The 72,089-nt window shown below is 36.7% G+C and overlaps 1 protein-coding gene and 1 pseudogene across 1 annotated transcript; both read left to right on the forward strand.

The window, feature by feature from the left end:
- The first annotated feature begins 16,430 nt into the window (after positions 1 to 16,430).
- On the forward strand, positions 16,431 to 19,327 carry CXCL8 (C-X-C motif chemokine ligand 8). Its single transcript, XM_037829967.1, has 4 exons — positions 16,431 to 16,580; positions 17,278 to 17,413; positions 17,701 to 17,784; positions 18,215 to 19,327. The coding sequence occupies exons 1-4, from the start codon at positions 16,517 to 16,519 to the stop codon at positions 18,234 to 18,236; spliced, it is 306 nt and encodes a 101-aa protein (XP_037685895.1). The 5' UTR covers positions 16,431 to 16,516; the 3' UTR covers positions 18,237 to 19,327.
- Positions 19,328 to 20,101: 774 nt separating this feature from the next.
- Positions 20,102 to 25,675, forward strand: LOC119530311 (annotated as a pseudogene).
- Positions 25,676 to 72,089: the final 46,414 nt, after the last annotated feature.

Here is a 72,089-nt window from a genome sequence, read left to right on the forward strand (position 1 = left end):
GAAAGGAGAAGAGAAAATGAGGGTCTTATATCCTAGAAGTGGAACATAGAATTGGGGTACTCTGGGAACTCTGGTAGCAAACTTCCCCACAGTCTTGCCTGTAATCAACTCTCTCCTTGAATATTCCTAAAGTAATCGGTGAGTCTTATTGTGTGCGCCATGTGCTCGGCCACGTGCTGGGCACTGTGAAGTAGGTCTGAGATTTAAATGACACAATCTCCATCCTTGTAGAGTGCACAGTCAAGTAGGAGGCAGAAAATAAACACACATGACACACATACAACATATTATTAGACACAGTGCAGCCGACAGGAGTGAGAGTCAGAGGGAGATCGGGACTGACCAGCATTTCTCACCCTTGCAGAGGAGAAAGTACATTTGGAGCTTAGGGATTTAGGAGCAGTGGTAGAAATCTGATACGGTCCGTATAAGCATGCAATTCCTTTGAAAGTTTCTGTTTTAACAAAAGATTCTTCTGGCATTTTCTTTGTACTTAATGATTTTTCTTTGTTTAAAGCATCATAAAAGAATTTATTGACACCCAATAAAACTGATGCCCCAGGGAAGTGCCCATGTGGATCCCATGGCTTCTTGTACAATCTGGTATGATGCCTTGTAACCCGGGATAAGGGTGCCCCTGTCTGAGATGCTTGGGTGTATGGAAGCAGGGGAATCTAATGCCTGTAGCCTTTCCTGTGTTCACTTCTTCATTCTTCACCCCCATTTGTCTGTATATTCCATTAAAGGCTGCAATCCTTAGCTTGGATGGCAGCAAGCGTTAGAGTGGCCTATGCCTTTTCCTCCATACACGAAATACAACTTGCTGACATCTAAACAACATTTGAGTCAATAACTGTCAAGCAGAAGAGAGGAACCAAGAGAAATGAACTCCATGCAGGGGCGTCATAGTGGTCACAATCCTTTAGAGTCCTTAGCATTGTCAAATGTGCATTAGGGCCTGGCTTTCTATTTGAAGCCCAGTGTTTATGGATTTGTTTTTCTGCACTAAGCAGCTAAATAAACAAGGAAATGATAGTATTTGATCATTTTGGGAATAAAGAAAGCTAAACTGAAGAATAGTATGAACATTCGCTGTTCTCCTCCACTCTTCTCCCCACTTTGGACATTAGTGAGAGTATTGTAAAATAATGATATTATAATTGTTTTTATTTGTACAATGAGGGAAATATGCTATGTTATAGTATCCAGGTTGAACTAATATTTTGTACTTCAAGGTATTTTATTTTAGATTGAATTTCCTGAATATAAAATTTTTTGTACAAAGTAATATTAATTTCAAAAATATTTTAAAATTCAGTATTTTGATATTTTCAGTGAACAATTGTAGTGGGCCAGCATTAATACATTAAAATATGTATTTGAACAAAAAATTAAAAAAAAATAAAAAATATATATTTGTGTCTAACACCATGCTTAGCTTTTAGTGGGCATTCAAAAAATATTAATTTAAAGGATGAACAAAAGAAACACAATAATGAAAAAAATAATCACAGAACTCCTTTTAAGATCCTAGTGAAAGAAGAAAGAAAACATTGTCATAATTATGACCTAGGTAAATTCATGACATTTGCTATTATTTGTGTATTTTAGTAAAATAATATTATAAGATGAAATTATCAAAACTTCAATGAAAAGGTTTTGCCACTTTACCTAGAGATGACTGGTTTTCATCTTACTGTAATTTTGCTCAACTGTCACTATAAAACATTTTGTGTATGTGTATGTATCTATGTATAGCTTTTCAAGTTTTCTAATTTCAGTTCAGAGTTGAAAAGGATTGATGAGTGTTTCTTTTGGTGGAGACCTAAGAGTGTCCACTTTCTGCTAGAGTAGCAGGCAGAACTTCTGAGCTTTTATTTATTGGTTATGGAATTACTGTACATCCTTAATGAGAGGCTAGAATCAAGAAAGAGCCACCTGAACAATGAGTTGTTGTTCAAGGTAAACCTTATCCTTCTATTTCAGGAGGGAGGGGAAAAAGTTCTTGCTTCATCCCCATATCTGATGTTATTTTTAGATAGAAATTAGCTGAAATGTGTTGGTGTTCTTAAAGAACTTTCTGTTTTAGTTGAATAAATATCTACAAACCCTGCAGTTTTTCTTGATCATCCATGGGGAACGTAACTCTGAACTGCCATTTTTGAGTTCAGTTCCCCACACATGTGTTCACATACTGAGTAATTTGTGAGCTGGTGATTATGTTGTCAATGAAGGAAGGAAAAAACCACAACTGGTAGCCCAGGCCCACAATTTTGAACTTGGCAATAAGTCCAAAGAAACCAGAGTAGAAATATACTGAGGCATCTGGATCACTCAGATGGCTTTCCTTTATCCTTTCTAGAACTGGGAAGCAAAGCTAACTTCAGAATCTATCTAAGGAAGTGAAAATTTTATTCAAAAGATTTTTTGTAAACACGGAGTCAGCATGAACTCCTTTATTTACAATGACTATAGAAATTATTAGCACTTTTTAAAAGACTGTCTTAGTATGTTTAACATGTCAAAATGAAACTAGACATTTTTAGGGAAGCAACACTTTGTTCCTGGCTTTGTGTACTTACAAGAAGTTGAACAATCATTTTCCTGAATTTCTTAGAATTAGATTTAGATGGGACGTGTCATCTATGTGAAAGCAGATGTGGTTAGAAGAGTAGTGGAAAGAACAGAATTTGTCCCAGGGAAAGCGTCCATTAGGTCATGTTCAAAGGGGCTTTACTTTCCTTGACATTATATTTTTCATAGCATAAGTCTCCATCCTTCTGCTCCTTAGCCTTTATCAGAAACACAAATAATCTACATATGAAAAAAAAATTTTATTTAAAGAAATTCTCAAAATTTTAAGATAAACTTCATGTAGCTTCTTCTATACTCCTTTGTGGCTACTAATAGCCAAGTTAATGAGATTTAGGTAGTTGGTGATTTTTCCACAGGAACAGTACTTTTCTTATTCTTATTCTTGAAGCATCTGTGATGAAAGATTTCTTGAGGACAGGGGATTTAAAGGGAAATTTCTGAAATCCTGGGGAAATTCCACACGTGGTCCAGGGGCTCATACTCATGACTCCCGGAGCGTGTCAGCAGATGACAATGTGCAGGATTTTATGTCGAGTCATGCCTCAGGAATCTGAGATTAGAATGGGGCTTGCAGAAGGCAGCTGGCTGTGGGTGGTCACAGAATGACCCCTGAAAGAGTTCCTCTAATCAGGAGACATTTTTATGAGCTTACCATGTACGAGGCACTTGGGATTCAATTCAGGTCCTGTTGCATAGAGGCCACTGTCCAGGAGGAAGAAATACAAGAAATTGCTTACATGATAGTATACTGAGCTGAAGCAGTGGTTCTTAAAATCTGGTCCCTGGACAAGCAGCATCAGCATAACCTGGGAACTTGTTAGAAATGCAAATTATCAGGCCCCTCCCCAGACCTTCTGAAACAAAATCTCAGTGATCTGTGTTTCCAGAAGCCTTCCAGATGATTTGGATGCATGTTAAAGTCTGAGAACACACTAGGCTAGAGGAAGGCTGACATATTAGGGCAGAGTAGGATTCTTGAACTTAACCCATATGGGGGCAGATTGAGGGCAAGGTGGAGAGGGTGGTGCCACCTAGACGTTTTAAAGGATTCGTAGGTTTTGTTGAACAACAAAAACAGCAACAAAGAGGACTTGGGGGATCTGGGGGTAGTACAGATATGTGTGCACTAAGGTTCAGAGAATCAAGAATTTGAAAGGCTGAAGCTGAGGGTGGGAGGGAGACAGATCCAAGAGGAGTGAGGAGAAGAGTCTGGAGTGGCCAGAAGGGGTCAAGTGTAGAAGGACTTCATCATGGTGAAGAGTGTAAACTCTATCCTGAAGGCTATAGGGTGGAGGTCCTTATTGCAGATCAAAGCAGGGGAAAGACATGGTCAGATTTGCATTTTAGAAAAGTTCACTTGGCACAAATAAGTGGATAGTCAAGAGGAGGAATCCTGAGGTTAGACCAGTTAGGAGATTTCTATGATAATCCAGACCAGAAAAATGAAGACCAAACCTAGGGTAGAGAAGTAGGAAGGGTGAAGGGGAAGGCTGAATTATCTACTCCCCCAAAACATGTTAGCAATATTAGTCCTTTCCTGTGGGTGTGAACCCATAGCAAATAGGATGTCTTGAAGATGTTATTCTTAGTTATGGTGTGCCCCAACTGAATGAAGTTGAGTCTTAATCTGGATTACTGAATTATTTTCTAAGCAGAAGAAATCCAGTCATAGAAAGCCACTGGAAGAAGCCAGAAGTCTCTTCAGAGGAGAAAGGAGAAGACATCACCGTGTGCATAGCCATGTGACAGAAAAACCAAGGATGGAGAGGATCAGCAGCAGCCAGCCCCAGGATGCCTTTGGGAAGAAAGCATTGCCTTGCTGACTCCTCAACTGTGGACATGTACTAGCCTCAAAACTATGAGCCAATAAATTCCATTTGTTTAAGCCAACTCATTGTATGATATTTGTTTCAGTATCTGGGAAACTAAGCTAGGCCCCAAATAGGAGATAAGTTTCAATAAATAAATAAAATGAAATAAAATGATTTGGTAAAACCACATGTTGGAATACTTCACAGGTGATAAATTAGGAGGCAGAGTTACAGATGGTGACAAATTTTGACAAGAGTGCAAGGTAAAATAAGCAGAACATAAAATATGCATGGAGTGTAATGTCAGTTTTGAAATATGCACACAAATATACACACACAATATTCTGTATTTGGATGGTGAGTTTACAGTTTTGTTTCCTTCATTGTATTTCAATTATTTTCCAAATTTTCCATACTGAACATGAATGATATTTATAATCAGGAAACAAAGGATTAAAAAGCAAGGAAATCAGGGAAGAAGGAGGGAAGGGTGGGTCATATTTGAAAGCGGAATGGCATAACATATGGGAAGTCAGGATGGTTTCATAAATAGAGATAAATTACAGTTCATACAGGAGACTTTTTAACTTAATATGTCTTAAAATTTCCTACAAAGAGGGCCTTATGTGCTATGACATTAAGCTCTGATAATTTATGGGGCAAGGGGAGGAGAGACAGGAGAGCAAGTGGGAGCTCCAAGACCATCCACTGGTTTAGCCAAGGCTACAGAAGTCATAAGGAAGATGTGCGAGGCATTGAAGCAGCACTTGGAGTGTGACTTCTTGGATGGAGGCCACCCTGCAGAAGCTGGGCCAATGACTGGCTTCCCAGACTCTGACTTGCCCCAGGCTCTACCTCAATGACTCAGAGCATTTGATGTCTGTTCAGATAGGTTGATAATCTGAATGTATAGCACTAAAGACCTCTTCTTTGCCTTAGCAGCTACTCTGTTTTTTTTTTTGTTTGTTTGTTTGTTTGTTTTTTGAGGGGGGAAGGGGGGCCCATTTCCCTGCCGCAGGAACTGGCACAGAGTTCTAAAAAGTTAAATACAACGTCAAAAATTGATGGGACAATGGAGATTTATGAGTGAGGGAAGAACCTTCACTAGGTGATGGTAGAAAGATTTGGGATCATGTTATTCATGGAGAGGTAAAAACTGGCTAGAATTCCAAGAAATTATAATAGTAACAATAGTGACTACTAATTATTGTACTTATTAAGTAGCAAACACTATATCTACTTGAGAGAGAGAAACAGAGTCTGCATTAAGTGGCTCTATATCAGAAGCCTCAATTTGAACCAAGATAATTTTTATTCAAAAGCCTATACTAAAAAAAAAAAAAAAAAAAAGCCTATACTGTTATGCCTACATTGCTGCATATTCCAAAGACATTTGGGTGTGGCCATTTTAACAGAATAATTTTGATGTATTTGCCATCTTGGCTTTGGAAAACAAACAATTAAGCATTCAGCTTATTTTGATACTAAGTCATGTCTGCAGAGTACCCACCATCCCACATCCACACCCACACCCACTCCCACATTCTTTATCACTGTCTCTCACCCAGTTTCTTAACCTTACTTATCCTTGAGTCTCGCTGTCCCACCATCCACCACCATCCTCACCACCACATGGTCACGGATGGAATTAGTGGTGCAGTGAAAGAGCCTATTCTTTGCACTGTAGTTCAAGGGCTATGAAGAGTGAGTGCTCATGGCACAAATAAATTCACTCCAACCAGAGTAAACCCCCCAAGACATTCTCTCTCATGACAGCAGCCACCGGTGGCCCTGGGCAGACATAAAGTTCCTGGGGGAGGTGGCTAATGAAGAAGAAGGGAAGAGGAGGCCGAGGCAGGAAGAATGACGGGAAACACTCATCTTCTGTGAACTGAGATGACTGTGGACATCTTGAGGGCAACACTAGAACAAAGGAAGTGTTCCCTAACCCAGGAAGAATTAAGTCACTTGTCTATATTTTAGTATTATCTATATTGAACATACCATGCCTTCTTGTTTCACTAAATTATGCATCATAAACATATTTCTTTGTTAATGGATAGAAATTCACATCTCCATTTTTAATGACTGGTAATCCATTTCATGTTTGGGTTAAAATTTATTTAACAGTAATAAATAAATTTAACAATCACATTTCAGTCTGTTTCCAATTATTCCCTAACATAAACCAAGGTGAGATAGATATCCTTTTCCAACATTTCTGTGCACCTGTTGAACTATTCCCTTAGGATTAATCCCTAGAATCTGAATTGCTAGGTTCCAGGGATGTAAAAGGTTTTGACTTTTAGGTCAACTTGATTCCTTTGAATTTTATTCTAATATCCAGTTCTTCCAACAGCATAAGAGAGTTCCTGGTTTCCTAATTCTTTTCATCTCCTCATTTCCTTATACCCTCTCTTCCTCCCCTACTCTCACCTTCCTCCTCCAAAAAACAAGATTTTGAACTTTATTAAAGAGACTCCATAAATATTTGTTTAATTGACCCTTGGCACTGAGTGTGTGTTTTCCTCCTTATGGATGGTGTCTTGGATCATCCTGCTCTCCAGTGAAGGACGTGGTTACTTTTATGTTACAACTTAAAAAAAAAAATGGGAAAGAACATCTCTTGTGACTGGTTCTAGTACAGAAACCCACCAAATTTCTCAAAAGTCTTCTGTGTTGAGCCTTATTTATAATCAAAGTTGTAGAATATTTTAAAGTTAACAGAACTTTTGTTTCCATATACATTTTCTCATTTAATCTTCTCTATAATTTTCACTTCACATCTAAGAAAACTGAGGGTTCAGTGAATTTGGGTGACCTGGTCAAGGTTAGTGGAGAAGCAACTGGAACTCAAACTCAGGTCTTCTGTCTAAAATCCATGCTTTTCCCCCTACATCAATTCTTTTTCTACTTTAAGTAGATCTCTACTAAAATCCAAATTCCTTAAGGGGAAACATATATTGTTTATTATGAACACTGGTTAAAAGGAAATCTATCCTTTTGTTTTCCAATTTGGTGGTTGTCACAAGAAGAATGGAAAACAGGGAGTGCATTTGGGTGGATGGAGGTCCTTGCATAGGGTAGCACAGATAACTGGGGAGTAGGCTTTCTCAGGAACCAGGAAGTCCCTAGGTTTGGGGTAAAGGGTCTAGAGAAAAAATAGTCACTATAAGAGGTTGGGGGGTTGGGGGTGGGTGCAAGGACAGAGAAATGATTGACTGCAAACAAAGTTTAAGATGTTGCTTTCCAAGAGCAACAATATTTATACATTATACTTCTTCACAAGGCACAAGAGAGCTGTGTCTTGGTGGATTACTTTTATACAATTGGAAATGGCATCCTTTTGACTCCTATTCAGGTAGAAAGACAAAATGACTTCATCTAATCTCTCAAAAGCCTTTATTCACTCATTGATTCATATAGCAAATATTTATTCAGGATATACTACATGTCAGATGCTGATGGTTATTGACAAGTTCATCCATGCCCATACCATACTGGTAATTAAGGCCAGCTGAAGTGAGATGGAGTAATTTTGTTGGAGAAAAACCAGAACCAGAGATTGACTGAGTTGCCTGAGGTTATCAGTGAATCACGATGAATATCAAGGAGATATGGTTGAATTGGTCCCATCTGAGAAGAACCATCACATGGAATTGGGCATTAGCATTAAGGAAATACCTGATTTTTGGAGAGAGAAGCTGAGGTGTACTAGTTCTCACCCTAAGATGGGCTCAAGGAACCTCAGCCACAGTTCTCCTTTATCTCTCCTCTTTCCTCTTCTCCAGTTTTAAAAAAATTCTCCTTCTGTCCCCTTTCTCATCTCGTCCATTCACCCATCCCCACCAGGAACAAATAGACAGATTGCCTCTCCCCAATACACACAATCCGCAACCATAACCTCCTCCAACAAGCCACTGCTGCTGCGACTACTGCTTTATTCTTGTGGTGTTTCCAAGCTAAAGAGATTCACCACAAGCCCACTTGACCTTAACCATATTTGTTTTCATCTAGGGAACCTAATTTATAACAGGCTTTGGAAATTCCAATGAAGATAAAACTAGGAGTAGGTAAATGCAGAATATGACAAGCTTAGCAAACAAACACACACGGAGGAAATGAGCAAGTGAACTGGCAGAGATACAGAGAAATGGAAAAAAAAAAAAAAAAAGCCGAGGAATAGAGGGCAACCTGTTTGTCTAAATCTTGGCTAAAACTCTCCCAGCCCCACCTTTTGGCAATTCTTTTGTAGACAGGGATGTAATATTGGCATTGCTATCTTCTCGCCACAAGGTGGATGTGAGGCTTATATTGTGATGTACTGAGTGTTGAAGGATTTCTTATTTTAGCAATTCAACTTAGAGGCTGGTTTCAGTCTAAACCTTTCTACACTACCACCCAGATATGATTGAGGGCCTCCAGTAACAGCTTACTACATATTGCAAGCTGCAAGATTCTGAAAGCACACGGGACAGAATTTGGGCATAGCTTAAGACCCAGATCTGAAACTCCTATTAATCAAGGGAGATAAAATGTGTTTTTTATTCAAAATTTGTTATTCCCTCATTGTGATATGTTATAAAGGGGGCCTTAGCCTCTCTTTCTCTCTCTCTCTCTTTTTTTTTTTTTTTTTTTTGAGAATACCAGTTTACTGAAGTAGAAGGAAAAAGGAGAAGGTGGAGGAGAGGAGGAAATGTCAAAAGAGGATTATAAGAATGCTTGTATAAATTAACTCCCTGTATTTAATAAATCAACACTTTTAAGATAGCACAAATATATTGCAATCTATTCATGCTATTAAAAAAATAAGTATTTCATAGTGCATTCAGTCTCTGAGTTCAGGATGGAATGAGAGTTCAAAGCTCAATATGAAATGCCTTCTGTTTTCAGTCCTATCGCTTTATCTCTGTGACTAAGGATGTAACCTTATTTGGTAATAACACCAAAGACCAGATTTGAGGGGCCTTGTGAGTAAAAGGCTGCAGACAGATATACTCTCTCCATCCTGCCACCTTGATAGGCTCTGTTTATAAACCACAGATGCTACTGAATAGATTTAAAGGTGGGGATAGTGATGGGGCATTTTTTCACTCTTCTAAGCAGCAGAATTCAAAACCATCAGAAGCTTTTCCTGATACTCTTGTAACCCTTATTTTCTAAGTATAAAACCATCTTGTTGAACTGCAGTTTTCAGGACTTGGTCCACTGCGACATAAAACAGTCCGTGGGCTGCCAGGGCCATTCCCAGACTGGACTTCGTTCTGCAGAAGGGAAAGGACTGACCAGGCTTTGGAGTCAGAAAAAGCTGGATTCAGATTGGAATTCAGATTCGAGCTTGGCCGCTTGCTAGCTGTGTTCTCTTGCATATGCCATTTTTATTTTCCAAGCCTCAGTTTCCTCACTTGTAAAATGGGACTAATTACACCATTCATATCAATATGTGGTGAGAATTAAAATAATTAGTTCATGTAAAGAACGTAATACAGATAAGACCTCATCTGGCCTCTTACTCTCCACCCTCCTTTCCTACTTCCTAACTCACCCTGCTCCAGCCATATTGACCCCCTTGCTGTTCTACAAATATTCCAGGAACGTTCCCATCACTAACTGTTGGCTCTAGCTCTTCCCTTTGCCTGGGGTACTCTCTCCCAAATAACCACTTAGCCAATTCCTATATCCTTCAATTCTTGCCTCATTCTTGAGCTTACATGGAGATTTCCCCTGACTCCCCAGTGCTGTAATCTGCTCACCTTCTCAACCAGCTCGGCACTCTTGATCCGCTGCTGGGCTCTACTTTTGTTTTTTCATAGCAGTTACCATCCAAGACATTCCCCAAGGTTGACATCTCTTTTTGTTTTATTGACTAACATTTCCCAAGCACCTAGATAATTGCTCGAGGAATGGAAGGTACTTTGTAAATATCTGTTAAATGAACAAATGATGGGACTTTTAAGCCTCTAAAACATAGCAAATGATTTCCATTAAATCTGGTGTTTTTGCTTCAGAGCAAACCGGATGTGTTTTGCTTGTTTCTTCCCTTTTTTTTTTTTTTCCTTTAAAAAAATATCTTCCAGCTCCAACCACATTGCTTGTTTCACAATAGGGGTTCAAACAGTTGCAACTTATCTAAGAGTCATGAAGAAATCAGGTAAGAGGAAATGGTGTCAGGAGAGAGAATAGCGCTGGAAGCATTTCCTTCCATCCTTGGGGCAAGGTAGGAGTCTCTGGTAGCTCACACCATTTTCATGGCCTCCACTTCTAGGCTCTTGATTCATTAAACCCAAGCCACATGCCAGAGCAAGTACAAATTCTCTGGAAGTTTCTCTGCATCTGAGGATTTGGCAAGTGTCCTCTCCCACCACAAGTATCAGGTTTCCTAGAGAAATTTCTCCATCTGATTCACATACACTAAGATTTTTGGAAAAATGAAAAAGTCAGAAGGGACCAAACGTAAGAATCTCCTCCTTTCAGGAAGAGTGACTGGCCCTTATCGAAGATTATGTTGTCTCTCTCCCTTCACTGAATCAAGATCCTCTTCTCCAGCATTCTAAATCTTCACAGCATGAGAAGATGGGTGGAAGAAGGGAACTGTGCTCAAAACCAAGGCCATGGACTGACAGACACCTGCTAGAAGCTTCCTGACACAGCAAAGAGTATCTGGAATTTCTTCTTAGGTTTCAATCCTAACTGTTTCCTATTTGCTGGGTGACCCTCTGCAAGTTATTTACTCTCTCTATCTATTTCCTCATCTGTAGAATGGAAATAAAGAGCACTAAAAAATACAGTTGCTGTGAATATTACAAAAAAATAAATCATATGGTGTGTTAAGTAATGACCCTTTTAAAATAACATTCATATCTGAGTAAGAACTCTCTGTACTCATTGCTAAAGTCCAAATTAGTCAAACCCAGATAAGAAATGTGCATTTTTAATTCTTCTCATTAACTTTAGTTCTCCAAACCTGCTTAGTTCCTCGTTGGCTCTCTCAACTCTAGGCTTTCATAGGCCTATTTTTCTAGCTGGGTGTGTTATTTCTTTCCTCCCTTCCCCATCTCCTGCCCATTTTGCTTTTATCTCCAACTTCATAGGAGATGGTGCCAGTGGTGTTTTCCATGTCCATCTTCTACTCTTTGGGAAACGGAAGTGCATGAAAAGTTTATCCAACAGGTTTGGAGTGGATAGTTTTCCCTTTGTTTCAAAACTCCACTAGATTCTGTGGTAGTGATTTCCTTATTCCTGGTTTAGGGACCACATGGAGAGATTTAATTTTTGATAAGTAATGTGATACAGTCAAGAAAGAGAATATTCTAGATGAGTTGTTGTGGCAAATAGTAAATAATATCATATGGGAGATTAAGTAACCTAGCAACAGATGGGGCTCAAATCTGGAAATCAGATGATTTGGGGCACCAGGTTAAATAAAGATGGATTAAGAAAATTTGCAACCTGATTTTGCCATAAATGGGGGGGGTAGGGGTGGGAGGTGGGGTGGATTCTGAGAGACTTACCCACACCTCTAAATCCATGTGGAATATGAATTATTTTCTCATTTTGTATTCTTTTTATGTGGAAATTATCTCATAAGTTTTTCCTGGATTTTGTATCTATATGGGGCAGCTGCAGGGAATTATGGAAGGACCAGAATTTCATCTTCCACCTCAGGTGCCTTTTGCCACTAACACTGCCCTTTAGAAGATTAGCTAAGGGGGTTGCTTCAGTTGAAAGTAATACACAGGTTTCCTCTTTGTTGATGGATTTTACTCCTGTGGATGACGAAAAAATTAAAGGGCATTCATACCTTGAATTGGTATAATACAACGGTTCTCTTTTTCCTCATTCTTTTTATCCATTGCCACCTTCTCTTTTGTAAACTAGAAGTTTTTTTTTATCTGAAGTTTCTGTGCTGGTCATACCCAGGAACAGCAAGACAAGTCAGGAAATATCATTTCTGTTTTAGCTGATGTGACTTAAAGACAGCAAACTCAGGATTAATTCATTTTTCTCAAGTGTTACACCTCCAATTGACTCTCTATTGACTTTACTCTCTAAGGGTTTTTAATGAAGGTCAGTAAACTCCCTGAAACTTGCATAATTTTGTAAATTTGGAGGTGAGCAGAAGGTATCATTATATTTTCAAAGGATCAAATGGCTTTTTAAAAAAAGTGTAAGAACCATTGAGGTAATACCTTAAAAGAAAGTTAATCTGATTGACATTCAAGGTTAATTAGACTAAGTCTGTAGGGCACAATTGATGTTCACTCACTGGCCTCCTGAAACACTGTGTGGTCTCCTGGACTTTCCATGGTCTCTGAAACACAGGCATGGCAGAAGGGAGCCACAGAACCCTTCTCCATTCCCTGCATGCCACTCTCCACTCCTTACCCTGCCCCCTGGGTTGTGTCCTCTCAGCCACCCCAGGAAGAGTCCAGACTGGATGGTTGATTCACCAGAGGAGGAAATTGCTGCCTGGCTGGGATGGTTACAGTTTTTATCCATCCACCACTGCTAATTAGAGCATGAACTAAAACTTTATTTTCCATACTAGATTCTTCTGCATTCATGTAAATGAAATAATTGTCCATGAGGAAGAACAAAGGATAAAGACTTCGACTTTCTTTTGTTGATGCTGTCCTTGTTTGGAGAGGTTCTGAGAACTGGGGAATTTGTGCTTTCATTAAAAAAATATTTATAGAGCACCTGTCACAGGTAGACACTGGGATGGAAGCTGGCAGAAAGTGCAAATAAGACAGTCATGGTTTTCTGACCTCCTGGAATTTCCGGGCAAGCAGGGGTCAGACAGTCACACTAATAGGTTGAGAGCTCATCACTTTAATGGAATCCACCGATCATAGTTTGTATTTAGGTAAAATTTTGTCCTTAAATACTTTGACAATCCCTAAGGCTAAAAGTGGGAAGAACTAGTTAAGGTGAAGCTCATACTTTGAAACAAAAGTTTGAAAAAAAATCAAAATTTTAAGAGGGAGAACTTTGAGAAACAAAATATAGGAATTACAGCATAAGACCTATTTTTTTTACTTAAGCCACTTTCTTCAAATTTTTGAAAAATCACATTTCTATTTATATAAGCAGTAGCTCAAAATAATAAAGGAAATTTTAAGAGAAGAAGAAAACTATCTCTATAAAGTCATATCACCATGAATAGGCATTTTTAAAACCTTTTTTTCTCAATTACTTTGTTTATGACTTGTTTACCCTATGACATTATTAAACACATGCATCAGTCTAGTAATTGCCATATGTCGACTTCCCTTTCTGCCAAGTGATTTCATTTCCTATGATTTTTTTCTTTGCATGAAAGAAATCTCAGAGACAAGTAGTACATAATCATTGCTCTCACAAAGATATCATTAATTGTAAAAATTGGTGTAAACATTTTCTACACAGTTTCAGTATAAATATAACAAAGAAAATAGATGCATATATAAACTTTGTTTTATAAATTTAACAAAGAAAATAAGTGACTACATGATAGGGGATCATCTTTTTTTTTTCTTATTGAAGGTGGTCTGAGCTTAGATTCTCCAAATACCTAATAAAAGTCAGTTTTCACAACCAGTCTCTTCCCCCATCCCCTTCCATCAAATTCCATCACTGAATCTCTGTTGATTTGGGTGATAGTATTGGAAACCATACCAAATTCTATGTGAATGGATATATCAACAGCTATAGCACTTTTTTTTTAACCTACAAATGTGATGTGAATTGTTAGACATAAAAAAGAAGGTGTCTACAATTGGAAGAAGAAAAACAGCCAAACAGAAGCTTTAAGGGATCCTTTGTGTCAATACCTCTTTACTGTCTGATTGGTAAGCTTTTAAAAAGAAATGTGGTCCCACCTCAACCCAACCCGGGAAAATCAAAGTGTGACTTAAGGGCCAGGAGTAGAGGAGAAGAAAACTGACATTTATTGAGCACTTCCATTGAGCTTCCTGGGAAAGAAGAAAGGTATCTAACCAAGCTAAATTCTTTGTAAGTTGTGTACTTCCCCAAAGGACAACAGACTTTTTCCTATTACAAGGGCTCTTTGTTCATGTTCTTTACCCAAGGAAACCCAGACTAATCTCTGGGGACCAATGATGACTAGCAAGGAAGATGGAATGAGAAATTTCTCCAAGTCATAAAAAGATGGCTTAATATTCTGGTGTCCTGAAGAAAAGTCCTTTCATCTTCTCTTTGTGATTATACTTTTAGAACAGGATTAAAACTAGTAAGTTTTTTTTAAATCAACAACTCCATCATGGCTTTGATGGCATTGTTATGTTTCCATATCTGTTGAGTGGGGACATTAATACTTATTCCATTGTTCTTAGGATGAATTTATACACATACATGCATGTGCAGATGCACAAATATATACACACAGAGTGTCCCTGATATCAAGTAAATTGAAGTGATATTTAAGAAGTTATCATGTGGTCATCACACAAACCTTTCAGCAAAAGAAGTTTTCTCCTCAAACCACAGATGCTCACTTCTGAAACATTATTATTCTTTGTCTAACTGTCAACAATTTAAATGTCATATCTATATTTAAACTATTTAGTTATTTCCTCAAGTATTCTGGATATTTTAAGACTCTCCATACTTCACGTTTTCAATTTGTAAGGGCAACTTGATTCTAATGTAATTGGACTTTGATCTGGAGTTTTCATTTGAGCAAACCGTAATTTGGACTGATGCTGTTTCTATGAAATTATTTCATGCTGTAATCTGGCTTAAGTTGCTATTTCAGAACCAGACTTTTATCAAGAATCCCTCTCAGGCAAATGAATTTTAGGAAGTAATAGTTGACTGAACATCTTTGCCACTTGGAAGTCAATCATTTGAAATACAGGAAATACAACCATAGCTTTTGGAATAGATGATAATTCACCAGTTTGAACGTTAAACCAGGAAGTTTACAGATTTCACTTTTATGAGATGAAGAGGTGTTATCAAACCCATTTATTTATAGATACAGAAACTGGAACTCAGAAAGTTTAAAAGACATATAAACATTAGGTGCCTTAACAAGGGTTTGAACCCAGATGATTTCCCTGTAAGTATACACTTAGATACCACCATCTTCCATCCCTCCCAAATAGCCCCAGCACACCACTTCCTGGTCCATAAAAATACCTTGATTTACCACTGGCATGTCCTTGAACAGTGTCCTTACCTGAAATGTGCCGTTCCCTCCTCTTCTTCCTCTTTTGAAGCCCTCCCATCCTTCAACACCCTGCTTAAACTGCTTATGGAAGATCCTTCCCTGATGTCCTCCATTCAAATTAATATCTTGGTATCACTTGTCTATAGTCGAGGTCTTACATGGCTTTCTTCTCCTATAGAACAAACTCTTAAAGAACAAACTCTTAGGCTTACTCATCTCTAGATCCCCCACATTACTCAGAAAGTTACTTGATAAAGGCCTATAGTATTGAATTATTTCTCTGTATAGCAGGTGGGTCCTTTCATTCTTTTAACATACATTAGAAAACCAAATCTTTTGCAAAGTTGCCATGCTTCTTAAAAGCAGTAATAGTATGCAGAAACTCTCCAAAATGCTTAGAAAAGCACTTATAAATTATGTCCCCAATACAAGTGGCTGCCTAGATTATCTCCACTAGCATTGCAGCTAGTATAATTTATGTACTGAAATGGTCATGCCATAAAGAAGAGTAGCCATAAAAGACCTTGCTCTATTGCCACTCTTTCTGACACACAATACTATGATAAAGTTATCTCCGAATAAAAAGGAATACAAATACAACACTAACTGTTAATAATTCATCCAACCAGGAAGCTTGTATATGTGAAAACATGTTTATTAAAATTAAGTTATTTTAAAGATCAAATAAAACTTTAATCTTCTGATAACGTGACAAGGGACCAAGAAAACGTGATGACTCAGATTTGGGCGGACTGGTGGTTGCACATTGTGGAATTTCCTCTGACATAATGCAAATGAGGGCACACTTGTTCTCTAGTTTGTATAAAAAGCCACAGGAGCACTCCAGACAACACAAGTCCCCAGAGAGAGAGCAAAGCACACAAGTGTCTTGGATAAGAGCCAGCGAGAAACCGGAAAGAAACCACCGCGTGTAAAAATGACTTCCAAACTGGCTATTGCTCTCCTTGCAACTTTCATGCTTTCTGCAGCTCTGTGTGAAGGTATGCATGTCTGTCTGATCTACAGCATTTTCCTCTGCCTAAAATTTAATATAAATCTATAATTTATAGTATTTTCAATTGAGAGCCACAGTTATTATATTATCTATTAAGTTGGGTCAGGTAGCTCTGATGATTTTACTTCCCTTTGAATGTTATTGGCAAACCTCAGACAACTATCAATTCCTGTTTTGTTTACAGAACTCTGACAGATTGAAGACTTTCTTGGAATCCCTTCAGTTTAAAATATTTATGGCATATCTATAATTTTTCTTTTAGTGTGAAGGATTTTACTAAAGTCTTTATATATTTCTATTAATTTTTTGAAGGTGGTTTCTCTTTTGTTGAATCTTAGTTTGCCTACTATAAATAGCATTATGGTATAACAGAAGATTATGCAATATCAAGCAGAAGAAAAAGTGCCATGCGGGTAACAACAAGGCACAAACACAACTCCAAAGTTTTACCTTTATGTGGAAAATCATTCAACATAGTCAGGCATGATTGTTTTTTAAACAAAGGAAAAAATTGAGGTCTGGGATTAGGACAGTATCCTGCTTTCAGTTTTAAGAATGATTTGCTAGGATGGGAGGTTTTTCACAGCCCCTAAATAATCTTATTAAAATTAAAGAGGGGGTAGCTAGCAGTGCTGTGCCCTTTGATGAAATCAATCCTTAATTGCTTTTGATTGTTTTCCCAGATGCAGTCGTGTCACGGAGTGGTGGAGAACTCCGATGCCTGTGCATAAAGACACACTCCACACCTTTCCATCCCAGAGTTATCAAAGAACTGAGAGTGATTGAGAGTGGACCACATTGTGCAAACTCAGAAATCATGTAAGTACTTTCAAAAATGATTAGATATTTTGCTTTGGCAAACCTAGAATGGGGGTCACAGTATCCATCAAAGTTCTAGGTGCTGGGATTACGGTGGTGAGCAAAGCAGAAAAATTTTTAAATTCCCAGCCTGCGTGACATTTAGACATAGTACATCCCATGACTAGTAGTTGAAAGTTGCTTTAGACTTAGATCTATGCCTGTACTTGAGGAACCATGATTTGAATGAAGAAGGGATGTCTGAAATCAGCTACATATTGATCTTCATCATCTCTCTCTCATTCCAGTGTGAAGCTCATTAATGGAAACGAGCTCTGCCTGGACCCTAAAGAAGAGTGGGTGCAGAAGGTTGTGAAGATATTTTTGAAGAGGTGAGTTTTTTTTTTTTAATTGTTTATCCTAAGACATATAGTCTGGAAGTAAGCCTATACATTTCCTGCTGCTGTTGAAAATCTTTTCTTGTAGGTTTCTGTCTTTTTGATTGGTTAAAAAAAATAACAGCAATAATGAGTTTGTTTTACTCGTAACAAGGAATATTATTTATCTTGGTTTGTTCAGGGAAGTCTGGGTTTATGCCTGTGCCCTGGTATAATTATTAATAAGGTTTCCTTCGCTCTTAGATGTGTCCTTGTTTGGATGATAGTTTATCTGGTCTCCCTGTTTATAGTTGAACATACAGAGGATTTCTTATACACGAATGTTTAAGTCTGTATTAATTACTCAAGAAAACATATTTTCAATAACCATGCTTTCCTTCTTATTAGAACATTGTTAATCTACTTTATTTTATTTTATTATCAGGACTGAGAAGAAACAGTCATGAAAAAAAACTCATTCTCCCTCATTTCCAAGACTTCCTCAGTGAAGATGCCAATGAAACTTCAAACATATCTACCTGAGTGATTCGTGTACTGTGTGGGTCTAACATAAGGTTGCCAGATAAAATGCAGGATGCACTGTTAAATTTGAATTTCAGTAAACCAAGGAATAGTTTTCTCATTGTCCCATGAGAATTGTCCCATACACTATTTAGGACATATTTGTGCTAAAAAATTACTTGCTGTTAATCTTAAATTCAAATTCAACTTAGAATCCTGCATTTTTATTAGATAAATCCAGCAACCCTAGCTTGATGGCCAGGATCTGTGAGTCCCAGTTTAACTGTACTTCAGTTTCTTTTTTACTCCTATACTGGGGAAAAAATTAGCAGTTATCAGCCTACCTCACAGGGATGTTGTGAGGACATGTGAAAGCACTTTAAGTTTTTCCATGGTCTTGTAAATTATTTTCAAGAGTAACTTATTCTCCTATTTATTATTTATGTATTTATTTAAGCATCAAATATAGTAATATTTGGCAATGAACTTGGAAAATGGGAAAAGAAATATTGTTCATAGAATAGTATAATGATGTTAGGGGGCTTTATGTTTACTGTAGATCATGAATGATGTCATATTAGGGAACTTTTGCTTATAGTTGATGGATTTAGCAAATTTTGCCCAGTTAAGTTTCTATTTCAGTTAAACAATGAGGTTTTTTCAGTATAAGTATGTCATTGTTTATTTGAAATTTAAATGTCACTGGCATCCTACTTTTGATATTCCTGATCTTGTCTTTTCACTACATTCCCTGTTATACAGGGCTGTTGAATCACCAGAATCCAGAGTTAGAACTATTTACCCCAAAATAGCAAAAATTCACCAGACAATATTAATAGAATAATTGCTTTATGGTTAAAACTTATTCATTGTTTGCAAATAGATTATGATTTTATTAAAATGATTGTCCTTTTTCAATACCAGTCAATCTTTATTTCAATGTCTTCCCAAAGAGATTTTTTTCCTACTGTTTTTGATTCTATGGAACTATAATTTTATCAATAAAATATTTTAAAATATGATTTGTTGTCAGTCATCAGGTGTTTGCCTTTTTCTTTTGTTTTAAAATTTATTCATAATCTGTTTATATTAAAATGATATTTGATATAGGAAAATAAATGCTTCTCCTTAGAATTGTGTATATTATTATGTGGAAAATTACATATCTTTATTTTTAAAAAACAGAGCTCCTTTCCAGAGATGGGTTACAAACAATAGTCTCTTCCATACAATGTTGGGAATTTTCTCAACTCCCCAATGTATGTATCTTTGCTAATGGGGCTGGCTTCAGATTTTCAATCAACCAGCAAGTGTTTACTGAATTCCAACCCTTGCCTGTCCAGCTTAGCAAAGCTAGTTAGTGAAAGAGGGAAGAGGATGCTTATCATCTAATTGAAGAAGATAAAACTGTCACAAATGAGGCAAAGAAAATCATTTGACAATATGACAAAAGGATTAAAATTACTAGCATTTATTTGACACCTATTTTATGTCATGATTTTAACATCTTATCACTCTTCATAACGACACCATAATGGTAGGTTGTACCATCCCTAGTTTACAGATGAGGAAATAGAGGCTCAGAGAAGTTCAATAAATTGCTCAAGTTCACACTAATCATAAGAAGTTTTACCAGAAGATTAACTGGTTGAATCCTGTCAGATTCAGATCAGATACCATCCTCTCTCCTTACATCAGACTGTCTCCAAGATGCCAGGGCTAAATTGGTTTATACAGATAAGAGACAATGTAGACTTTATAAAGTTTGGAGTTGCCAGGGAAAGCTTTTGCATCAGCGATACCAGTAGGCATGGGTCCACAATCTGAGATGGAGTTGATGGGGAAAGACATCTCCATGTGGTTAGTTCCACGTGGGCAATTTGGGCTACTTCTCTTTTTCTTTCTGTTCCATATCCAAAGCTATCTAAGCTCTGGGAAGATTTTGTTCTCACTGTTTCTACAAAGAGGGTTTGATCTACTAGCTTTCTTTCAGATGAGTCACTGGTCTGAAAAGAGGGCTAGGTAATGGAGAATGAAAGTGCTACAATTTTGTAATAGCCACAGTAATGCTTTTCTTCATGAATAAATCTCATATTCTGAAGATAAACAAACTTTGTCAAAGGCTATGAGAGTAAATTTATTATAATTTCATATTGACATACTGTGATATTTAGCAAACTGAAAAACAACTGGGTAGCTAGGCTGATTCTCCCACTGAAAACAACTTAACAATGCATTAAACATTTAAAAACTTCTTAAATTGCATCTGTGAGCTGGTCAGGAAGTAACACATAATCACATCAGGACCTATGAAAGCTAGCATCCAAAGAGGTAAACTAAGCATTAAAGCTGTCTTGTACTCTTTAGAGGACATTAGCCAAACTTGTCAAACTTCTAGCATTAGTTTTTATAGCTTCCCAGACCTCAGTAAATAGACAACAAAGCCCAGGGCCTGTTAAAAGTGATAAGTCTAAGTAACCCTCATAAGATTGCCTGCCCTCATGAAATTGCTATGCCTCTAATCTAAGTGTGAATTAGAAATTGTCTCTGCATACAACTTACTCCCTTTCCTAGGTACACCAGAAAAAAATCCCTGTCTTGAACATTGGTGCTAAGTGGAAGCAGAAAAAATTTCTCCCTTTGAAAAGTTGGAACATAAGATGGAAAAAGAAATAAAATGAATAAATATTGGAAAGAAAGAAACAAAAATAGAAATTATTCATAGGTTATGATTGTCAAAGTGAGTCTCAAAAGAAAATATAGTTAAACAGATTTAAGCAATTTAGCTGAATATGAAAACAATTTATTAAAAAAACATTTGCTTATCTTTATACTAGCAGCAAGCAATTAGAAAAGGAAGTTTTAAAAATGCCATGTAAATTAGCATCACCATTTAAATCAACAGAAAATAAATCTAACAAAGATATGTTAAGAATTTTATGGAGAAAATTATTATACTTCATTTGTAATACATTAAAGGAGACCTAAATGCATAGAAAATAAAACATGTACATGTGTTGAAGCAAATATCGTAAAACAGATGCAACTTCTTCCCCAATTAATTTATAGAGTCAATGTAATTCTAATAGATTCTTGTGTATGTTTAACCTGACAAGCTGAATTTAAAATTTGTGTTGAAGTGAAAAGATCGAAGAATATCTAACATCCTTGATATCTTTGAAGAAGAAGATCAAGATTGAACTTATCCTAGTAGATATTAAGACAATGGAGTTTTCTTTCCAGTTCACTTTAAAGAAAAATGTAGTTGCTGGCTTGGACACAAAAAATTAGACAAGGTGGCTTTATTGGGTCACCTCAAAACCAATGAACCTATGTGAAAACTTGTATAAGCGAGGCTTTGAAAGACTGCAAGGAAGACGCATGCTCAGACAATTTCATTATGGGGCTTGCAGAAATGTAATCCAAATGATCGCAGGTCTCCAAGGGTCACTTTTACTTTTGATATCTAAGGAGTTGCGCCCAAGGTTAAGGGGCGGAGCAGGCCTGGAGCAGGGTGAGGGGAGGAGTCAGGCGCGCGGGGTTCCAGATGTAGACGGCCGCGTCCGCCACGGAGATAGCGGCAGGCAGCCGGCAACTGAGGAGGCATTGCAGATATCCACTTGTGAAGCAAAGGTGTCTACGAAACTGTGAGTGATACAAGAACTTTACTCGAAATTAAAGAGTATCCCGATCATGAGGTACGGAAAAACCAAGTACTAACTCTGCAAGACTGGCAAGAAAAGTGGGTGAGCTGCAACATTGCATTTCATCAAGAACAAGGACATCAGCTATTAAAGAAGCATTTGGATACTTTTCTTAATGGCAAGAGTGGACTCAGGATATTTTTTCCTCTTTGTGGAAAAGCAGTTGAGATGAGATGGTTTGCAGACCTGGGACACAGAGTAGTTGGTGTGGAGATCAGTGAACTTGGGATTCAAGAATTTTTTACAGAGCAGAATCTTTCTTACTTAGAAGAGCCAATTGCTGAAATTCCTGGAGCCAAAATATTTAAGAGTTCTTCGGGGAACATTTCATTGTACTGTTGCAGCATTTTTTATCTTTCCAGAGTAAATACTGGCAAATTTGACAGGATTTGGGATAGAGGAGCCTTAGTCGCTGTTAATCCAGGTGATCGAGAGCACTATGTTGATATAATGTTGTCCCTAACAAGAAAAGGGTTGCACTACCTCGCATCTGTTGTTTCTTATGATCCAACTAAACATGCAGGCCCACCATTTTATATTCCAGATGCTGAAATTAACAGGTTGTTTGGCACAAAATATGATATTAATTGCCTTGAGAAAGTTAATGCTTTTGAAGAACAACATTAAAGTTGGGGAATTGATTACATATTTGAAAAATTGTATCTATTTACAGACAAAATCTAGCACATCAACATGTTTTTAGGCAATTGGAAAATTATGCTGAGGCATGAAAATATAATGAATGATTCAAAAAATCATTCACCAATCACATCACCGATCTTTGTTCAAAAATGCGGCGTTTAAAGCAGACTGTTTTACTTACAGATTGTAAAAATTTTTACCATCAGCATGTATTACTTGTATAATTAATATTTAAAAGAAAAATGCAGTGCATAACAAAGAAATATAAGAGATGTAGAAAAATTGGCACTGAGTATAATACTTTAATAAGGTTCAAGGTAAAAAGAAAGTAATCTAAGAAGTTATATACGATAATAATTTTTACTATAAACATCCCTTATGCACCCCTTTTCACATTTTGTCTCCTTATATAATAATTTTATATGTAAGAGAAACAAATTTAAAACTTTAGTTAAATGAACTAACTTATGGAGCCAAGTGTTTTTCCTAAATTGTAAAAATTTTACAAATTTTAAAATTAGTTTTTTTTTCCTTAGTTTGGAAGTTTTTTGTTTCCTCTAGGTTGATCTTGTTTAAATGATAGACTTACTGACATACAGTGAATCCAGATTCATGATTTTTCACTATGAAAGTTTAGATTAGAATCTGTTTTTCATTAACACTCATTTTATTTAATCAAACATTCCACTCTACCTGCAATACCTAATATCTGAAAGGTTTAGACTGTTGAGCTCATGTTAACAAAATGATGTGTTTTATTAAAAGTAAGTTATTTGTGAAAAAAAATATTTAAGGAGTATGCTACAGGACATTTGGAGTGAGGAAGAGTAGAGTTCTCTCTTATTTTCTCATTAGTTAGTCCATACTACAACCTGCTTCTCCTATGTCATCTGGCTCCTAACAATCACTCTGAGTACCTCCAGCTGCTATTCTTTCTATGTGTTAACACCGTCTGTGGTGTGGAGCAAAAAAAAAAAATCCTTTTTAATTCCCAATGACCATTAACACAGAAGCATGTAGAATGATAGAATTAATAAAAGATTTATGGGTTAGGCATAAGTCATGAGCCAACTGGAAATTCAACCCAGGTATTCAGTGCTCTTAGAAACATCTTAATTGTTTCCCCCTAAAGGAGATTTCTCTCTGCCTGTATTTCTTCTTAGGCCATATTTTGGGACCTCTTCTTCCTCAGAGTTGTGCCTAGATTTTATTTCCATATTCTGCTCTTCAAATGGCCCCCAGCCTTCTCCTCCCTCCAAGTACCTCAGATCTACTCTCTCATCTTGTGACCTTATAGATTAGTGAATAAAATGGATAAACAAGTAACTTATTTTTGATGAAGTATTGATATGGGAGGTGTAGGGCTCCTCAAAAGCAGATAGCTGGGGGTTATCTGGTCTACCTAGCCTTGGCTTCCTTGAGAAAATCTAAACTTGAGTCTGAAGGATGAGTGGGAGTTAGCTACACTAAAGGAAGAAGGAAGGTGCAGAGGAAGAGTGGTCTAGACAGTGGGAGGGAGTAATATGTAGGTAAGAACATGACATGATTTGAGAACTGAGAGAATTCAGTGTGACTAGAGTTTGGCATGAAATAGAACAAGTGCTGTTATAGTCTATGCTAAATAGACTATAAATTGCTCTAAGGGGCTTATATTTGGAATTGAACATTGTTAGTGGTTTCCAATTAGCCACATTTTAAATGGCAGACACTACAGCCCATTCCTCTTCCTGGTTCTCTTTCCAAGAGGAAGTGAGATGCCATAAAAGCAACTCAAAATGTCTGCTCTTGGAACTTTTCTGTGTCATTTGGAGACTGAGTCATCATAGAGCTGATTACCGTCCTTGTATAAAGCCTCTTTACGTGTAAAGTATACGTCTTAAATATGTCAGTGCCCAATGCTGCAAGCAAAGTCAAGACTTCTACACTAATTTGGTGACTCTTAGTAATGAATACTTAAAAAAAAATCTACTTCTTAATTGCATCTTTACCATGTTTTAAACTATGCCAAATTAATTTCTCCACTTTCTCCTCTGTATTGTCAATGTCCAAAGACAGCAAAGTATTCCATTGAAAAGGCGATTATGTGAGTCAAATTTGAGGTTTCGCATCAAGCAAGCCAGAAAATGAGAAGTGAAATAGTGCAAGAGATGGAGAATGTGAGAGCAAGAGAAAGAGAGAGAGGGAAAAGCCAGTTGATTTGCTAACTTGAAATTCTATGTTTTGTTATGCTTCAGTGAAAGTAGTGAAGTTTTAGACAGATAGATAGATATATAGACAGACAGAAACATAGACATAGACTTAGACTTAGACATAGACATAGACATAGGCATAGATAACTAGCTACAACACACAAACTTGAACATGTGAGCTAGTACCTCATAACACTGATCCATTTGTATGACCCCCAAAGTAATTTTACCTAATAGAAGCATGAATGTAAATAAACAGACATGCACACAATAAAAAGGTGTGGGGAGATAATCACTATAAAATTGCTTCAAATGTAAAAAATCTATACATTTACATACATTTTATAAAAATCAAGTAATCTTTGCAAATGCCATTTTAAAACTTTGCTAGAAGTGAATCCAGAAATGGATTCACAGGTTGAAGTTACCTAAGCAAAAGTATTTCATTCTCAACATTTTTGTAAATAAGTAGAGACCATTTTTTACTTCAACTCCCTTATTTTACCATTCAGGCTAGGTCTGAAAACTTCAGAAGAAAGGATGGGAAACTATTTTGTTTTTTGCTTGCAGCAGTAATATTGCAAGAGAAAATTGCTTAAGAATGTATTAACCCTGCAATGACAACAGAGAGCTTAAGAAAACAGTAATTTCTCCATTACACACTTAAAAAGATAGCCAGACAGCAAGTGTCTCAAATGTGGTAACCATAAGCTAAATTTGCAGAGATCACAGACAACAAATAGGAACTTTCTCAATGTACTGCAGTAAATAACAGTCCAGTTGCTCCCCACAAGATTTACAGATGGGGCAGTCAGAAATTCTCTGGAAGATTACTTAAGTGTCAAATAATCCAACTCTTACAGTGAGTGGAGCAAGAGGGATTTCTATCCTCTTTTGGTTTCTATAGATAAAACTAAGTTGAAGAACTATTATTAAATATTATTGTAATAAGATTTCCTAAAATTATTTGGTGAGATTATATATATATATATATATATATATATATATATATATATATATATACTTAAAAGCATACCCTAATGGAAAATAAAGATGGATAAACATTAACAGAAGTTTCTCCCAAGTTTGTTTCAGACACAGATAGAGTAATGTTCTACAGGGTTTTGTTAAAGATCATGGTGCTGGGGCCAAAGAAAAACCCTTAATGTATCTAGCAGTTCTATTTCAGAGGGCATAATTTAGCTCATTTTTAAAAATCAAATTAGGATGTGATTTTTTTTTTCCAATGTCTGCATCCTAGATTAAACTTCTGCCAGTCACCCCATGCTACCCAAAATGCCTTTTGCATTTATATTTGGTGTTTCCTCAAATGAAACATTTATTCTATAAGTAGATACCTCTGCCTAGAATTTCTTTTTCTTTATGCTTCAAAGATATCCAACACTGACCTTATTATGGGAATCACTTTCAGAGACACGTTATTAAAGCAACAACCTGTTTCTGCATAGATTTCGCAGGTCCCGGGTAGATCATCCATCAACTTTCCACACTTGCTTTATTCCTCTCTAGTACAAGCCAGTCATTTTTTTGTGCGAACAGTTCATGCCTGAACTTTCTCTGATAAGTGAAAATCTGTTATTATTGTTTCATTGACAAATACATTTCAGAGTATTTTTAAAATCTCATATTTATAATGTCTTCCTGTAAAGTTTGAATAATGCTTCACGTTGGATATGGACATTTGTGAAATTATATTGCTTTACTTTGAAAAGAGAGGAAAATCTTTTTCTATCTTCTTGATCCACCCTATGCTGTGGGTGAGTTTTAGGGATCTCTGACTTGAAGGGAATTCTGACTTCTACTTGTAAGCCTCTGTTCTAGAACTAGACATTTTCCTGAAGGAATCATTTTGACCTCCCAGGTTACTGAAATTCTCATTCTCAGTTTCCTTGTCTCAAAATTAGTCAGTAATTAGTTAGTGATATCTATCCTACAATGGCATTAGGATTTAAATCATATCTTTTGGACGCAATGGTTCATTGATTATGTATAGCTTGTGTGTGAGTTATTAAATCTATATCCTCCCCCATTGTTGGAAATATTGACCCCTGACCTTACAGTGAGCAGACACATGGACTCTGATTTTAAAATGTTGTGTACTCTGTGTGGTATCTATTGGGAGTAGAATAAATACCATTTTTGCACTTGCTGTAGTATATTAACATTTGCAGATTTAACTCTTGAAATTTTTACTTTTTAAAAATCTATAACATGCAGAGATAAGGGTTAACAATTCTGACACTGCTATACATGCATACTGGAATTGAACAACTAAGTAAAAGGATGGCTGGTGGTGTGAAACAGTTTTCTCAACATTAGAGTGGTAGTTTTCAGATAAGCAATGGAAGGAGGCTAGAATGATCCAGGTAGTAATTGATTAGAGTTGGCCATGTTAGTATGAACTCATATTTAGCTATATATATATATTTTTTTCAGATGGTTACACATGGAAATATTTATAGGTATACATATATACACTGGTTACTATACACACATATATTTTCTTATTATGTCAGCTGACAGGGCCTAGAAGCAACAGCACCCCAGTAGCAATGAGCACACCTAGTGCCTAGATCTTGGTTTTTAATTCCATTCTCCAATAAAAGAAACCACAGATGCTTGAAGAAATGACTAATCCTAGGACTTAGGCAGGGAATATCCAAGTTAAGTCCGGCACATCTTATACTACCAGAAAGTAAGAAGGTGCTAAACAAAACAACAAAACAGAACAATACATTGATGAGGTTATGTCAAAAGGGCAAAAGAGCCAGCTGAAAAAGCTCCCAATACCCAAAGATGGAACAATTTGAGCAAAAAAAAAAAAAAAATAGATTTGAATTATAACCCAAGGTATAAAATAAATATCCATGAGTTCACACTAATACAAATAAATGACTGAACATGTAAAAAAATAGGGGAGAAGAGACAAATCTTGGGTGCAAAATATTTCCACACAATTTGTATAGATACTTCATCCTTGGGAGCGGGGAACAAAACTCCCTACTTCTCAATGTAGGCTGAGCATAATTTGGAAAGGGGGTAGGGGGGTGGAATTTACAATGGAAAAACCTGACGAACACTACCTCAGCTAGGTAATCTATCAATATCAACATTGATAAATCCTGTTAATAGCATATACCTTTGATATGATGTGATGATAATGACACCTTACCTTTGTGGTCTTCCTCCCCAAAACCCATAACCCCACTCTAATTATGAGAAAAAAAATCAGACAAATTTTAATTGATGGAAATTCTACCAAATGCCTGACCAGTACTCCTCCAAACTGTCAAGTTATTAAAACAAGGAAAGTCTGAGAAATTGTCATAGCCAAGAGAAGCCAAAGGAGATATGATGACTCAGTGTAACGTGGCATTGTAGATGGGATCCTGGAACAGAAGGTAAAACTAAAGAAATCTGAGTAAACTATGGACTTTGGGTAATAACAATATTGGTTCATTAATATTGGTACAATACTTATGTAAGCCGTCAACAATAGGGGAAATTGAGTGCAGGATATATGGGAACTGTTGGTACTCTCGTCTAAAATTTTCTGTAAACGCAAAACCATTCTAAAAAATAAATTGTATTTAAAAATAAGTGGGAAGATGAAAACCAAAAACTAAAAACTATGGTATGTAGTGCCTTATAATTTTCTGCCCATAACAATGAACTTGGTTCATGGGCTATGAGGCTGGTGTGTGGGGAGCACATCACTTAGTGACAGAGATAAAACTATAATTAAGCATAGCTGTACAGCTTTGTCTTCCATTACTTAAAGTAGTTGAGTACACTGGCTTTGAGGACTCACCAGATTTCTCAAACTATTTCAAGGGTCTATCATGATAGTATTCAGGGGTGGAGCAGCTAGGTGCCATCAGCAGGAGGTGATAAGGATTGTGGAGAACTGGAGAATGCATGCTATGCCTGGAGGCACAATAATGCAAATTAAAACTCAGAATGTGTCCAACCAAATTCTGCTGGTTTAGACCACTGCATCTACATACACTAATTCCTTAAAGGTATTTTTTTTTTAATCTGACACAGTAAAACCTGACACTACAATATTCCTCCTTTAATTAATTCCAAAGTTCCATTAATGCCTACTTAGATTAGGGTTGGATAATTAATGCTGTCCCACATATGTTAAAAGCAACTTGTTTTTACCTTCATTGTATTTGGAATGGAGGACAGAATTGAGAAATATATAATTCAATGAATATGATTTAAAAATGAAATTATACTTCCATTCCACACTATGCCCAACTGAAAAGAGATACAACGAAAGAGGGACATATACGGAATGAAATTGAGAGAATAAAGTGTTCATCTCTGCTTCATTTGCACTGTTTTCCCCAGCAATCTATAGCTCATTCAACAGATGAGCCAAGCCTAAAGGCTTCAGTGTGCACACAGTATTGAGCTAATAAAACTGGCAATAGGAATAAAAATATAGGCACTAAATCACAGTCCCTCCAAGGCAAGGCAGGTTCTAGCATCTATTCAGCAGCATTCTGAGCTCACACATGCCTCTTTCTATCCATGTTTTTCATGAATCTCTCCTAACAGAACATGGAATAATGTCTCCTTATATCTTTGTCTGGTACTGACCTAGGCCAAAGGACAGGGCTAATTTACTCATGTATTATATCACTTTATATTTTCTCTGAAGTGAACCCATTGTTTACCTCAGTCCTACTCAAGCTTTAGGGTTCCAACCTTAATCTCAGGCACTAATTACACCTGCTTCATTCCAGGAAATGCCCAAATCTAAATATCTGGGTCTGGATACAATTTTTATCCTCCTTATCCCTATTTTCATAACTACTGACAGAAGTCCTGCCTTGCTTGGACTTCCAGTACAAGTTGAGTCATCACTTGGAAATTATTGCTATGCTTTGTCCACTTCAATGGACCTTTTGATAATACTGAGTGTCTGAAGTTCCTAAACAATAAAGGTGCTTTAACTGGAATTCACCACTGCAGTTGATTCATTTCTTCCCAGCCCCATGTGAGCTAGAGTGAGCTTCTCAGCCACTATCTGTTCTCCACCTGATCCCAACTTCCTCCTCACCTCTCTTGCCCCAATGTTGACAAGACCCAAGTATGATTTAAATTGTGATAATGTAGGAAACCAGAGCAGAAGATAGGGAAAGAGGGTAATGGAGATGGAGAGAGACTGAATATGAAGTCTATACACAAAGACTAAAATACAGAGATTAAGCCCCACTTATTAGGACTTCATCTTAATAGACTTACAACCCAATAACACTTGGCCAGCATTCAGTAGAGCAAGCGCTAGTACCTTAGCTTTACTTATGGCTTTCTTCTTGAACCTTATAACATTTTCTTCCCTCACATTGTTTTGGCAACCTCAGTTTCTGATCTTTTCTGTTTCTCCTAATTAAATCCCCCACTTGTCCCCAGATTTAACAACTGGGATTAGATCTCTAGTACTGACACTTGGCTCTCTTTATTGACTATTATTTGTCCTTGTTCCCTGCAATGTCTATCTCTGATTCTTCAGAATGACCTCCAGCCTAATTCTCACCTATCCTTGAGAACTTGATTTAGTCCAAGAGACAAGGAACTTGGCAGCTAGAGATAGAGAGATAGTCTAGAAAGACTCCATGTTGGATAGCCATAAATGAGGACATTCAAGGAATTTGGGTAAGATATGCGAGATTTTCAACTTAAGAAACATACATCTTAATGCAAGTCTGCCCTGTCTATCTGTATTTCTTTACCTTTTTGCATCTAGGTTAGACTGTTTTTAAATGTAATTCTAGCAATTCTGCACCTTCTTATACACAGAAACAGCTACGGGCATTCCCTGTTCTATTAAAACTTTTGTACTATTAGACCTTTCCACAATTTGATCTGTAGGATTTATATTACCTGATGTTCTGGCTTCGGGGAAAAACATGTCTTTATGAGGAAGAAAATCTTTAATGTCAAAAGTCAAGGAGTTCTTGAATCCATCTGGAGATTATTTCCTTGTCTGGAATGGTGGTTTTATGATACAAATACCAAGAACTTGTAGGAAACTAAGTATATAATTACTGAATCAGCCCTCTGAGGAAGCTTACTCTTCTCCATTTCTCCTGATAATGCCCCTGCCATAATCAATGGATAGATGAGAATATAGGAAAAATATTGCCATAGAAAAAAGAATTTTAACCTAAATAAAGATTTGAAAAAATTTACTGTTTTGATTTGGCTTGAGATGTACCATTTCCTGATTCCATAGTGCAACCCTCTTCATAAGGTCTTTAAAATTTCCCTAAATTCTGCAATCTTGACCAGTTTCCATCCTTGCTATATTCATCTAAAAGTTTAAGGAGGCCACAGCCTCTGCTAATTGCAATAGTAAAATAATTTTTAACTTCCGGATTTCTGTGAAAATGTTAAGTAAATAACAATAGATATTTCATACAAACATTGTACTCCACAAGGAGTTAGTTGCAAGGGCACTTTTCATATATTTTCCCCTTACTTTAAGTATAAAAAACTGATTTATTCTGCTGAAAAGTACTGACATTTATGTTTTACTTTACATAGAAGAAAATCTATGTAGACTTGTAGTTTTTCACTATTCCATGATGCAATGTTGCCACTAAAACTTTTAGATAGACATGCTAAAATCTATAATTAAAATCTCACTTAAAGATTTCATGGAATTTCTTTTCATAGGTACCCATGGACCATACAATATTAAGCAAAAGGAGTGTTCTAAACATAGGGAAGATAGTCCTCACTCTCTAATTTTACAACTTTCAAATGTCTGACAATAAAATATGTATTTTACATACACACACACACACACACACACACACACTCTCACACATATGTTGCCTTTATGCCTGTTATTCCACTGGTACTTTTGCCTTATTTTCTTTAATTTTAGTAAAAAACTTTTAGATCAGTAATGTTATCCCATATTTTAAATGATAAGAAAATTTAAGGGACTTGCCCAAGATCACCTCAAGTCAGGGTTTGGACTGAGGCCTTCTGGTTCCAAAATCAGATTCACATTACACCACAGGAGTTTGTGCAGTTTATTCAATTCAACTTCATAAGAATTTATTATCAAACATCTAACGATCTCTGTGCTGAGAGCTGTAAGCAAAATATGAGTGAATAAGCTGCAGTTTCTTTCCTTGAATATTGGGTAGAAAATAAAGTATTTACAGAAGCTACACTCAGATGTGCTATGACCCCCATGTACTGGAAAACTGCTGTGCAGTTCTGAGTTCTCACAACTTCCACTTCTGAGTAAGAATTTAGTAAAGTAGCCATTACCTTTGTAACCTAGATGTCAGCTGGTGCCCTTCTGCCCTAGATGATCTGGTTAAACTTGACCTAAACACCATGCCCAAGGCCTTGTAAGAGTCTAGAATCTGCTCCATGAAACCTGCGAGATACCAGAAATTATGGACTCATTTTTCTGTGACCATCATGGTGCAAATCTCAAATCTGCACCAGATTACAAACCCCCAAAACCAACTAACTCCAGACCTTCCGTGCATTTAGAAACATGACATAATACTGGTTGGGGAGGTAATCAAAGGAAAGGATACCATTACAAGTCACATGTCCTTTTATATCTCACTGGTTCATCTCCTCTACTCCCTTTCCCTTCCTTTCTCATCTCAAGTTCTTCTACTTTCTCATACGAAATAATCCCACACACATTTAGCTCCTTGGGAAACTCAGTTTTTCCATTTATGTCCATCACAATATTTTTTGTCAAAAATCACAATTCTATTCCTTTGGGAATTCTGGTGAATAAAATAGTTTGTTCTCATATTTTCCTCTACTCTATACACATCACCTCCATTCTCTAGGGACATTGCATTTATAAAAGCTGAAAGAGTTATTAATTAATTCAACTGCAGCATAATCAACTCAATACGCCATAACTAGTTATAGATGGAAAAGTACTGGAATTAATTGCAATGGATATTCCTTCAGAATTGGTGTAACTACTGGAAATGCTAATGTGCTGGACAAGTCAAAATCATCTTTTACCATTGCTGTCATTGTAGTAGTGATTGTGGTTGTATTTCTATTGATCCTCTTCTGTTTTATTAGATCACTTTAAAAAGTATGGCTTCCTTTTATTAGGGCTTTAAGTGCTATATTTAAAGAGAATTTTCCATCTCTCATTCTTCTATTTTAAAAAGTTAATAATTCCTTTCTTTAAAAGAAAACAAAAACTGAAGTGAAATATACTAAGAGTCCAACACATATGCCAAATGTTGTGAGGACTATAACATACTATAAAACAAACAAGACACATATTTACAGGCTTTCAGACTTTGCAAAGCACTGTATAATGAAAATGCATAGTTAATTAAATTATCATCTAGTCACTTGTTCTGGGAAAACAGTCCCAAGACACGGGAACCCCAAACATTGCAAATCATTTCTCACTTGCTTAGAAAGAGTGACATGTGTTAGCTTGCTAAAGTAATTCTTCCTGTATGGTTTCAAAAATTCTCCCCAAGCACATAATGGGGATTTATTCCCAGAAATAAAGGTGATTGTGGGTAAAAAAGTGTATCTGGACCAGGCAGGGCTTAGTCTTTAATAAATTCCCTTTTAGCCTGTGTCATGATCCCAAGTCTGGAAACCAAGTTTTACTACCATGGGGAATACCTATACTTCTCCAACTTTTCTTTATATAAATATTTTTAGCAATTCTGGTCAAAATGCAGAATTTACATTTGTCAATCTGAAGCCACACATACAAAACTAGGGATCACTGGATGCTAAGAAAAAGCAGAAGGAGGATGTTTATGAAATTTCAGAAAGTTATTTCTGAGAATCTTTCAGTTCTGGATTACAATGTTGCCAAACAAATGTTCTATTGTTATCTAATTCATCTGAAATGATCAAAATGAATTTGGGCCCTTTTGAAAACAAAGCTGGGTGCATTTACTGTACACGTGGCCAAATTATCCACTTCGCGATAGCAAAAACTTATGGGGCTTGGCTAGAAAGGAGAAGAGAGAGAAAGCATTCATCGTTGCAAAGTCAACAGAATCAAGAACCACCTACTTGGGGAGCCTCTTGTCTTAGTAAGCCTCAGGGCTAAAGAGTGGGAAAAAGGTAGCATTTTTTCCACCTTGTGCTTAATGACTATGGTGATAAATACAAGGACTTGTCCTATCAGATCGTTTCCAAAGAACACATTCATATTACTGCCATTGCCAATATTTGCATCCCTGATCCATAACTAAGGTGTTGCTTTAATAAGTAGTCACCCTATTCATCAATGACCACAAAGAACTGGAGAAGCAAGGCAAGACAACTATTATTCTATTCATGCCAGAAAGGCACAAAATTAGTGACATTTCTGATTCAAAGGAGAGAGTGGAATTTAATAAGGCAGCTGAATCAGAACCAGTTGCGATCACTCTCCATGGTATAATAGTTTAGAAACAAAGCAGTTGGAGATCAATCTGAGTACCAATTCAACTGTACAGATGAACAAAGAACACATCCATCAGAATGGCTAAATGCATTACTTATAACCCAGTAATTCCTTTCTTAGGTAAATCCAATAGAAATGTGTTCATTATTCTTAAACAGACATGTGGCTGAATGTTCACAACAGGACTATTAGCAGTAGTTCTAAATTGGAAACTACCCCAAAGTCTATGAACAATATAATATATAAATCAGTTATAGTATATTCACATAATGAATTACTCTACAACAGTTCAGCATTGAGCATGAACTATGTATAATTACACACAAAAGTATGGATGAATCTCACAAATGTTTTGTTGCATTTGAAAAGTCAGACACCAAAACATACATACAATTCAACTGAATTTGTATAAAGGGACAAAACAGGCGAAAGCAATCTATGCTTTTAGAAGTCAGAATCATGGTAACTCTGGGGATAGACGATGTAATTAGAAATGAAAGTGAAAAGAGATTCTGGGGACATTAATGTTCTGTTTCCTGATCTGAAAGCCAGTGACATTAATATGCTCAGTTTGTGAAAATTCAGTGAGTTTAAAATATGTGCACTTTTTAATATGTAGATTTCATTTCAGTAAAAAAAAAAAATGTTGAAAATAACGAGTAAGTATTCTGTGAAGAATTATAAAAGAAAAGAATGTGAAGGAGTAAGCAAGAGGAGTCACGATGGAATAGAGATCTAGGGGAGATGTTTGGGAATAAGTGAGTATGGAAGAAAAGATCAGGAACAATGAACTACACTGGCAAAGAAATGTCAAAAGAGACATTGAGCTAGAATACAGCTAAAGAGGAACTTGCACATGTGTTAGTCTGGGTCATCTGAAACACAGATGTACAGATTAGATATGTTTGTAAAAATTTTAAAAAATAGATGAGACATGCAGGAATTCTATTAGAGTAAATGATTGTGAGAGAAAATGGGGAGGCAGCTTAGGAAGGCTGGGGGAGCCATCAGACCATGAGGCAGGTCTCACCCCCAGTGAAGCAGACAGTAAAGGAAGGTTGTCTGGAAGCACGTTAGACTGCAGTGCAGTTCACAGGGAAAGTCCAATAAGTTCATTGTGAAGTCCTAGAGCCAAAGTCACCTGTCAGGGAAGACCTGTGTCTTCCCAAGAAGGGGTCTACTTTAGTTCTCTGCTGTGCTTAGTTACCAGCTGGGAACAACCCATGGGAAGCCTGGTCATGGGCCAAAAGCAGCAACAGTTGTCAGAGCAGAGCAGTTGGAACCACTGGTGTTATGCTCCTTGTAGTTAGAAACCCGAGAGGTACATTCTCATGACCACTACAATGAGCGACACAAAGCTTGTGACAATGGTATCTTGATTCATAGCATTTGCCAATTTCTGAGGTATAAATACTCTCACTACGGTCCACTTCAAGCTATCAACAGTTTTAAAACTAGCTGATAAAATCCCTGAATATCTAACAATGAGTTTCATGAGTTAGTATCAGCCAGTGCAACACACCATTGATTGTAGAGTTTGTCTCCACAAAGAAAGGCAAAGCCAAAGTTTATAAGAACAAAAACCTTGGACAGTTTCCCAAATAGTGTGTCTTGTTTTTTCTTGCCCCACCCCCACCCCAATAAGATGATAAGCTAAAGGCTAACAAAGGATGGATACTCTCTTGAGTAGGCTAGTAATTATCAAGGAGGACAGTTATACTTCTGGATGAATTTTCTGGGAAATCTTGTGATTTGAAGCATGTATGTGAGGTATGTGTCTCTGTGTCCTTATGATGGCATCTGTACCTTAGTTTAGCCAGGTCTACACTGTTTCCCTCATTATGATTTCTTTCTCTCCTCTTTTTTTGGCACAGTATGATCACCTGGATATTAGCTCAGGATAATGGCTTTTAAACCCTTGGACACCAGAGATCAGGGGAAGGCAAGAAGAATGAGGGCAATCACAAACAGCAAATATTGATGTGAGCTTAAATTAAGAAAACAATAAACCTTATGGATCCATTTATCCAAGCTTAGCTAAACAAGTGTCTTTTCAATTAACTGATTAATATATTGCTCCACCCTTCCTCAAATATTGACCCAGGTACAACATTATCTATGTGTTATTGTACAGTAAAGAATTGAAGGTAGTTTAATCAATAATTTATGCTGGCCTAATTATCATTGGTCAGTTTACCTGTAAAACCTCAGGTAGGATCCCCTTTTAAATTGGTGGAATCTAATGTCTCAGACTCCTCCTGATAAACTACCCCATTTAGAAGTTTGTCCTACCTATCACCACACTCCTCATGTCCTTTTCCATGCCCTAGGTTTGGTTTGCTATAACACTTATTCCCGTCTACCAGACTTTGTAATTTACATAGTTGTCATGTGTATTATTAGCTATTATCAACCCCCATTAGAAGATGTTTGCCCATTTTGTTCACTTTTGTGCCCCTTGTTTGTACAAGGGTGCTTGGAACTGTAAACCTTAATAAATATTTTTGAATGAATACATTAGTGAATAAAAAAATGAACTTCTGGTTTTGGCAAGATGGCGGACAATAAAAAGCCTTCTTTTACAAATGCTAAGAAACATTGGATAAATATTTTTAAAATCCTTGTTTTGACTGCCCACATGAAGGAAAGGGAATCCCTATTATCCTCATCTCATAAACGAATCATCAGTGGCTGGTGGGTGGGGGGATCAACCATAATTTTAAGGAACCTCCTCAGACAAAGTTGTGCTAGTTTCAAAGCAGTGAACTCCTGCAGCACTGTGTGCCAATTACAGGGTGTTTGATCATATATAGCCTGATTTTCCTGCCTTTCTCTCCCATGATCCTTCTTCCATTCTCCCTTCATCTACCCTCCTTTCTCTTATTTTTCTTTCTTTTCCTTTTCTTCCTCCCTTTTCTCCTCCTCCTCCTCTTCTTCTTCTTCCTCCTCATCCTTCTTCACCTATTTACTTAATGCCTACCATGAGCCAGATAATTAAGTCTAGTGTCTAAGGTGTATATATTTTTTGTTTCCTAGAAAGAAATATTTTACCTTAACGTCCCCCCTCCTCCAAAAATGAAGACTGTCAATAATGGTTAGAAACAATGGTGAGCATGTAACATTTTGTTGATATAATGCATTTTATCTCATTCAAAGAGTGTAGGGTTTCTTTGTTCTGTTTTTTTTTTGTTGTTGTTGTTTTTGAATGCACTTCACATCTCCAAGTGACAACTAGAGGTCTGAATAGCTGATGTTAATGTGCCTCAAAATATTTCATGCAATCTTCTTAGAGAACTTCTGGTGAGAGTTAAGATGTGATATTTATTGAATCCCCAACACTGAGCACTGTGCTAGGTGCCAGAATACAAAAGTGTATTTCCATGAATTCTCTCACAGACTTGTAGGGAACAAATAAAAGAAAAAGAATAATAAGGGGACACTTGCCATACAGGTTCTTGAGAATTATTACAAATGTATAGTAAACAAGGCAGTGTGCTATTAGAAAATTAGGCAAGAGACAAATAGATCAATGAAACAGAAGAGACCTAGAAAAAGATGCCTATAGGTATGGAACATTAATACATTATAAAGGAAGCAAATCAAGGAGAAAAGGAAGGACTGTTTAGTATATGGAGACTGAAAATGGCTATTTATTTTTTAAAATGAAACTGGTTCCCTTCCTCACATCATGCACAAAAATCGGATCCAAGTGAATTAAGAAATTGAACACCAAATGCAAAACTTCAAGGCTTTTTGAAGAAAATGAGGTGAATGTCTTTTTGACATAGTGATAGAGAAGGATTTTTAAAATTAGCTATAAAAACTATTATCTAATAATGATTAGATATATTCTCAGAGAGTTGACTTCCTATCTCAAATATAGTTCTCTTGCCTGGAACCACTTCAATTTAGGCCTTTTGTAATAGGATCTGATAGACTCACTAAATTTAAGGTAAAGAAACACATATGAATGCAGGTATATTTGGTGAATGTCTTACGTTTTAGAAGAAATGTTAGAATATTTTCTATTTCTATGAAAGAAGATTCTCACCTAGAGATGGTGAGATCATGAAGGAAGATAAGCAACTGCTCTCTAAGTCTTTTTATCAATAAAGAGTAGGATACTAATCATGTTAGAGTATTAAATGAGTATCGATCAGTTGCATAATTTTATTTTGGAATAAACTGACTTATAAAACCATTAATGTGGAAATTCCAAAATCACTTGTTGACCAAAACAGTGTTTTCAAGCATCTGGGGTTAACCCTGGCTACTAGATTCTTAAAGTGGACACCATGCCCAAAAAACAAGTTCTCAGATGAAAGAAAACAGTTATGTTTAAGGAGCTGCAAGTATAACTGGCTGAATGTATTTTCCCTCTTGGACACTCGGTGAAGCCAGGCAGCCAGTAAGGGAAGCTATTGATTTATGGCTGGCTTGTCCCAGTCTTCTCAATTCCAGACACTTCCTGTTTAAATCTGACTTGATTCTAATTAAATATAGCCCTCCACTCACCTAAAAAAAAAAAAAAAAAAAAAAAAAACATGGATGAACTCAATCCACACACAATTTATAAGATGATTAATAAATTGGAAATAAGCTGTGTGTACAGACAATATGTAGCCACATTTCTGGATATTAACATCTCATTAAGTGTCTAATAAATCCCACATCTTTACTGGAATAAGTAATTATAAACAGCATATATGTTGAGCAAGGAAAAGTCACTTTGCAATCTCTCTATAAATTAAATAATTTCACTGATTGTGTGAAAATGATATTCCTGAGTATGAACCTCACAGGCATTGAAATCTCTTAGAATTGTTTATCATATATGCATTATGGCCAGGAAAGAGGGTAAATTTGAAGATAGGAAATTAATTCCTAAGAGGTAATCTAGCTATCAACAAATTATTGGTATAAATTTCTAAATTTTTCAGTAAAATTAAAAATTTGATTACCTTTCCTCCTTGACGTTTTTGTGTTCTCTGTTAGAGCAGAAGTTAATTGATCATTTTGTCTCACATGTAAGAAGGAGCCTCCTAAGAGAATTGAACTTTTAATATCTGTGAGTTATGCAGCTGCATTACATGAGTTAAAGAAATTTGTATTCAGAGAACTAGGTCTTAAAATGATTTTCTATTAAGCAAGCATTCCCTCTGCAGTGGGAAAATGATTATTCATTGGAGTTATAAAACATATTTGTAAAATACATGAAGTTTGGTGAAGAAAAATGAATGTGCAAAAAATAATTATGCAAAACAAACCAGAATTGTTATTGTGAATGTGAGCTGTATTTTAAATTAATAATCCTTCTTTCCAGCATTCTGATGAGAAAAAGTAGGGTAGTATCTGATTTAGAAACCAAAGCAGCCTACTTAATGTAAATTTAACCAGAGATAAACAAATATATTCAAATTGGTACCACGCCAAAAGTTGGCATTCATTAAGAGACTAACAGGTGTACATCAAAAAAAAAAAAAAAGATTCCTTTTTTGCCCAAGATCATCTCTGGCTAGAGATAAAAGAGGCTGAGAAAAGCCTTTTCCAATGTCCACACTTTCAAGAAAAATTATCTTTAAGATTAAGATTACTAGTTGTAGACCCTTTCCTTTTTTGTTGTTGTTGTTGTTTTTTTTTTGTTTTTTTTGTTTTTTTTTTTTATCATTTTATTGAGATATATTCACATACCAGGCAGTCATACAAAACAAGTCGTACTTTCGATTGTTTACAGTACCATTACATAGTTGTACGTTCATCACCTAAATCAATCCCTGACACCTTCATTAGCACACACACAAAAATAACAAGAATAATAATTAGAGGGAAAAAGAGCAATTGAAGTAAAAAAGAACACTGGGTACCTTTGTCTGTTTGTTTCCTTCCCCTATTTTTCTACTCATCCATCCATAAACTAGACAAAGTGGAGTGTGGTCCTTATGGCTTTCCCAATCCCATTGTCACCCCTCATAAGCTACATTTTTATACATCTGTCTTCGAGATTCATGGGTTCTGGGTTGTAGTTTGATAGTTTCAGGTATCCACCACCAGCTACCCCAATTCTTTAGAACCTAACAAGGGTTGTCTAAAGTGTGCGTAAGAGTGCCCACCAGAGTGACCTCTCGGCTCGTTTTGGAATCTCTCTGCCACTGAAGCTTATTTCATTTCCTTTAACATCCCCCTTTTGGTCAAGAAGATGTTCTCCGTCCCACGATGCCGGGTCTACATTCCTCCCCGGGAGTCATATTCCACGTTGCCAGGGAGATTCACTCCCCTGGGTGTCTGATCCCACGTAGTGGGGAGGGCAGTGATTTCACCTTTCAAGTTGGCTTAGCCAGAGAGAGAGAGGGCCACATCTGAGCAACAAAGAGGCATTCAGGAGGAGACTCTTAGGCACAAATATAGGGAGGCCTAGCCTCTCCTTTGCAGCAACCGTCTTCCCAAGGGTAAAACTTATGGTAGAGGGCTCAACCCATCAAACCACCAGTCCCCTATGTCTGTGGTCATGTTAGCAACCATGGAGGTGGGGTAGGCGAATACCCCTGCATTCTCCACAGGCTCCTCAAGGGGGCACTACATCTTTTTTTTTTCCTTGTTTTTCTTTCTTTTTTTTTTTTAACTTTCCCTTCTTTTTTAAATCAACTGTAAGAAAAAAAAAAGTTAAAAAGAAAACAAACATACAATAAAAGAACATTTCAAAGAGACCATAACAAGGGAGTAAGAAAAAGACAACTAACCTAAGATAACTGCTTAACTTCCAACATGTTCCTACTTTACCCCAAGAAAGTTACATAATATAGCAACCTTTCTGTGAACTTGTTCCTACTATATCCATCAGAAATTAACAGACCACAGTCATTTCTGGGCATCCCCAGAACGTTAAAAAGCTTATCTGTTCTTCTTGGATTATTGTTCCCCCTTCCTTAATTACTCTCTACTGCTAGTTCCCCTACATTCTACATTATAAACCATTTGTTTTACATTTTTCAAAGTTCACATTAGTGGTAGCATATAATATTTCTCTTTTTGTGCCTGGCTTATTTCACTCAGCATTATGTCTTCAAGGTTCATCCATGTTGTCATATGTTTCACGAGATCGTTCCTTCTTACTGACGCGTAGTATTCCATCGTGTGTATATACCACATTTTATTTATCCACTCATCTGTTGAAGGACATTTGGGTTGTTTCCATCTCTTGGCAATTGTGAATAATGCTGCTATGAACATTGGCGTGCAGATATCTGTTCGTGTCACTGCTTTCCAATCTTCCGGGTATATACCGAGAAGTGCAATCGCCGGATCGAATGGTAGCTCTATATCTAGTTTTCTAAGGAACTGCCAGACTGACTTCCAGAGTGGCTGAACCATTATACAGTCCCACCAACAATGAATAAGAGTTCCAATTTCTCCACATCCCCTCCAGCATTTGTAGTTTCCTGTTTGTTTAATGGCAGCCATTCTAACTGGTGTTAGATGGTATCTCATTGTGGTTTTAATTGCATCTCTCTAATAGCTAGTGAAGCTGAACATTTTTTCATGTGTTTCTTGGCCATTTGTATTTCCTCTTCAGAGAACTGTCTTTTCATATCTTTTGCCCATTTTATAATTGGGCTGTCTGTACTATTGTCATTGAGTTGTAGGATTTCTTTGTATATGCAAGATATCAGTCTTTTGTCAGATACATGGTTTCCAAAAATTTTTTCCCATTGAGTTGGCTGCCTCTTTACCTTTTTGAGAAATTCCTTTGAGGTGCAGAAACTTCTAAGCTTGAGGAGTTCCCATTTATCTATTTTCTCTTTTGTTGCTTGTGCTTTGGGTGTAAAGTCTAGGAAGTGGCCGCCTAATACAAGGTCTTGAAGATGTTTTCCTACATTATCTTCTAGGAGTTTTATGGTACTTTCTTTTATATTGAGATCTTTGGTCCATTTTGAGTTAATTTTTGTGTAGGGGGTGAGGTAGGGGTCCTCTTTCATTCTTTTGGATATGGATATCCAACTCTCCCAGCCCCATTTGTTGAAAAGACCATTATGGCTCAGTTCGGTGACTTTGGGGGCCTTATCAAAGATCAGTCGGCCATAGATCTGAGGGTCTATCTCTGAATTCTCAATTCGATTCCATTGATCTATATGTCTATCTTTGTGCCAGTACCATGCTGTTTTAGCAACTGTGGCTTTATAATAAGCTTCAAAGTCAGGGAGTGTAAGTCCTCCCACTTCGTTTTTCTTTTTTAGAGTGTCTTTAGCAATTCGAGGCATCTTCCCTTTCCAAATAAATTTGATAACTAGCTTTTCCAAGTCTGCAAAGTAGGTTGTTGGAATTTTGATTGGGATTACACTGAATCTGTAGATGAGTTTGGGTAGAATTGACATCTTAATGATATTTAGCCTTCCTATCCATGAACATGGAATATTTTTCCATCTTTTAAGGTCCCCTTCTATTTCTTTTAGTAGAGTTATGTAGTTTTCTTTGTATAGGTCTTTTACATCTTTGGTTAAGTTGATTCCTAGGTACTTGATTTTTTTAGTTGCTATTGAAAATGGTATCTTTTTCTTGAGTGTCTCTTCAGTTTGTTCGTTTCTAGCATATAGAAACATTACTGACTTATGTGCATTAATCTTGTATCCCGCTACTTTGCTAAATTTGTTTATTAGCTCTAGTAGCTGTATCGTCGATTTCTCAGGGTTTTCTAGATATAAGATCATATCGTCTGCAAACAATGACAGTTTTACTTCTTCTTTTCCAATTTGGATGCCTTTTATTTCTTTGTCTTGCCGGATTGCCCTGGCTAGCACTTCCAGCACAATGTTGAATAACAGTGGTGACAGCGGGCATCCTTGTCTTGTTCCTGATTTTAGAGGGAAGGCTTTCAGTCTCTCACCATTGAGTACTATGCTGGCTGTGGGTTTTTCATATATGCTCTTTATCATGTTGAGGAAGTTTCCTTCAATACCTACCTTTTGAAGTGTTTTTATCAAAAACGGATGTTGGATTTTGTCACATGCTTTTTCAGCATCTATTGAGATGATCAATTGATTTTTCCCTTTCGAGTTTTTAATGTGTTGTAATACATTGATTGTTTTTCTTCTGTTGAACCATCCTTGCATGCCTGGAATGAACCCCACTTGGTCATGGTGTATGATTTTTTTAATGTGTCTTTGGATTCGAATTGCAAGTATTTTGTTGAGGATTTTTGCATCTATATTCATTAGGGAGATTGGCCGGTAGTTTTCCTTTGTTGTAGCATCTTTGCCTGGTTTTGGTATTAGATTGATGTTAGCTTCATAAAATGAGTTAGGTAGTGTTCCATTTTCTTCAATGTTTTGAAAGAGTTTGAGTAAGATTGGTGTCAGTTCTTTCTGGAAAGTTTGGTAGAATTCCCCTGTGAAGCCATCTGGCCCTGGGCATTTATTTGTGGGAAGATTTTTGATGACTGATTGGATCTCTTTGCTTGTGATGGGTTGGTTGAGGTCTTCTATTTCTTCTCTGGTCAGTCTAGGTTGTTCATATGTTTCCAGGAAATTGTCCATTTCTTCTACATTGTCCAGTTTATTGCCATACAGTTGTTCATAATATCCTCCTATAATTTTTTTAATTTCTTCAGGATCTGCAGTTATATCACCTTTTTCATTCATTATTTTGTTTATATGGGTCTTCTCTCTTTTTGATTTTGTCAGTCTAGCTAGGGGCTTGTCAATCTTGTTGATCTTCTCAAAGAACCAACTTTTGGTGATATTTATCCTCTCTATTGTTTTTTTGTTCTCTATGTCATTTATTTCTGCTTTAATCCTTGTTATTTCTTTTCTTGTACTTGGTTTAGGATTGGTTTGCTGTTCATTTTCTAGCTTCTTCAGTTGATCCATTAGTTCTTTGATTTTGGCTCTTTCTTCCTTTTTAATATATGCATTTAGTGCTATAAATTTCCCCCTTAGCACTGCTTTTGCTGCATCCCATAGGTTTTGGTATGTTGTGTTCTCATTTTCATTCGTCTCTATATATTTAGCAATTTCTCTTGCTATTTCTTCTTTAACCCACTGATTGTTTAGGAGTGTGTTGTTTAACCTCCAGGTATTTGTGAATTTTCTAAGTCTCTGATGGTTATTGACTTCTAATTGTATTCCATTGTGGTCAGAGAATGTGCTTTGAATAATTTCAATCTTTTTAAATTTATTGAGGCTTGTTTTATGTCCCAGCATATGATCTATTCTGGAGAAAGTTCCGTGAGCACTAGAAAAGTATGTGTATCCTGGTGATTTGGGATGTAATGTCCTGTATATGTCTGTTAAATCTAATTCATTTATCAGATTGTTTAGGTTTTCAATTTCCTTATTGGTCTTCTGTCTGGTTGATCTATCTATAGGAGAGAGTGATGTGTTGAAGTCTCCCACAATTATTGTGGAAACATCAATTGCTTCCTTTAGTTTTGCCAGTGTTTCTCTCATGTATTTTGTGGCACCTTGATTGGGTGCATAGACATTTACGATTGTTATTTCTTCTTGCTGAATTGCCCCTTTTATTAGTATGTAGTGGCCTTCTTTGTCTCTCAAAACATCCCTGCATTTGAAGTCTATTTTATCTGAGATTAATATTGCTACACCTGCTTTCTTTTGGCTGTAGCTTGCATGAAAAATTTTTTTCCATCCTTTCACTTTCAGTTTCTTTGTGTCCCTATGTCTAAGATGAGTCTCTTGTATGCAACATATTGATGGTTCATTTTTTTTGATCCATTCTGCGAATCTATATCTTTTAATTGGGGAGTTTAATCCATTTACATTCAACGTTATAACCGTGAAGGCATTTCTTGAATCAGCCATCTTATCCTTTGGTTTATGTTTGCCATATTTTTCCCCTCTCTCTATTAATATCCTTTATTGTACCCATACCGAATCTCTTTAGTACTGAACCTTTCTCCAAGTCTCTCTGTCCTGTCTTTGTTTCTCTGTCTGTAGGGCTCCCTTTAGTATCTCCAGTAGGGCAGGTCTCTTGTTAGCAAATTCTCTCAGCATTTTTTTGTCTGTGAAAAATTTAAGCTCTCCCTCAAATTTGAAGGAGAGCTTTGCTGGATAAAGTATTCTTGGCTGGAAATTTTTCTCACTCAGAATTTTAAATATATCGTGCCACTGCTTTCTTGCCTCCATGGTGGCTGCTGAGTAGTCACTACTTAGTCTTATGCTGTTTCCTTTGTATGTGGTGAATTGCTTTTCTCTTGCTGCTTTCAGAACTTGCTCCTTCTCTTCTGTGTTTGACAGTGTGATCAGTATATGTCTTGGAGTGGGTTTATTTGGATTTATTCTATTTGGAGTTCGCTGAGCATTTATGATTTGTGTATTTATGTTGTTTAGAAGATTTGGGAAGTTTTCCCCAACAATTTCTTTGAATACTCTTCCTAGATCTTTACCCTTTTCTTCCCCTTCTAGGACACCAATGAGTCTTATATTTGGACGTTTCATATTATCTATCATATCCCTGAGGTCCATTTCGATTTTTTCAATTTTTTTCCCCATTCTTTCTTTTATGCTTTCATTTTCCATTCTGTCATCTTCCAGGTCACTGATTCGTTGTTCAACTTCCTCTAGTCTTGTACTATGAGTGTCCAGAATCTTTTTAATTTGGTCAACAGTTTCTTTAATTTCCATAAGATCATCCATTTTTTTATTTAGTCTTGCAATGTCTTCTTTATGCTCTTCTAGAGTCTTCTTGATTTCCTTCATATCCCGTACTATGGTCTCATTGTTCATCTTTAGTTCTTTGAGTAGCTGCTCTAGGTGCTGTGTCTCTTCTGGTCTTTTGATTTGGGTGCTTGGGCTTGGGTTATCCATATCGTCTGGTTTTTTCATATGCTTTATAATTTTCTGTTGTTTTTGGCCTCGTGGCATTTGCTGAACTTGATAGGGTTCTTTTAGGGTTTGTAGACCTATTGAAGTCCTTATCTCTAATTTATCAGATCTACAGCTTCGTGGAGTACACTTTCTCTAACGAACCAGCAGGTGGCGTCCACGAGCCACCTGTTCTCCACAAGCCAGTTCTCCCCTGCTTAGCCTTTTTGGTGAGTGGGGGAGTGAGTCTTGTGGGGCCCAATTGGTGTACCAAGCTTGCGTGTGTAGTTGGTGTTGCCTGCCCTGTATGTGGGTCGTGTTTCTGGGCAGTCGGGGAGGGAGGGTGGCCCTAACAATCAAATCTCCCTGGTGATCCTAGAGTTTTAAAGCTGGTGCAATAGTCTAATCCTTCAGTTCAGTCCTGCCACAGTTTGTCTCTGCCACTGACCCACAAGTCCTTGGTATTGGCGTATGGCTCCTGAGACTTGCAAGTGGGCCCCTCTTCCAGGCCGTGCACCCCGGGTCCTCTGTTGAGGGATGACTGTGCTATGTCACAGGTGAGTGCCGTCCCCTCAGGGCAGTTCTGGGCTGCTGGGCTGTGTAGGGAGGCTCCCAGTCTGCTCAAATGATGGCTGAATGGGGCTTTGTTAATTCACACTGCTCCACCTTCCCAACTCTGGGACAATCAGCTGAGGTTGCAGAGAAGGCTAATGTCCACGCCCAGTTTTGTGGTGTGTGCCTGTTATTTGAAGCCCTTCCGTCACACTGGGATGTCTGGGGCAGCTCTGGGTTATGGGGCTCGCGATGGGCAGGAGTGTTTCCTGTCCACCAGGATGGTGGCTGTGAGTGGACACCCCCGTTTTCTTGGGAAGTTGTGGTGTTTAGTGAATTTTCTCAGCCACTGAATTATTGCCTTTTGTCTCAGAGCTCTCTTAGTTCTGCTCTTGACTTGACGTGCCCAAATTGAAAGTCTTTGAAGCTTTCTGTATTGGGCTTCTTAGAGTAATTGTTTTAGAAAAAGAAAAAAGGATTAAAAAAAAAAAAAAAAAAAAAGGGTCCTCCTCAGAGATCTAATGGGTTATTGAAATGCTAAGAGACAAAGCAACCAGGGCCATTAAGGAAAGGTCCACAGGGCAGAGAGATCGGCTTTTCTTCGGGATTTGCATATGCGCCTTAGGGCCTGAGCTCCGCCCTTCCCCTTTCTGTGTTCATCAGAACTCTAAAAATCCTCTGCTTTTATTTTGGAGTTTTTCGTGTTGTTTTTTTTTTCTATGCCTGTTTCCTCTCTGCTTTGCTGGCTGCTCACAGATTCTCTGGTGTCTGTTCTCTGTCTATCTATGGTTGGAGTCTGGATCAGTAGAATGAGTTTCCGATAAGAGCAGCCACTGCAATTCTCCCTTCTCCTTCCCGGAGCTGACAGCCCCTCCTCCCATGGGACTGAGCCTGGCAGGGAGGGGCGCGGGTCCCCTGGCCGCAAAAACTTACAGAGTTCGCTGATCTCAGCAGTTCGACATTTTCATGAGTGTTGTATGAAGTATGCCCAAAGTCAGATTGCTCTGTGGTGTCCAGTCCACGCAGTTCCTGGCTTTCTACCTACTTTCCTGGAGGAGTAACTAAAACATACAGCTCACCAGTCTTCCATCTTGCCCCGCCTCAGACCCTTTCCTTTTGAGGTTCTCTTATTACTAGAACCTCTAAACTAAAAAACTAAAATGTGCTTGGTTTTATTCTATAATATGTTTAATATTTTTTAAACTAGAAAACATATTTAGCAGACTGGGTTATTTTATGTGTCTATCACCATGGTGATAGTTAATTTTGCAACTACTCAAAGTTGTGTTACAACTATAAAACTAAAATAAGTGAAATATTTTGGAATTTTGAATAAAAAAATGAAATGCATAAAATTTTCTACATTTCTTATGTTTCCTTGTATAATTTATCATTACTCAAACTGATATTTGAGGGTATATAAATGTAAGCAAGGGTTTGCAGCTAAGTTATTTGTTTATAAATAGCTGAAATATTTTAAAACAAGTTCCTATGATTCTCAACAATATTGCAAATTGTGTAGTTCTGTAAAATGATTCCCCCTCAATTTTCTAGGGAGAAAATTTAAAAAAGTTTTTCTAACACATTCTTAGTGTCAATGTTGATTTCATTGTACTTTGTTGTTAACTTGGATAGAATTTCTAAGTTCCTTAATTGATTTTTGTGACTTTGAAGTATTACAGCTCTGAAGTAATTGGTTACATGCAGGTATGCAAATAAGTTTGGAAAAATTATAGTTTCAGTACCATAACTGCTGGGAATAAAAGTAATTTTAATGTGTGTGGGCTTTTTTGGCCTTCAGATAATATTTAAACAGAATATAGAAAAAATAAAAAAGAAAATCCACATATATATCTATATTCTCTTTCTTATCACTTAGAATAAATCTCCTAAATGCTAAATATCCTACAAAGGGTACATCTCTCCAATAATCTATGTTGTGCAAATGATCACTGTAAGCATATCCAGTAAATTAAACTCCAAATATTCCAGGCCCCCAAAGAAACCAAAAAGGAAAAAAATAAAAGATAGCCTCTCCCATGTGTGTGCAATCTATGTATTTTGTCCAATTATAAATGGCCTTGATTCATCATGAAAATAGTAAAATAATGTATTAGGGATATTTACTTTTTGAAACTTCTAATTTGAAATAATTTTATGTTTACTGCAGAGCTGCAAAGTTATTACTGAGTGTTCCATATACCCTTCTCTCAAGTTTCCGTGTTGACATCTTACATAACTATGATATGTTTATTAACACTAAGCAATTAAAAGTAGTATAATATCATTAACTAAAGCATAGACTTTATTTGGATTTTCACACTTTTTCCACTATTGTTCCTTTCATAATCCAACCCAGGATACCATATTTCATTTAGCTGTCTTGTCTCCTTAGATCTCTTCAACATGTGATAGTATCTCAGTCTGTTATGAATTTGACACTTTTGAGAAGTATTAGTCAAGTGTTTTGTAGAATGTCCCTCAATTTGGGTTTGTATAATGTTTTTTCATCAATAGACAAGTGTGTCAATTTGGAAATATTATGTCCCCCACAAATCCATGATCTTTTAATTCAATCTTGTGGGATATTTGGACTAGGTTGTTTCCATGGAGATATTACTCACCCAATTGTAGGTGATACTTTTGATTAGATTATTTCCACGGAGGTTTGGCCCCGCTCATTCAGCATGTGTCTTGATTAGTTTACTAGAGTCCTTTAAAAAGAGCCATCATAGGCCCAGACTACTGCAGCTGAGAGAGACATTCTGGAGATGGCTGTTGAAAGCAGACTTTTGCTAGCCCAGAGTTTGCCTGGGAGAAACTAAGAAAACACCCCCAGAGGCTTAGAGAGGAATGTCCTGGGAGAAAGCCATTTTGAAACCAGAACCCCAGAGCAGACACCAGCCACATGCCTTCCCAGCTGACAGAGGTTTTCCGGAGGCCATCAGCCTTCCTTTAATAAAGGTATACTCACGTTGATGCCTTAATTTGGACATTTTCATGGCCTTTGGACTGTAAATTTGTGACCAAATAACCCCCCTTTATAAAACCCAATCCATTTCTGGTATTTTGCATAATGGCAGCATTAGCAAACTGGAACAAGGATTATGTATTTTGGGGAAAAACTTCGAAGAGGTGAAGTATCCTTCATCGTATCGTACTGCAGGCACACAATATCAACATGACTTATTAGTGATGTTGTTAGTCTTGCTCACTTGATTAAAGTGGTATCAGCCAGTTTTCCTCACTGGAAAGTTACTATTTTTCTCTTTTCATACCCTACTTGATAGAAAGGAATCACTAAGTCCATCCCTTACTCAAGGGAAGGGAATCAAGCTCTACCTTCTGGAGAGAAAAATTTCAAATAATTTAATTTATGATCATATGCTAAACCATAACAGTAATTAATAAATATTTTAGGAGAGAAACTTTGCAGCTCTGGGCATTAACTTTGGATATCTTTATTAAATTATGTTTGTACTTAAATGGTCTAAAAGATTAAATTTAAATGAAATGAAAATCTCTTTTTGGTAATTGGTATCAGGAGTATATGATAAACTGGTACATATCAATGAGAAAAAGACAAACAACTCAGTAGAAAATTGAACAAGAATATGAATAAGCAATTCATGGAAACTTAACTGATTCTTAGTTTCATTAGTGATCAAAGTAAAATAAATTTAATTCATGAGACACCATTTCATATCCATCAGATAGAAGGTCAAGAACTGGAAAATCTGGTAACACCTTTGATGAGTTTATAGGTAAATGAGAACTCAGACATAGCTGGAGACAATATAAATGCATATAACCACTTTGGAAAGCAGTTTGGCAATACCTAGTAAATTGAAAATATGCACATCTTAACCCCAACATTATCTCTTCTAAGTGCCCACCCTACAGAAATTCTCAAGCATGTACAGAAGAAGTTACATATAAAGATGTTCATGAAGCACTGCTGTTAATAGCAAAGGTTTGGAAACAATGGAGTGTCCCTAAGTAGTCAAATCAATAAACAAAGCAATGACACAGAATTAAAATGAAACAACTTGATATAATTGAACTAAAATGGGTAAGTCCTGAAAACAAATTTTTGAATGAAGAAATCTGCAAAAGGCTATGTTCAGTATGATGCCATTCATGTAAATGTTAAAGCACCAAATAGTAGTGTCTATTGTTTATAGAAACAAGCATATGTGATAAAGTTTCAAAATATTAATGGGAATGACACTGTAATTTTGGGATTTGGGCAGTGAAGGAGGAAAAGGATTTTGGAATGGGGCTTTAGTATCTAAATATTTTATTTATTAAAAAAGGTATAAAAGCAAATATAATAAAATGTCATTTTTGATTAATCTCAGAGGTAGGTAGATATGTAACTGTTACATGCACATAATTTTTACTTTTATGTTGAAAAGGTTTTATAATTGAATTTTTAATATTAAAAAGCTTATTACATTTGTGGATTTTTTTCCTCTTAATGGGGAGAAGGAAGGGGATTTAAATATTTCTTTCATCAAAAATCCCTTTGAATTTTTATTTGTCAGGCTTCCTTCTTCCTTGTTATGAGGATAAGTAATTCCAAACCATATTTACTTCTGTGGTTTCATTCTGAAAAAGAAAATTTGGCTGGTTTAGATAAAACCCTACATTAACCTAGATTCTGACCAAGATGTTCAAAAAGGAAATTTATATTTTCTCAAGCAGAGCTGAAGGGGAAAGCCAAAACATTTTCATGTCCACACTGCTTCTGGCAACTGAGTGTGTGATCCTTTGTGGTGTCCACAGTATGAGCCTTGAAACTCTCCCAGCCCCACCCATCACTTGTGCAGGGGTTTAAGGAGCAGAGTAGAAACATGCTGAGACTTCTGTGTGAAATCCTTAATACTTACTTTATATACTGTTTTTATTTGTTTTCAAATAAACTTTTAATTCGAGTGGCCGTCTCAATATTTACAAGCCAAAGGAAGTCAGCCACCTGTTGCAAATGGTCAGTGCACATGAACTTTTCTTTTTGCTTATGCAATACTTTATATTTTATAAAATGGACATTTTTTTAAAGGTGTAAATGTGTCCAAGTTTGCACTTTTGGGTGGGAAATAATGGCTTTTTCTACCCATGTAAATGTGGTGAATCCTATGTTCTATACAATGCCTCATACCTTTACTGGTATTTTGAATAAAAGCTCATCAGCATTTATCATGACAGTTTTATTAAACAGACATAAAAATGTAGAATTTTGCAGATATAAAAAATGACATCTAATCTGTATTATTTGAAATACCTGTAATCCAAAGAAATGCTCCCTGAAAATCTTTTCAATACGTAAAATATATATTTGGTATGTCTTACATAAAATCCCAAGAAACTGGATAGTTGATTTCAAGTTAAGTATTCTAATAGTAAATCATTGCAAAATAAAAGATTATAGATACAACAGTGCTTGGCAATTTGTTTGAAATCACAGGAGAAACATTAGCAGCATAGTATTGTGGTAGATATACTTAATTTTAACTAGATAAAGCCTGCTTAGCCAAAACAAATAAAATATTTGTCTTTGAAAAGTATCTTAAGCCTCAGAGGGAAAAAGTCATAAATGGTGAACTTTTCTGTGTTTTATTTTTATAAACTTTTATTTTTAATAATGATTGATAGTCAAAGTCCTTTTGAAAATGTCTCCATTTTTTTTTACTTCATGCTTTTAAATTGAGCTTATAAAATATGTCACTTATCTTCAAAACATGTCAAATTTAAGAACACTTTAAAATGATTTTATTCAAATTATGTTTTCTAAAAGAGAAGGCTCTGTGCTAATCATCTTTAAAATATTTTATATGAACCTCATTTGGAATTTTCATGTGAACTTCACTCTGAAATTTCACTGAATCTCACTTGCTGGAATGAAAATCTCAGGTGCACTTGGGAAACAGAAAATTATGATGCAAAGTTGCAATGTTTTCTACAGGAAACGTAGGCTGAAATTCCAATTTGAGGCAACAGATTGAATCTGGATGACCATTCATCCAAAAGGATGTTGGCTTCCTTCCCACTTTCGCCCACATATGACTAATTTTGAAGATAGCACTTTGTTTTCCATTTGTGACAAATTCTAGGAAAAGCCACACTGGCCTTCCATTTGAATAAAGACAAGAAAAATCAGACAGACACAGGCATATCTTACATACAGTAAAATGCATCCTTTAGAAGTGTAGTGTTTGATCAGTTTTGACAGATTTCAACCCATGTAACCACCACAACAACCAAGATAGAGAATATTTACATCATTCCCCAAAAGTTCTGACCTCTTCCTTTATAGTCAATCACCCTCCCCTCAGCCCCATATAACCATTAATCCAACTTATATCACTATAGAATTTTACATAAATAAAATTACACACCAGATTCTCTTTATATATGGCTTCTTTCACTCGGCATAACACCTGTGAAATCATCCATGTTATTGCAATAGCTCATTCCTTTTAGTTCTGAGTAGTAAACATTCCATTGTAGGAAGGAACCACAGTGTTTTACACTTTCACTGTTTCCACTTTTTGGTTATCTTGAATAAGGTACTGTGAACACCAATGTGTAAGACTTTTTAATTTTTTTTATTGGAGAAGTTGTAGGTTTACAGAAAAAAAATCATGCATACGATGCAGAGTTCCCATGTACTGCCCTATTATTAACACCTTGTGTTAGTGGAGTACATTTGTTATAATTCAGGGAAGAACATTTTTGTAATTGTACCATTAACAATAGTTCATCATTTAGATTAGAGTTTACTGTTTGTGTTGTACAGTCCTATGTTTTTAGTTTTTTGTTTTTAATTTTTGTTCTAATAACATACATATGATCCAAAATTTCCCTTTTAAACAACTTACAAATATATATTTCAGTGCTGTTAATTATGTTCACAATGTTGTGCTACAATCACCACCTTCCATTACCAAAATTTTCCATCAAAGTAAATAAACTGTACAATTTAAGATGAACTCCCCATTTCCTACCTCCACCTCAGCCACTGGTAACCTATATTCTAGCTTATGACTCTGTGAATTTTCTTATTCTAATTATTTAATATTGGTGAGATCATAAAATATTTGTCCTTTTTTGTCTGGCTTATTTCACTCAACAATGTATCTTCAAGTTTCATCTATGTTGTCACATGTATCAGAACTTCATTCCATTCTACAGCTGAATAATAGTCCATTGTGAGAATATACCACATTTTATTTATCCAATCATCCACTGATGCCCACAGGTTGCTTCCGTCTTTTAGCAACTGCTAATAATGCCACTATGAATATCAGTGTACAAATATCTGTTCAAGGTCCCACTTTCACTTCTTTTGAGTATATACATAGAAGTGGGATTGCTGGGTAATTGTACCAGCAATTCAATACTTAACTTTCAGAGGAATTCTATACTTAACTTTCAGAGGAAACACCAAACTTTTCCATAACAGTTGCATCATTTTACATTTCTACCACCAGTGAATACATGTTCCTATTACTCCACATCCTCTCTAACACTTGTGATTTCCCCCTTTTTAATATAAGAGCCATATTAGTGAGTGTGAAATGGTATCTCATTGTGATTTTGGTTTATATTTCCCTAATGGCTAATGATGTTGAGCAACTTTTCATGTGCTTTCTGGCCATTTGTATATCTTCTTTAGAGAAATGTATATTCAAGTCTTTTGCCCATTTTAAAATTGGGTTGCCAGTCTTTTCATTGTCGAGCAGTAGGATTTCTTTGTGTATTCTTGATATTAAACCCTTATTAGATATGTGGTTTCCAAATATTTTTTCCCATTGGGTAGTCTGTCTTTTAATTTTATGATAAAGTCCTTTGTGGCACAGAAGTTTTAAATTTTTATGAGGCTCCATTTATCTGTTTTTTCTTTTGTTGCATGGACCGTGGGTGAAAAACTGAAGAAACCATTGCCAAGAACAAGGTCCTAGAGATGCTTCCCTGTATTTTCTTCTAAGAATTTTATAATTATCATTCTTATATCATGGTCTTTGTCCATTTTGACTTGATTTTTATATAAGGTGTAAGGGAGGGGTCCACCTTCATTCTTTTGCACATGGACATCCAGTTTTCCCAGCATCATTTGTTGAAGAGACTATTCTTTCCCAAATGAGTGTCTTTGCCCCCTTGTCAAAAGTCAGTAGACCATAAACATGAGGGTTGATTTTTGAATTCTCAATTCAATTCCATTGGTCTACATGTCTGCCTTTGTGACAGTGCCATGCTGTTTTATTTACAGTTGCTTTGTAATGAGATTTCAGATTTGAAAGTGTGAGTCTTCCAAAATCATACTTCTTTTTCAAGATGGCTTTGACTATTCAGGGTCTCTTACCTTTCCATATAAATTTGATGATTGGCTTTTCCATTCTTGAAATTATGGCTTGGAATTTTGATTGGGGTTGTGTTGAATCTGTAAATTACTTTGGGTAGAATTGATGTCTTAACAAATTTTTGTCTTCCAATCCATGAATACAGAATATCCTTTAATTTACTTTGGTCTTCTTTGATTTCTTTTAGCATTATTTTGTAGTTTTGCGTGTACAAGTCCTTTACCTCCTTGGTTAAATTTATTCTTATATATTAATTATTTTAGTTGCTTTTGTAATGCAATATTTTTTCTGGATTGCTTCTTCAGATTATTCATTACTAGTGTGTAGAAACACCACTGATTTTTGTGTGTTGACCTTAGTTCTAGTAGCTTTTTTGTGGATTTTTTAGGATTTTATGTATAAAAGCTCATGGCATCTGCAAGTAGAGAAAGTTTCACTTCTTCTTTTTCAATTTGCATGCTCCTTTAAAGTGATTTTTCCTTCAATCTGTCCCATTTCTGTCCTTTCAGCCTGGGCTGGCCATGGTTCCATTCATTCAGATCTTGTAAAAAAAAAAAAAAAGAAAAAAAAACCTCATCAATTTTGCATGTATTACAAAGGAGCCCAAACCATCAGACAATAGGACTTTCCACAGATCCTTCCTGGATAATCACACCTCCAAATCCTGACTTGCACTGAAAGGGCTGACTGGTTCCATGTTCAGTTAAACCCTCACACAGAGCACTATTCTCTGGTTACTCACATTCTGGAAACTCAGAATTTTCTAAACCATCAATTTCTGGTTTCTTTAGCCTAGGAGTTCAGTTCTCCACTTCTCTTTTCCTCTTCCATTTTACTGTAAGCTGCAAGGAAAAACTAGGCTGCAATATCCACACTTAGAAATCTCCTCGGCTAAATATATAAGCTTATCAAATTCAAATTCTGCCTCCCATCACACATCAGAAATCAATTTTACCAAGACTGTTGCTGCAAAGGAGAGGCTAGGCCTCTGTATAATTGTGCCTAAAAGCCTCCTCCTGAATGCCTCTTTGTTGCTCAGATGTGGCTCTATCTTTCTAGCTAAGCCAACTTGGCAGATGAAATCATTGCCCGCCCCCTTACATGGGATCAGATACCCAAGGGAGTCAATCTTTCTGGCAATGTGGAGTATGACTCCCTGGGAGGAATGTAGACCAAGCATCATGGGATGGAGAACATCTTCTTGACCAAAAAGGGGAAGTGAAAGGAAATGAGATAAACTTCAGTGGCAGAGAAATTCCAAAAGGAGCCAAGAGGTCACTCTAGTGGGCACTGTTATACACAATATAGACAACCCTTTTTAGGTTCTAATGAATTGGGGTAGCTGGCGGTAGATACCTGAAACTATCAAACTACAGCCCAGAACCCATGAATCTTGAAGACAATTGTATAAAAATGTAGCTTATGAGGGGTGACAATGTGATTGAGCAGGCCATATTGATCACACTCCCCTTTGTCTAGTTTATGGATGGATGCGTAGAAAAATGGGGGAAGGAAAAAAACAAACAAAGGCACCCAGTGTTCTTTTCTACTTTAATTGCTCTTTTTCTCTGATTATTATTCCTGTTATTTTTGTGTGTGTGGTAATACAGGTGCCATGGATTGATTTTGCTGATGAATGAACAACTATGTAATGTTACTGTGAACAATCAAATGTACGATTTGTTTTGTGTGACTGCATGGTATGTGAATATATCTCAATAAAATGAATTTTTTAAAAAAAGAAATCAATTTTACCAAGTTCTCTGCCACTTTAAAACAAGGATCCTCTTTATTCCAGTTTCCAAAGACACATTCATCACTTCTGTCTAAGGCCTCATCAGAAGTACCTTTAGCATCTATATTTCTACTAACAGTCTCTTTAATGCAATCTATCTGTTCTATCAAGTGCCTCACAATTCTTCTAGCCTCTACCCATTACCCAATTCCAAAGCCATTTCCATATTTTTGGTATCTGCAATAGCAGCATCCCACTCTGCTGGTACCAAAATCTGTTTTAATTTCTTAGGCTGCTTAAAGCAGATACTGTAAAATTGGTTGGCTTGAACAATGAGAATTTATTAGCTTATGGTTTGAGACCAAGAAAATGTACAAACCAAGGCACCATCAAGGCAATGCTTTCTTCCCAAAGACTGGCTGCTGGTGATCCTTGGCTCCTTTGCCATATGGCAAGGCACATGGTAGTGTCTGCTGGTCTCTTCCTTCTCCTCTGGGTTTCAATTATTTCAGCTTCTTTCTTCCATGGTTTTCTCTATGTGTATCTGCATTTGTTCCATTTATAAAGGTCTCAAGTAAGAGGATTAAGACCCATCCTGAATGAAGTGGATCACACCTGTAACTGAAGTAGCCTCATCAAAGTTCCTACTTAAAATGGGTACTCACACACAGGAATGGATTACTTTTAAGAACATGTTTTTCCAGGGTACATATAGCTTCAAAACACTGCACTTCACCTCTAGGAAAACTGGGGTGATGGCAAACTCTCTTCAATCCCCGATGAATAGGCTTCAACCTCTGATAACAATAGGGTGGTAGCACTCTTCCTTAACAATGGAGTGGAAGGCCCACCCTCTCCAAGCTCCGGGACAGACTCACCCTTTACATACATGGATGGGCTCTCTCTCTGGCTCTAAAGATGTCTTCCAACCAGACCTCAGCTTACATGAACAATTTTAATCACAGGGCATGGTAGTACCAAGAGATACCATAAGGAATCTCTTGTATTCCAGGAAAACTCTTCTTTACCTCCATTGTGTAATTGCAGGCCTATTTCCCCTTGACAATCAGGATCAATCACCCCAAGCAGCACAATTTCCCTCTTTACCTGTTGATTCAGAGGCATGAGGATCCCAAAGTGGCTGGGTAGCAGTCTTAACTCCAGTTCAATGGAATCAAACTTATGTCTCCTGATGGAAACACTCCTCCTTTTGGAATTAAGACCCGTAGACAAGCATAACTCAAGGTTGTGGGAAAGGAAGCAAATTATTTTTCTAGTGGACCACTAGTGGTAATAGTAAGTAATGCCACCCATTTTCACCCTGTGATTTCTGGACCCATGAATCCTGGCTATAGGAGAAACAGCACCATAGAGTGACTACTGATTTAAAGCATACACAGCCTCCTGGAGAACATTGTCCCAGACCTGCAAGGTATTATCATGTAGTTGGCACCATAACTGAGTGTTCAAAAGGCCATTCCACCATTCTATCATCTACTAACTTCAGAATAATGGTGAACATGGTAATACCAGTGAATTCCATGAACATGTGCCCATTCCTACACTTCATTTGCTGTAAAATGGGTTCCTTGATCAGAAGCAATGCTGTATGGAATATCATAATGGTGGATAAGGCATTCTGTAAGTCCAAGGATGGTAGTTTTGCCAGAAGAATTGCTTGTGAAGAAGGCAAACCCATTTCCAGAGTATGTGTCTATTCCAGATAGAACAAATCACTTCCTCTTCCATGGTAGAAGTGGTCCAATATAATCAACCTGCCACCAGGTAACAGGCTGATCACCTCAGAGAATGGTGCCTTATCAGGGACTAAATTTTGGTTTCTGCTGCAGGAAGATTGGGCACTCTACAGTGGCTGTAGCTGTGTCAGCCTTGGTAAGTGGAAGTCCATGTTGCTGAGCCAATGCATAACCTCCATCTCTACCACCATGGCCAATTTGTTCATGAGTCCATTGGGCAATGATAGTAGTGGCTAGGGAAAGAAGCCTATTGGTATCCACAGAATGGATCATCTTATCCACTTGATTATTAAGATCTTCCTCTGCTGAAGTCACCCTCTTGTGAGCATTTATGTAGGACATAAATATCTTCAAGTGTTTTGCCCACTCAGAAGTGTCTATCTACATACCTCTACTCCAGACTTCTCTGTCACCAATTTCCCAGTCATGTTCCTTCTAAGTCCCTGACAATCAGCCAAACTATTGGCAACAGCCAATGAATCAGTATACAAATGCACCTCCAGCCATTTCTCCTTCCAAGGAAAATAAACAACCAGATGCACTGCTTGAAGTTCCACCCACTGGGAGGATTTGCAATCATACTGTCCTTCAGGAATGTGCCAGAAAGGGGCTGTATTTCTCCAGCCATCCACTTTTGCATGGTACCTGTATATCCTGCAGAACCAGCTGTAAACCAGGCCCAAGTTTTCTCTTCCTCAGTCAACTGATCATAAGAAACTCCCTAAGAGGTTATAGCTGTGGGCTGGGAAAAGAAGGTAACATGGCTGGTTTGGGGGCCATGGATATTTGGGTCAATTCCTCAAGTAACTTACTTGGGCCTTCAGGAACTTTTTGAGCCTTATCTTATATATATATCACTCTTATTTTATGCTGTAATGCTGCTGTGCATGGCCATCTTCATGGATTGGTGGGTCAGACAACATCCAGCTCATAATAGGAATTCAGGTCTCAAGGTGACTTAGTGGCCCATGGTTAAGTGTTCAGTCTCTACTAAGGCCCAGTAGCAGGCAAAAAAAATCCTAAGGGTCTGCATTATGATCTTCCTATAGGGGACCTCCAAAGGCTCCAGCCAGCATCTCTACTTGCCACTGACACTTCCAGCACGATTGGATCGGCTGGATCATATGGCCCAAGTGACAGAGTAGCCTGGACCCATCATAGACCTGTCATAGAGCTTCCTCTTTTTCTAGTCCCCACTGAAAACTAGCAGCTTTTTTGGTCACTCAGTAAGTGGACCAGAGTAGCACACCCAAATGAGGAATACATTGTCTCCAAAATACAAAGAAGCCAACTAGGCAGTGAGCCTTTTCTTTGGTTGAAGAAAGGACCAGATGCAACAGCATATCCTTCACCTTAGAAGGGATAGTTCTACATGCCCCACACCACTGGACACCTAGAAATTTCCCTGAGGTGGAAGGCCCTTATATTTTTGTCAGATATATCTCCCATCCTCTGAAATGCAAATGCCCTACATATGGAATAGTTACTACTTCTTGCTCATCAGGTCCAATCAACTTGATATCATCAATATAATGGATCAGTGTGATATCTTGTGGGAGGGAAAGACAATAAAGGTCTCTGTGGTCTAGAGTATGACATAGAGCTGGAGAGTTGATATACTCCTCATGTAGGGCAGTGAAGGTATATTTCTGGCCTTGCCAGCTGAAATCAAACTGTTTCTGGTGGTCTGTACTAACAGAAATTGAGAAGAAAGCATTTGCCAGATCAATAGCTGCATACCAGGTCCCAGGGCATGTGCTGATTTGTTCAAGCAATGATACCACATCTGGAACAGCAGCTGCAATTGAGTCACCTGGTTTGTGTTATAATAATCCACTGTCATCCTCCAAGATCCATCAGTTTTCTTCACAGGACAAATAGGAGAGTTGAATGGGGATGTGGTGGGAATCACCACTCCTACATCCTTTATGGTGGCACTAATCTCTGTAATCTAGTATTGCCAGGAATCTAGTATTGCCTTTGATTTACTATTTTTCTAGGTAGGTGAAGTTTACTGGCTTTCACTTAGCCTTTCCTACTATAATAGCCGCCACACCACAAGTCAGGGAACCAATGTGACGTTTCTGCCAGTTGTTGTGTATGTCTGTTCCAATTAGGCATTCTGGCACTGGGGAAATAACCACAAAATGGGCCTGGGGATGCACTGGACCCATTGTGAGATGAATCTGAGCTAAAACTCCGTCAATCACCTGACCTCCACAAGCCCCTACTCCGGTGGTCCACAGTGATGTTTTAGCTCTCCTGGAATTAATGTCACTTAAAGCCCTGACTAATAATCACCAAAACATTTTATCATTTATTTTCCCCCAATGCACAGTTACCTTGGTTAAAGGCCACAGATCTCTTTAAGGAAATGTCTATCTCAGCTGCAGCTCCTGTCCAAAACGTCACTCTTGGCTGCTCTGAGGTCCTTCTGTCTGTGAACTCCTTTATATGACTCTGGTGATCCAATTAACATCCACCCTGAATGGGTGGGGTAACATCTGCATGGAAATTATCCAATCAGATATTTCACTCACAGTTGTTTGAGTCACATCTCCATGGAAACACTCAAAGAATTCCAATCTAATCAACACTAATACATCTGCCCCCACAAGATTGCATGAAAGAACATGTCATTTTGGGGGACATAATGCATCCAAACTGGCACAACCAGGGTAGTTCTGGCACTTTGACTTCAGGTAATGTAGGCCACCTTTTTGTCCATGTTTCAGCTAACCACTCAAACTGTTAGAGCCCTTTCTAACCCCTCAAGCTAAAATATTGAATCCAGAATCTCTGCTTAGTGGGCCCATATCAATAAATTCAGTCTCATCCAACTTTATATTCTTTCCACCATTATCCCACACCCTTAATATTCATTCTGATACATATTCCCTATATTTCTGTCTATACAAGTTGGAAAAATCACGCAGATCTCTTGGAGTATAGCATACCTCCTCCTGGGTCACACTTTGTACCTCACATTTTGGGGCCTGTTGGGACTTCAGTCTAGTTATACATCTGGAAAGAAAGAGGGGAGCTGGAAGTGGGTCATGAGAAGGATTAGAGTGTCTTGCAAGCCAACTACCTCAGGGCATTCTATTGACCTTCGTCTGGTGAAACAGAATTAATGCTTGGGGAGGATATTACAGATTTTTCAGGCACAGCAGAGTTAATCCCTTCTGGTATAGGTTGGATAGCAGATTCCTCAGGGCAGACTGGATGTGGGGTAGCTTATTCCTCAGGGCAAACCATTACAGGTTTATCTGGCAAAGATTCAGCAGAATCTACGGTTTCAATGTCCTCACTGCCATCATTAGCAATCCATACATCTCATTCCAATTTTCAGGATCCCAGTGAGAATCAATGGGATTCTGGGTCTAGTTTTCAGAAATCTCAAGTCTGTTGCTACATGAAATAGTATTTTCATTTAGATCACACAAAGAAACTTTCACATCCTTCATGCAGCACTTAAGTTGCAAATTTGAAGACTTGAGCTCATCCCTTTGTTTTATAACTATATCCAGCATATTTAGGAAAAGCCAGCCAACAATATTATACCTTTTAACTCCACAAAATTCTGTTATGGTATCAAAAACACTCTCATCCAGAGCTTTGTCTCTTATAAGCATTTGAGTAGCCATTGACAGTAGTGATATTTTGTTTATCTCTATTGCCAACTCATGCCATGGACTCTCAGTGCCATCTTGATTAATGGAAATAGAGTCATTATTGCCTTTGAATCTAATCAGATTAGAGAACACATTAAAAAAAAATCCAGAACCAATTCAGAAATCTCATCCTTAAGATTCTGTTTCTGAAGAACCACTTCCAGTATCAAAGCTCTGTTAGTCACGGTTCTCTAGGGAAACAGAACTGACAGGAAACACCTGTAAATATTATGAGATTTTTGCAAGAATTGTCTCACATGGTTGTGGGGATGGGCAAGTCCAAATTCATTGGGTAGGCCACAAACTGTGAACTCCAAAGAAGGTTTTCAATGAATTCCCCAGGGGAAGCTGACTGATTGAAGTAGAAATGGAAATTCACTCTTCTGACTGCTGAAGTTATCACTTCTTCTGTCAAAGCCTTTAACTGATTGGATGAGATTGAAGACAATCTCCTCAGTTGAGTGTAGATGCAATCAGTCATGGATGTATTCAACTTACTGATGATTTAAGTCCATGAAGTATCCTTACAGTAACAATCGGGCAAGTGCTTGCTTGACCAAATAAATGGACAACATAGCATGGCCAAGCTGACAAATGAACTTAACCATCACACATGTCTTATATTTCTTTCTGTCACCAAATTGCTCAAGCTTGAACTTTCAGAACAATGTTGAATAAAAGTGGTGACCGTGGGCATCTTATCTTGTTCCTGATTTTAGAGGGAAGCTTACATTCTTTCACCGTTATGATGTTAACTGTGGTTTTTTCATATGTACCCTTTATAATGTTGAGGATGATCTTTCTATTACTAATTTTCCAGGTGTTTTTGGGGTGCTGGATTTTGTCAAATGCCTTTTTTCCAAAAATTGAGATGATCATGGATTTTTTTTTTCTCTCTCTCTTTTGTTCTCTTAATGTGGTGCATTGCATTTATTGATTTTCTTACATTGAACCACACTTGCTGGGATAAATCCCACTTGATCACAGTGTTCAATTGAGATGGTCATGTGTTTTTTTTTCCTTTGTTCTATTAATGTGGTGTATTACGTCAATTGATTTTCCTATGTTGAACCACCCTTGCACATTTGGGATAAATCTCACTTGATCATGGCAGATAATTCCTTTAATGTGCTGTTGGATTTGGTTCTCTAGTATTTTGCTGAGGATTTTTGCATCTAATATCATAAGCATTTTGGTCTGTAGTTTTCATTTCTCATGGTATCCTTATGTGGCTTTGGTATGAGGGTAATGGCCTCATAGAAAGAGTTATGGAATGTTCCCTCCTCTTCAATTTTTTTGGGAAGTGTCTGAGCAGTATAGGTGTTAATTCTTGGAATGTTTGGTAAAATTCCTCCATAAGGCCTTCTGGTTCTGGGCTTTCCTTTGTTGGGAGATTTTTGATTACTGATTCAGGCTTTTTACTAATTACTGGTTTGTTAAGATCTATTTCTTCTTGAGTCAGTGTAGGTAGATTGAGTGTTTCTAGGACTTTGTCCATTTTATCTAGGTTATTTAATTTGTTGGCTTTAATAGTATCCCCTTATAGTCCTTTTTATTTCTGTGGAATCAGTGGTAATATCCCCTTTTTCATTTCTTATTTTAGTCATTTGTGTCCTCTCTCATTTTCTTTATCAGCCTAGCTAAAAGTTTCTCTATTTTATTGATCTTCCCAAAGAAACAACTTTTGGTTTTGTTGATTCCCTCTGTTATTTTTCTCTTCTCTTTTTTCATTTATCTCAGCTCTAATCTTTTATATTTCCTTCCTTCTGCTCACTTTGGGTTTGGTTTGTTCTTCTTTTTCTAGATTGTCCAGTTTTGAGGTTTGGACTCTGATTTGAGATCTTTCTTCTTTTTTATTACAAGCATTTAGAGCTATAAATTTCCCCCTCAGCCCTGCCTTTGCTGCGTCCCATAAGTTTCGATATGGTGTGTCTTCATTCACCTCAAAACATTTCCAAATTTCCCTTGTGTTTTCTTCTTTGAACCATTGGTTGTTTAAGTGAACATTGTTTAATTTCCACATGTTTGTGAATTTTCCATTTCTCCCTCAGTTATTGACTTTTAACTTCATTCCATTGTGGTCAGAGAATATACATTGTATGACTTCAATATTTTTTTATTTACTGAGACTTGTTTTGTGACCTAACATATGATCTATTCTGGAGAAATATCCATGTGCACTCAAGAAGAATGTGTATTCTGTTGTTGTTGGATGAAGAGTTTTATATATGTTTGTTAGGTCCAACTAGTTTAGAGTATCATTAAAATCTTCTATTTCCTTATTGATCTGCTCTCTGGATGTTCTATGCATTATTGAAATTGGTTTATTGAAATCTCCTACTAAGAAGTTAGAATAATATATTTCTCTCTTCAAATCTATGAATATTTGCATTATGTATTTTGGGTTTCTGCTGTTAGGTTCATATATATTTATAATTGTTAAGTCTTCTTGCAGAATTAATCCCTTCATCAGTATATAGTACCCTTCTTTGTTTCTCATAACAATTTTTTATATTATTTCATATTAGTATACTTGCCCTAATGTACTTTGGCTACTATTTGCAAGGTATATATATTTTTTCCATCCTTTTGCTTTTAACCTACTTATGCCTTTGAATTTAAGTTGAGTCTCTTGTAAACAGCATATAGTTGTGTCATGATTTTATCCAATCTGCCAATCTCTGCCTTTTGACTGGAGAGTTTAATCCTTTAAAATTTAAAGTAACTACTAATAATGCTCTACTTTCTTTTATCATTTTGTTACTTTGTCTTGGTAAATCTTATACCTTTATTGACCATCAATTCTACCATTAAGTCCTATTTCCGTATATTTGTTTGTTGTTTGTACTGTACCATTTGAGTTCCTTTTTGTTTCTTTCTGAATATATTTTTCATGTACTTTCTTTGTGGTTACCATGGGGTTAAAATTTAACATCCTAAATCTATAACAATCATATTTGATTTTATACCAACTTATCTTCAATAGCATACACATACAGTGTTCTTCTGCTCCATCTCCTCACCTCTTTTTGCATAAAAATTATGTCTTTGCACATTGTATGTTCCAAACCATGAATTTATCATTACTTTTATGCATTTAACTTTAGCACTTGTAAGAAGTAAGAAATAGAATTACATAACAAAAAATACAATACAGTAGTACTGGCATTTGTTATTACCATCATTCCCTTTACCAAAACTCTTTATGTCTTTATGCTGCTTTGATCCACAATCTAGTGTCTTTTCCTTTCAGTCTGAAGAAATCCCTTTAGCTTTTCCTTTTACACAGGTCTAATGGTGATAAACTCCCTTAGCTTTTGTTTACATAGGATTGCCTTGTCTCTCCTTCATTTCTAAAACGAAGTTTTGCCAGATACAAAATTCTTGGTTGGCATTTTTTTTTTCCAGCACTTTAAATATTTTGTACCACTGCCTTCTTGCCTCCATGGTTTCTGATGAGAAATTAGCAATTACTCTTATTGGGATTCTCTTGTACATAACTTGTTCCTTTTCTCTTGCAGCTTTCAGAACTCTCTCTTTGTCCTTGACATCGGGCAATTTGATTACATGTGTCTGGGTATGCTTTCCTTTGAGTTTATCCTGTTTGAGTTTCCTTGGGTTCCTTGAATGTGCTTATCCATGTCCTTCATTAAATTTTCAGCATCTTCTGCCAACATTTCTTTGAGTATTCCTCCTACCCCTGTCTCTCATCTTCTTCTCAGACTCCCATAATGCATATATTCATAAGTTTGATGGCATCCCACAGGTCTCTTAAGCTCTGTTTATTCTTTTTTCTTTCTGCTTCTCAGCCTGAATCATTTCAGTTATCATGTCTTTGAGATCATTGATTCTTTCTTCTGCCAGGTTCAATCTGCTGCTGAAACCATCTAGGGAATTTTTCATTTCTGTTACTGTGTTCTTCAAATCCAGTACTTCTCTGGAGAAATTTCCATATTGTTGATTCATGATTTTCCTCCTATCCTTTAGTTCTTTTTCCATGTTTTCCTTTATCTCCTTGAAAATATTGAGGATCATTTTTTAAAAGTCTGTGTCCATTTTGTCCAAAGTCTCGTCCTCTTTTTTGATGGTTTCTTGCTTTTTCTCTTATTACTTTGGATGGGCTATCATTTCTGATAGCTTTGTCCTGCAATTTTTTTCTTGTACAATGTACATTTTAATATTTTAAAATGTTAACTCTTGGATTTAGTTTGTTTCTAGCTAGTGATATAACAGAGTTTTTCTTGAATTCCAGGAGTTAATAAAAACACACAAGCAAAGACAAAAAGCACCTTTGCTATCTTTGCAAATTGGCTCTCTTTGGGCTGGTGGTCTCCTTCAGAGCTATCTTCTTATCAAAAAGATCAGGCAAATCGGAAGTGTCTTATCTGAGCTTGATTGGAGCCACAGCTGCAGAGCCTTCTTCTTTTCCTGGACTTGTGCTTGTTAGTGGCCTTAGGAATTCCCTGATTACAGGTTACAAATGTTGGAGTAGATGCCCCCTATTGTCTTTGAAATAGACTTCCTACCCCTTCTGGGTGGTCTCTTGAGTGGCTTAATGCAAGTTTTCCTTTGCCCCAAGTCAATTCAACTTCATTCTTTCTCACACTATCCCAGCTATCTGCAAGTGCTTCTCAACCTTCAGGACAAACTTTGGGAGGGTGAGCCAGGGTATGTTCCCTGGCTCAGTCTCTCAGCCATCCACCTGATAGATTGGTACTGGCATACCTGGACCCCAGTATGCACACAAGGGTCTCTCTTCTCCCTCTGTAACAGAGCCAGGAACCCTCAATGGGAGCAAAATCTTGCTCCACCCTGCATTGTGTGGGCAGGTGTGAGAGGTCAGCAAATGTACCAAGGGCTTCTTCTATGGCTATTGAATCTATGTTTTCTTTATTCAGCACTTGCCTGATAATTCCAGCCCCTTAGCTATTTTTGTAGTTTTGAGAAAGGTTGCTGTTTTTTAAGATATCTCTGCTGCCTTTGTCTGAGCAGGATTGGAACAATGGCCTCCCTCAAAGCCAGTTCCCAGCTATCTGAGTAGCTGATCAAAGGTAGATGTCTGCAATCTGATCACACACACATGGAGTTTGGAGGACAAGGTCTTTATGTCTCACCCTGGCACCAGCAAGATATGCCAGGACAATAAGCTTCACCCCCCACTGCTGCCTGTCCCCAGGCAGCGGAAAAAGGGATGGCAGCTGCTGCAGGGAGGGTAAATCTCACCAGTGTTTATTACAGTTTACCAACCTCTTCCTCCCATTCCTTTGTGGATGCTACACAGTGTTCCACTAGACCCTGGAGTTTCAAAGTAGTTGACTGATACAGTTTCTGCCCATTCAATTTTTTTTTTTTTTGGTAGAGGGACTGATTCCTGAAGCTTCCTATTCTGACATCTTCCTACAATCCTCCTCCATGTTTAAGTCTTTTTGTGGATATATGCTTTTATTTCTCTTGTATAAATAACTAGGAGTACAATTTCAATAAGTGTAGAGGTAACTTTAAAAGAAGTTGACATTTGTTTCCAAAGTGTTTGTACCATTTTACACTCTTATCACCAATGTATGAGATTTCCACATCCTCTCCAACACTTGGTATTATTCATCTTTTACATTTTAGCTATTCTTTTGTGTCATTTTATTGTAGTTTTAATTTTCAATTCCCATATGACTAATGATGTTGTACATCTTTTTATGTACTTATTGGTCATTTATATACTGTGTTGTGGAGTATCTGTTAGAAACTTTTCTCCACTTATTATTTAATGGTTTTTATTCTTGTTATTGAGCAGTATGAGTTCTTTATATATTTTTATTATGAATCTTATCAGATAAATGTATTGCAAAGATTTTCTCCCCATGTGTAGCTTAACTTTTCCTCAACAATGTTTTTTAAAGTGCAGAAGATTTTAATTTTGATGAAGCCCAATTTATCAAATTTTCATGTATAATAAATACTTTTAATATCTGGTCTGAAACATTTTTGCCTTCTTCAAAGTCACCAAAATTTTCTTCTATGTTTTCTTCTCATAATTTTACAATTTCAGTTTTTAAGTTTAGGTATACAATGCATTTAAGTAATTTTTGTGTTCAGTGTGACATTTAGGTCAAGGATCATTTATTTTACATGGATATCAGTTCACCATTTATTTTAAAGATACTTTCCCCATGAAATATTCTTGGCACTGCTGTAGAAAGTCAATTGACCATATATGTGTGATCTAAAGGCTATTGATTAAGAACTCATCCTTTGAAATCAGTTTCCCTGAGTTTAAGTGCTGCCTGAAAACCTTACCAGATGGTAACTTTTAATAAGTTCCCTAACTATAGTAAGTTCCAGTTTACACTTCCTTATTAGGGCAGAAATAAGGGGAGGAGCTGAGGTCAAAAGGCCCTTAGTAAGATGATTTCCTGAAAGCCTCACATATAGGTTAACGGCAGACTTAGGATTTGAACCCACATCATTTGACTTACTGTCCATAACTTATTGTACCCCAGCACATGGTTTTCTTTAAATAACATGACTCTGTTACATTATTTCCATTTCTTTCTATGACTTCGGGAAAATGTTGACTTTTCAGATGATTACATATGAAGGAAAAGCAAGAAGCCTACTGAAGACTTTATGGTGTTTTGGGAAATAAAATCCTACTTTTTATAATTCCTATAACAGGTCTTCCAGCCCAAAAAAATCACTTAGGATTCCCAGAATAGAATTTAAACTTTGAATATTCACTTCAGGTAGCTCTTCTGTTTTTTTATGTTATGTTTATTTAACTTAAGATAATAAGCTCAAAGTGGATTCAGATGATCAGGTATCAGAACAAATAAGTGAAATTCATTAACAATTGGTACAGAATGGTTATTATTATTCTAGAAGTAGTATGGCCTTTAAAATTCTTCTAATAAGAGTAATCCCTCTCAAACTCTGGGACTATGTACTTCTAAATCAAAGCAGAGAGGCCAGAATCTCAAGAGCTATTCCAGAATTTTTTGCAAAAAAGAAGGGACAGAGAGACCCCTTCTAACTAAGGTTTATCTCTTTCTTTGCGGGATTTTCACTTTGAATTTTACAAAGGACTTTATTTTGTGAAGTCAAGATGCTGAATTGTCATATCCTTCCTGATAGGAAATTTCCCCGTACTTGTGACATGCATGTGTATGGATGATATGACAATGAAATTGTACTTCAAGCAATTTTGGTTTGAGAAAGTGTTTAAGGAAATACAGCATAAAATTTGTTTCATTGGAAGCATGTACTTCTCTTTTCTTTGAAAAATATGGATCCCAAAATGTAAACATCATGCCAAAGTTTTTTGAAAACTTCCCTCTTTCAAATATAAGGCATCATATAGGGGAATATCACCTCCTTTAACAGAACAAACACAGAACCTCTGTGACCGGAAGTTTAGGGATCAACGTGTGAAGACGTATTTATCTAATTGTAAGGGCTGACTCTGTCCCCCTGCATTTCCCTCTGTTGAGTCTCTGGTATTACTGTCATGCTGATTCCATGAGTTCAAGGGGCTCCCTTTTATGTTAGATCCAAGACTGGACAAACCCCTTACCCTGGGTTTGAGGCAAAATGAAATATTTTTAAAAATTATCAAATTAAAAAAAAAAAAAAAAAGAGGAAAAAGGTATATCCAGGAAATAATGTTTTAGAAAAAGTTCAGTTTGCAAGGTCTTGTGTAACTTTGTAGATAGATGCCTTGCTTGAATCTCTTACTTCCTAAAATGAGATTTATCTCCAGATGGACGGTATCACCTGATCGGACATCCAGGTTTTCATTCCAAGGCAATTTGACCTTATATAGTTAAGACCAAAGAGACAGATTCCTAGTCATCAGTCCACAGAGTTATCACTCACTCAGCTCCAGTTGTCCATTTGAGAAACAGTGGATACCCCACCTGATACAAACAGTGGTTGTTGCTTTACATGGGCCCACCTTAAAACAATTAACCTCTATATAATCACAAATACAGCAACAACATAGTCATAACATCACAAAACTCCAAATAATAGATAGCCATAATCATGTGAATGTCATTTATTAAGCACCTACTATAAACCAGGCAGTATGTTAAGTTGCTTTTACACACTAAATTCTATTTTAAAGCAATAACTACAATGTATCTCATTTACCTACAATATGTATTCACCTCATTTTTTAGATCTTCAAGTGTGAATACTTGGAAAAAACATATTTGCTTGAGCACTTGATTAGAAAACCTGACAACAAACTTGTTTTCAAAGATCTTCAGTAATTTCTGCATTCCATTACATAGTAAAAATAAGAACAGCCATCTCTATAGCTGACACACCATGTCAATACTTACAAGTAGATAAAGACATTCTTGGGAAAAATAAAAAGGGAATCCCTGGGAATACTTAAATTGAACTTAACATATATTTATTTTAAATTAGTAATTCAGTAAAGTTTATTAAAGTAAGGAATACATATTGTTTTAAAAATAAAAAATACAGAAGTTCTTATAACGTAAACTTGTCCCCTCCCCCCACATTGAGTCCCTCAAAAGGAACTATTTTCAGGCTTTTATTTATTTTGATCAAGTAGATAGTGCCATATCTCTAAATGTGTCTGAATCAAGAGATTTTCTTATATATACATTTTAATTGAGTTTCTGTTGACTTCTTGCTATCATGACTATAATCTGGCTTACTTCCCCTTGTTCATCACACATGTTCTATGATCATAGTTAAGTCATCTGCACTTATTGATTGTAAAATTTGAAAATCAATAAAAAGTGTTTACATATTCTGTCTATTAAAATATTGTTTATGTGTGCAGCTTTTGGTTTATTTCAGGATTTTAATTTTTCTTTTTACATGTATTACTTTCTTTTATCCTCATTTTTTTCTAATTTAAATATTAAATTTTCCCTTCTGATCCAGGACCCTCCAACCTCTATTGGACAAGTTGTTTTGGCCACTTCATTCCCTGTTTGGAGTCACTCTTTCCTAGGACCTGTTCCTCACCGTAGATTTCCTTCTTTATTTTGTTGAAGCACATCTTCAGGGAACTACCTAAGGAAGGCTGTAAGAGGTAAATTTTCTGAGATTCTATATGTTTGAAAATACATTTTGAATTCTACCCTTACATATAGTTTGGCTGGATATAGAATTCTAGGTTGAAAATTATATTCCCTCAAAACTTTAAGATATTGTTCCACTATCCTCTGGCTTCAGGTATGGATACTGGGAAATATTCTCCCAGATGGGTGACCTGCTTCTTCCTTTGGGAAATGTCTAGGATTTATACCTTGACTTTCTATGTTTCATAATGATGTACCCATTACTATGCTGAACACTTGCAGAACAATTTCAGCCTGAAAACTCACATTCTTCAACTTTGGCAAATTCTATTTTATTACTTCTTATAAAATTTTCTTCTTTTCATTTTTCTCCATTCTCTTTTCTGGAACTCCAATTAGCCATTGGTCTTATTCTCCATGTTTGTTTCCCTTTATCTTATATCATACATCTCTACATTTAGTTCTACTTTCTGGAATATTTCTTTTATTTGCATTTCAACACTTGAATTGAATTCATTATCTCAGTAATCACATTTTAAATTTGTGGGTGCTTCTTTTTCTCCTTTAACTGTTCCTTTTTCACAGTCCTCTATGTGTGTGAAAAACTTCCATAATCTAAGAATACTAGATTTTTTTGAAGTTCCCTCCATTTTTAAATTATTTTTATAAACTTTTATTTTAAAATAATTTTAGATTTACAGAAAAATTACAGTGGTAGTATAGAGAGTTCCCATATTCCACTCACCAAATTTCCCCTATTATTAACATCTTACATTAGTACAGTGCTTTTGCCATAATTAAAGGACCAACATAGACACATTAAATTTTTTTTTTACTTCTTTGCACATTTGTTTTT

This window comes from Choloepus didactylus, chromosome 3, assembly GCF_015220235.1.
Source record: "Choloepus didactylus isolate mChoDid1 chromosome 3, mChoDid1.pri, whole genome shotgun sequence".
Lineage (NCBI taxonomy): Eukaryota > Metazoa > Chordata > Mammalia > Pilosa > Megalonychidae > Choloepus > Choloepus didactylus.

Bases quoted from the DNA above. Each gene is read 5' to 3' on its own strand.
- CXCL8 (XM_037829967.1), top strand. From the start codon at position 16,517: ATGACTTCCAAACTGGCTATTGCTCTCCTTGCAACTTTCATGCTTTCT. The intron at 16,581-17,277 runs GTATGCATGTCT...TTGTTTTCCCAG, and splicing joins TTCTGCAGCTCTGTGTGAAG to ATGCAGTCGTGTCACGGAGT. The intron at 17,414-17,700 runs GTAAGTACTTTC...CTCTCATTCCAG, and splicing joins TGTGCAAACTCAGAAATCAT to TGTGAAGCTCATTAATGGAA.